This window comes from Mobula hypostoma, chromosome 1, assembly GCF_963921235.1.
Source record: "Mobula hypostoma chromosome 1, sMobHyp1.1, whole genome shotgun sequence".
Lineage (NCBI taxonomy): Eukaryota > Metazoa > Chordata > Chondrichthyes > Myliobatiformes > Myliobatidae > Mobula > Mobula hypostoma.
The window spans coordinates 199,473,486-199,545,574 of NC_086097.1; positions in this window are offsets into that span (position 1 = coordinate 199,473,486).

Genomic DNA, 72,089 nt, shown 5'->3' on the forward strand with positions numbered 1-72,089 from the left:
TGATTCCTAAGAAGTAGAAAGAAATAAGCTCTTTAAGAGAGAAGTCTTTTGTCAAAATTACTTGGAGTTCTGAAGGTTACATCGTTTCACCATATACTTTGTGTTCCAGCTGTACCTCACAGAAAGAGGTCATCTGAAACATCCTCTTTCCCAAAGGACACACTGCTGATCTTTGCAATGTTTGATGGATTTCAATGAGATTCCCCTTCATTTTTCTAAACACCAGCGACTACAGGCCCAGAGCCATCAAATGCTCCTCATACTGTAACCCAATCCAATTTTTCAAGATCAATCTTGTGAATCTCTTCTGGACTCTTTCTAACACCAGGACATCTCTGCTTAGATAAGGGACCCAAAAACTGCTCACAATACTCCAAGTGCAGTCTGACCAGCACCCTATAAACCTCAGCATTACATCCTCATTGTTATAATCTAGTCCTCTCAAAAGGAATGCTAACATTGCATTTGCCTTCTTTACACTTGATTTAATCTGCAAGTTAACCCTTAGGAAATTGTGCATGAGGACTCCCAAGTCACTTAGTACCTTTGACTTCTGAGTTTGCTCACCAGTTAGAAAACAGTCTTTGTCTTCATTCCTTCTACCAAAATGCATGACCATACACTTCCCTACACTGTATTCCAGGGGTCCCCAAACTTTTTTGCACTGCAGACCGGTTTATTATTGACAATATTTTTGCAGACCAGCTGACCCGGGGTGGGGGGTGGGGTAGGGTTGCCAACAGACAAGAGTAGCAATCAAATACATTGTGTTTACCCCGAGAAAGACTACAATGACCATGAAGCCTTGCACGGGCACCAGTGCGCATGCGTGTACGTGCAGCTTTTTCTCTGCAAATCGTTTTTGGTGATACTGTTCCGGGTGGGTGGGGGTGTTAATCACGACCGGAATATAGATGAGAAGTGGCTAATACACTAATTTCATTTCTAAAAGGGTTTATCTAATGAATTTAATATTAAACACACAGCGCATATTTTCCTTGCATTAATATAGTGATAAGTCAAATATCAGGGGAGGGCAGGGGAGCATGAAGTGTTGGACGAACTTCCAGTAGAAGTGGTAGAGGCATGTTCGATATTATCATTTAAAGAAAAATTGGATAGGTATATGGACAGGAAAGGAATGGAGGCTTATGGGCTGAGTGCAGGTTGGTGGGACTGGGTGAGAGTAAGCGTTCGGCACAGACTAGAAGGGCAGATGTAGCCTGTTTCCATGCTGTAATTGTTATATGGTTATATAAGTCACTTATAAGTCAAACATTTTAAGTAACGTTTGAATATTAAACACACAGCGCATATTTTCCCCGTATGAACATATAAAATCATTGCAATGCACCAATATCGCTGAATCAGTGGGAGCCCTGGGCTGAATACTTGTTTTCCTGCAACAAGACGGTCCTATCGAGGGGTGATAGGAGGCAGCGATACTCAAAGTGGGTCTATTCCGCAATTTAGTTTTCGTTACATTCATTGCAGAGATATGTTGGAAATGGATGCAACGCTTTCTGTGATTTCATGGCTATCTCAAGATATTTAGCCTTGACTTTGATCCAGAATGCCGGAAGAGATGTTATGTCAAACATACTTTTCAGCCCACTATCATTTGCAAGCTCAAAGAGTTGTTCTTCTTCCCGCACTGACATGGATGACGTGTGCGTAATGACCTCGTGTGCATTCAAGTTCAACAGTGGGCGTGACAGGGAATGAGGAAAGGTGCAGCTGACTCCTATCGCCAAATCATATCGTTTCCTCGTGGCCCGGTAGCACATGCTTTGCGGCCCGGTATCGGTCTGCAGCCCGGTGGTTGGGGACCGCTGCTGTACTCATTGCTTTGCCCATTCTCCTAATCTGTCCAAGTCCTTCTGCAGAATCACTGCTTCCTCATCACTACCAGTCCCTCTACCTAGCTTTGTATCGTTCACAAAGCCATCAATTCCATCATCGAAATCATTGACATATAACATGAAAGGAAGTGGTCCCAATGCCAGACCCTGCAGAACACCACTTGCCAACCAGAAATAGCCCCCTTTATTCTCACTCTTTGCCTCCAACCAATTAGTTTTATTGTCACATATACATCACAATATTAAAGCATACAGTGTAACACATTGTATTGTGTCAACGATCAACACAGTCTGAGGTTTTGCTGGGTAGTCCGCAGATGTCGTCATGCTTCTGGCACCAACATAGCATGCCCACAATTTACTAATCCTAATCCTACATCCTTAGAGTGTGAGAGGAAACCAGAGCATGTGGAGGAAGCTCACGTGGTCACGGGCAGAATGTACAAAGTGCTGCCAGACAGCAGAGGGAATCAAACCCCATCAGAGATCGGTGGCACTGGAAAGCCGTTGTTCTAACTGCTATGCTGCCATGCCGCCCCATTGTGGACCACTGACTGAATTGGAATCTGCCAGCTTGGAAATTAGAGTGATTGGTAGTGGTAGGTGCAGGATGGGCGAGGTGACAAGGCACTTTGAAGTGGAATCTTCACTTGTGCACATGAAGACTGGCAGAGTTATGCACACTTCACATGAAGGAGTCAGAGTGGTGCCTAGCAGGACCCAATGCTCTTGTGCCTCTGTTACCTTTCCTACACGGCTTGGTCATTGAAATATTTCTTTCATTGTGGAGATCACTCCAGCACTAACTTCTTGGGTCACTTCTATCTGTATCACTTCCTAAAGGCTGCAGGTTTCTTTTTCCTATCTTCAGAAGGAACCTTTTTTTGACTTTACTACATTGACAGACACTTCACAGAACGTGGTCGTGAATTTTTCTTCCTTTCCTGGTGATGCTGTTTTCACGTGTAACCTCCTGGTAAGCCTCAGGCTCGCTCAACTCGCTTCCGTCTAGGGGAAGCAGCCTTCGACCCTGCCAAACTGGGTATTTAAGTTTGAATGGATGCTGTGTGATGTACCCCACCCCGCCAAATAACAGACAGTACACCAGATAGGATTAAATGATTACAATTTATAGATCTAACTGGAACTATGTAATTAATAGAGATAAAATATAAAAGGAAAGTAAAAGGCGCCAAACTTATCAAAGTGCAACCACTTCGTGCATAACTGTTGGAGCTCAATTAATGGAGTCTTCCTTCTACCATTCGATCCCCTCTGACCTCCTCGACCCGCCAAAGACCCTGGGCCTCGGACTCCCGCTCGGGGTCTATTCTGTCGCCCAGTTTACAGCATTGCGTCTCCCCTCTCTGATCCCATCGCACCTTCTGCCCCAAAGCCCGCGAAAACAATAGCTTACAGATACACAAGCAAGAATAACATCTATCCAAATTGGTTAGCAAATGAATACAATTCTCTCTATCAGTAATTATAACCCAAACAAGCTGCTATAGAGAAGTACTTTCTCAGCAGTTAACATAACAAAGAAGCCATTTTTATTAGCCTTAGCAGTAACATAAAAGAAGAAACCTCTTACACGCGTCTGTAAGAACAATGTGTAAAACTTCTCCCTTCTACTTTATGGTTTCTTGACTGTGCTGTTTAAAAATCAAGGAAAGTCCTGTCATGTGGCTCCACAACACAGCAGTTTTAGGTAGCTTGAATGTGCATAATTGAAGTTAAAATAATAATGAATCATTCATGTTTGGCGACAATAAAGTATAAAGTATAAGTATGTTGAAGCCATTCATTTCACCAAGATTGCATAATTGAGGAATATTATCATCTGTTCTGATTCCACATTGAGCATTGAGCCCCAGAGACTGGGGTATCAAATCCAGGGTGGTGCTCTAATCCACTGCATCGTTATTAGGAGTATAGTCTTTTGGATGAAACATCAACCCAAAGACAAATTTTCTCTCACTGGTGAACATAAAAGACCCAAAGACACAATTGCAAAGCAAGAATGTCCAGTGACGAATATTTATCATAAAATGGGTTTCGATAGAACTGGAATCAAAATGGGTGCTTGGTGGTCAGGATGGGACCATTGGAATGAAGGGCCTCTTTCTGTACTGTATCTCAGCATCTTTCTAATTGCCTCAAATTATCTGATGAATATTTCACTGTGATGGGAGGGAATTGTGCTGTGACCAAACTAGCTACCTCAGTTCAAATAATGGTGATTTCACTTGACATAAATTGAAAGCAGCTTGGAATGTTTTGAGGTCATGGGGATTTGGTGTCTGAATGTGATTGTTCTCTTTGGATACATACAGTATGTAAGTAAAGGCATTAAGAAAAAGATATCAGAGTTTAACCAGACTCCTGAAGTATAACCCTCTTAGATTTTGTACTTTCCACTGAGAAAAGAAGGCACCATACAAGGAACATTGTTGATCTCTGACAGTTTTCCTCAATAAGCAATGTCTTTCTTGAATCTGAGGATCTTTTTCTTGAATCTGACTTTGTAAAGTTTCAGTATATTAAACTATCATCTGAAGTTTCAATGCGTACAGTATTTCCACACCTTCAATGATTTATGTGTTTTCCTGTGAAGTGCCCCCACTGTTCCACAAAATATCATTAGCAGTTAATGTCATCATTTGAATAATGTCTTAAAATATGCTTTGCTGCAGCATTACAAAGGTAACAGCATGCAACAAGCAAGCAACTTCATCACAATGAACCACAAGAAGTATTGTAACATTCAGGAAATAACAGAGCAAAACAATAGTCACACAAGAACAACTGTGCAAGGAGATTAGCATTATATTATAACTGGTTCTGCAGAATAATCACATGCAGCTAATGTCTAGGTAATAGGTTTTGTCAGATCTAATTGCAATGCACCACTTGCATGGGGAGAATATATAGCTGTCCTCTGAACTCTAAAGCAGAACAGTGTATCAAGTACCTAATCACAATATAGCCAGAACTGTCAATTGCTGGTTGACTGTATAATTGTATCTTGTTTACCACCTCCACGTGCTAACCAATTTGACGTAAGAAATACTGGTTGTCAAGACTTTATGACCATGTTTGTGCTACATGAGGGAGCAACACAAAAACTGAGTTAAACAACACCATAAATTTTCCAAAGTTTGAATCATTAACTAATTGGAGGAAAACCACAGATGCTGTAAGTCCAAGCAACACACACACAGGTTGCTGCAGGAACTCAGCAGGCCAGGCAGCATCTTTAGAAAAGGGTAAACAGTCTTTTCTATAAGAAGTAAGAAGCTATAAAAAGCTTGAATAAAAGGAGAGCTTCGCGGGCATCCGGACATCCCGCAGGTCCAATCAGAGTCGGGAGCAGAGTACAATGAATTGAATAAAAGTACAGAAGGGACAAGTGGGGCAGCCATTGTTGGTAGTGGACCAGCAGTGAGAGTAGGAGCGTTCGGCTGTTACTCAAGAGGCTTCGACAAGAAGAGGCTGAGGCCTAAGACAAAGGTTAGATACAACTTTTGAGCAAATGGTTACACCCAGCATGCAGAATTTGGGGAGTAGATGGGTGACCACGGAGAGAGGTATAGGGAGAAGGAAGTTAGTGCAGGGTCCCCTTGTGGCCATTCCCCTCAGCAACAGGATACTGCTGAGGGAGATGACCTATCTGGGCAAGGCAGCAGCAGCCAGACCAATTACAGGCCTTCTAACAAAAAGAAGCCCCTTTTTACACCTTCAGGCACCTTGTAGATTTCTGTGTCACCAATTAAAACTTGTTTCAAAAGTAATTTCCTTAATTCACAAGTGCAGCTGCCAATCATTCTTTGTGCCATAAGGAGGACGTTGGGAGCCAACACAAATGCAAGACACAGACACTGAAGTACTAGAACAGGACAAGGTGTATCAAAGAAGCAAGGGGAGTCAGGAAGAAACAATGCTGGACATGGACACCGGCCCTGGACGAGACAAGGACACCTGGCCTGGGCTAGGACTAAGACTAGGAAAGCGGGACCAGGACAAGGAACTTGGACTTAGGAGCCTGGGCTAGGACTCCGACCCGGAGACTGGACAGGGACCTGGAACTTGGGTCTTGACTTCTTGACCTGGGCTCGGACCCCGGATCTAGGTGAGGACGAGACATGGCTACAGGACTGGATGTGGAACTTCTGCACAGGACAAGGCACATGGACAGGACGAGAACACAAAGCCTTGACTTGGACACGACAAGGTTCTTGGACTAGGCTAGGCTTGGCTCTTGGACTCAGCTTGGTTAGGCCCTTGGGTACAAAGCCAGGACTCCTTCTTGGATTGCAGGGCCAGGACCCTTCCTAGGATGCAGGGCCGGGAACCCTCCTAGGATGCAGGGCCGGGATGACTGCCGAGGATACTTGCCAAGGGAAACTGCCGAGGTAAACTGTCAAGGATTCAGATGGGGAGGGGAAGGTAACAGTCCAGCAACCAATCCCTGGTTTGCAGAGGTATTTATGTGCCAGACTGAAATGAGAATCAGGTGCCTCAATTAAGGCACCCAACAGAACAAGGGAGAAAACAGGCAAACCCGGAACAAGGTTCGACGGACCAGATCGTGAACCGGAATGCGGACTTCACGGACCAGACCATGACAACTTGTTTAAGAATTTGCCTTGATTGAACATATCATTCAAAATATTTGTTAATAAATTCAATAAAATAATATATTTCAGAAATTTAGTTTCTCATCAATCATTGTAATACAAAGAAATCAAAGAAATCATAAATCCTACTCTTCAAGTCTTGGTAAATTAAGAAATACATTGTGGGTGCTCTACTAAATGAATATGTTGAAAATGCATAAATGTAGTTGAAATCTCTAACCTTGCTGAGGATAAATCCCAACGGTTTGAGAGTGACTTCAATGTTGATCAAGATCTTAAGATAAACCATAAAAAGGACATAAGTGGTAATTGTTTTATATTGTTAAATATTGTTCATCTTGATAAACTATTTTTCAGATGTTATGGAAATTTATATTATTTATTAATGATTTGATAACTGAATTGATGGCTTTGTGGATAGACTTGTGGATGATAAAAGATGAGTGGAGGGGCAGGAAGTGTTGCGGAAACAGGGAGTCTACTGAAAGACATGGACAGATTAGGAGAATGGGCAAAGAAGTGGCAGATGGAATGCAGTGTAGGGAAGAGTATGGTCATGCACTTTTGTAGAAGGAATAGAGGCACATAATATTTTCTAAATGGGGAGAAAGAAATCTGAGATGCAAAGGGACTTGGAAGTCTTTGTGCAGGATTCCCTAAAGCTTAACTTGCAGGTTGCTATTCCTTTTCACACCACAGGGGGCATTTTTACCATCTCCTTAGCATTTGTCTGTTTTTACGGAGCTAAATTACCAGCTTGATGCTTAACCCAGGACAGATTGAAAGCGTGGTAGGAGCCAGCCAGATTCAAACCTGGAACCATTCGCCTCAAAGTCCAGTACTGATGTCACTACACCACCAATGTTATCATTCATTTCGGGAGGACTAAAATATGAAAGCAAGAATGTAACGCTGAGGATTTACAGGACGTTGGTCAGACCACACTTGGAGTATTGCAGAGCCGATTCAATGAGCCGAATTTCCTAATTCTGTTTTTACGTTTTATGGTCTGTATCTAAATTGACCAATGGCAACATAACCAGTAAAGGTCTAATGTAGATGTAGGAGATTATAAATTGGCAGTTTTTGAGAAGATTGTATACAAAACATGTTCAAACATTCATTAATGAATCAAGACAGAGTTTAAATTGGAAATTCTCATTCTATATATTTACATAGACAATTGCAAAATTACTTTGTGAGCAGAATTTCAATTATGCGGCTGAAAATATTCAATGAACCTCATTTCCAGGACCTTTCAATACCATAAGACCATAATACCATCTTGTTAACTGCACTGATGGAAGTTTCTGTTTCTGATCAAAAACGTTCTTTGATTGTCTAATATAAAAAGAGATTACATTTCATTTTCCAATGTGTATTCCATTATTCGTGCCAGAGTAATGCTAATTTCAGAAGATAACAGTTTAGAGTATGTATTCAACACTGCAACAGGTAAGGATGGGATTTAGAATAGGAATATTATATCAATTTATTCAATAAATGAATTGGATCAGCTTAGCCAGGAATTCTTTTTCTTTAAAAAAATCTTTCATAGGATTTGACATAGCTTTGCAACCAATATCAGAACATTGAGCCTTCGCCAAGACCAAAGAGTTCATCAGAAAAGACAAGTTCGGAGGATCAGCTAAAGTCAAAGGTCCACTCTTGTAATTCCTTAAACCAGAAATACTATCACAGGCCCAGTCTGCAGAATTCTGGAGCAAAAATTCTGGCCTAGCTTTCTCAAAACACTGGCAAATCATTTCAGACCTAATTTGACATGAAAAATCTTACTTGTGATTTCATTTTTTTTTTCATTTCTATATTCTTGCCCTCTGAGTATTTATTCATGTTTGGAAATAATATTTTATATGTTGGAAACAGATTAACATTCTTCTTTTCAGCCTAAGGAGGTTTATATTTTATATTTACTTATAAGTTTTTAAAATTTTTTCCAATTAATCTGTTGATTGGTGAACATTAACACAATTGGTCATTATATATTGTGCTGTATGTTTTCATTACAGATTATTCATATCTGCAATATTTTATTTTTATCCATTCATTCTAATGGCACATTAGGGTTCTGCTTAATGCATTGCTTTACGACAAGAGTAATCGGTGAACTGGGTTCAATTCCCTTCACTATCTGTAAGGAGGCTGTACATTCTCCCTGTGACCATGTGAGTTTCACACAGTTGCTCCAGTTTCCTCCTAAATTCCAAGACAGATGAGTTAGGGTTAGTAAATTGTGGGCATGCTATGTTGGTACTGGAAATATGGCGACAGTTGCAGGCTGCCCTAGCAGGTGCTCGGACTGTGTTGATTATTGACATAAACTGCATCTTTCACTATATGTTTTGATTTTAGTGGTGCACATGACAAATAAAGCTCAGCATAAATCTTTGTTACTTTGCTTTCCCGTTGCTCATATATATTGTTAACTGGAAGTACTTCAATAATTTACATTATTCCTCTTTTATTTCAATAGACATACAGAACTAATTTGACTAAATATTACTTACCTCGTAGAGTTATTTTAATACTGTGTTTCTGCAGAGCCTTGAAATTGGTAATCATCAAACTATTTATACTCTCAAACCTCATTTTGAATCTTCTTAATAAACTCCAATTCAATTTTATTATTTAAGATTAAATACAGTCTCTATATTTAGAGATACTCTTCGAATATCTCTGGAGATAACACAGAGACACAAGAGACTCCAGATGCTAAAATCTGGAACAAAAATAAACTTCTGGAGGAACTGAACAGATCAAGCATCAGGATACAGGGTCTGGACCTGAAACATCAAATATCCATTTGCCTCCACAGATGCTGTTTGTGCAAATGAGCTCCTCCAATAGTTCATTTTTCTGTCTGGAGATAAGAACCTGGCCTATCTTTACATTTGTATAAAGGAGTACAACATATTTTTGCAGGGTTGATTGACATTCAGTTTAACGATCCTAGCATATTGTTCATGAATTTCTCCTTTGTTGATTTTCTTTCTCTTTTACATGGAGGGTTCTCAGTAATATTAGATGGACTGTTACCTGTTAATTGCCTATTACAAAATGGCTTCTCTGAAGTGTTAAAATAAAATGGTTTCTCGTACTGTTAATACTGTTAACTGCTGAGTAAGGTGTTCTTTGTGGCAGCATGTTTGGGTTATACTTAATGATAATGGAAATTGTATTCGTTTGCTAGCCAATAGAAGTCATGTTATGCTATCTTGTATGTGTGTGCTGAGACTGTGGCGTGACTTGGAGGAGTCCAGGAAGAAGTTGACGTCTTGATTGCAGGAGGCTGAAGAGGCTGCAGAGGCAGTCCAGGCTAAGTGCTTCAGTTTGGGGAAAATCAAACAGCAGCTACCAATTGAGGAAATGGGGAAGAATACGGATTCGAAGGATGATGTGCTAGATGTGTGGTACATGCTGCCTTTCGCTAACTTCCCCTTGTTGGATGAAGAGACTTTTGGCCCTTCTCCCACTGAGTCAGGGGTGGTGAGGAGGGTTATCTGTGAGTGAGCCTGAGGCTTACCATTGATTTGCTTCTTCTTTATTTTATAGCTTTATTCCTTACAGCTAGGTATAGACAATATTACTTTGTTGGGCCAAAGAACATTTTAGCTTACTTATATTTCAGATCCATTTTTTCTCTACATTGCTGGATAGAAATTTGTTTTTAGGGCATCGGTGTTAGGAATATATTCTAATGCCCCATGTGCCTCCTGCTTCTAGTTCAAAAGTTTGCATACCTTAGCAATAAATATGACCACATTTTGCTTTATCATGCACTATCTTTATGATAAAGTTTAGAAATCAAAAATCAAAAATGTTTTGAAAAGAGGAAAGCTAAATAGGTGAAAATAAAAAAAACGCAGGTGCTCAAAATCTGAAATAAAAACAGAAAATAGCAGAAGCTTTCATTAAGTCAGGCAGCATCTGAAATATTAACTCTGTTTCTCATTCCTGATCAGCTGGGTTTTTCCAGGAACAGATTATTTTTATTTGTGTAAATTGGTATTTCTTTATATTTAATTAATGTTAAAATATGTGGTGATGAGTTTAACAGTCACGTAACCATGTTAAGATGATAACTTTGGACGCTGATGCAGAGCCCACCATTGTTGTAATTTAAGCAGCAACTGTATCAAACAGACTATTCAGCCACTGTTAAAGGCCATTAATTTTAATGAGATCTGATCACACTTGAAATCCCAATAGGTTCTGATCTATCAATTACTCAAATCTTTCTCTGCTTAACAACTTTTGAACTATACAATTTAAAATATTAAATAAAATAAGTTAGAACATTTTGCCCAATTCGCCTGACAGGATTCCATTTGCAGCTCAATTTGTCTTGGATTGCAATACATCACTGACCAGCTTAAGGCTGGTTTCTGGGTGTCCCACCTTCTCTGCAGTTAAGGCTCAAAGGTTGAGTTGTGATATGCCAATAAGGAGCATCAGGCATTCTAGGGATAGAACCTTGGTATCTGCCCCCTGAGGCCTGGTACCGGCTTAAAGCCCATTTTCTCATATGCAGAGGGTCAAATTGTCTGGCTGCAGTTCCCTCACAGAGCATGTAGATGTTCCAAATATAGATGTAGAAACAATGAAAGGTTGATGATGTATCTCCATGTCAGCATGGTGTGCAACTTGGAGGGGAACTTGCAAGTGGGGGTGTCTCTTCATTCCTGTTGCTCCTGTCCGCAGTGGTAGAAGTTGTAGGTTCAGGAGGTGCTGATACAGTAGTGTTAGGAGTGACTGCATTTTGCAACATTACGGGGCAGCATAGTGTCGCATCTGGTAGAGCCCCTGCCTCACAGCCCCTGTGACCCTTGGGTGCTGCCTATGTGGAGTTTGCACGTTCTTCCTGTGACTGCATGTTTCCATTGGATGCTCCAGGTTCTTCCTACATCCGTAAAACGTGCAAATTAGTAGGTTAATTGATGCAGTCACTTGCCCCAGTGTATAGGTGTGTGCTAGAATCCGGGAAGGTGGGGATAATAAAATGAATTAAAATAAGTATGTGCTGTTGATAGTCTGCATGGACTCGGTGGGCCAAAGCACCTGTTTCCATGCAGTACACCTTGTCTCTGTCTCATAATGTCATAGGATCATTGAATTATTACTACAGAGAAAGAAACGATTCATTTCAATGATTCCATAATCGTATATCACTCTTTCCCCACCCATCCACCAATAGCAGCAGCTTCTAAGAATTTACCTCTTTAAGCCCCTTGTGGTGTTTTTCCTCCACCTTCAACGTTCCAAGAAAAATAACCCCACTTCAGTTTACTTTTGTAAGCTGAATTTTCTGATTAGTGGAATAATTTGGGTGCATTCACCTATTCTGCAGTGGCACAGTGGTTCAGCTAGTAGAGTCACAGCCTCTTGGTATCAGAGATCCCCTAGGTTCAACCCAAATCTCAGTTGCTGTTTGTATACATTCTCTCTGTGGTTGTAAGGATTCCCTCCAGATGCACCAACGTCCTCCTATATGCAGGTTTGGAGGTTAATTGGCCACTGTAATTCCACTCTAAATATGTGGCTGAGCGCTCCAGTCTGGGGATTAAGATAAGAATGTGGGGAGAATAAAATAGATTCATGTAGAATTATTGGATATGGCTGATTGATGGTCAGTGCAAGCTTGATGGGCTGAAGAACCCATTTCTTTTCAGTACATTTCTATGACCCATGACTTGGAGCAACAGAGGATGAGAGGTGACCTGACAGAGGTGTATAAGATGATGAGAGGCATTGATCGTGTGGATAGTTAGAGGCTTTTTCCCAGGGCTGAAATGGCTAACATGAGAGGGCACAGTTTTAAGGTGCTTGGAAGCAGGTACAGAGCAGATGTCAGGGATAAGTTTTTTATGCAGAGTGGTGAGTGCGTGGAATGGGCTGTCGGGGATGGTGGTGCAGGCGGATACAATAGGGTTTTTTAAGAGACTCCTGGATAGGTATGTGGAGCTTAGAAAAATAGAGGGCTATGGGTAACCTTAGGTAATTTCTAAAGTAAGAACTTGTTCGGCACAGCATTGTGGGCTAAAGAACCTGTATTGTGCTGTAGGTTTTCTATGTTTCTATGACTCCATGATCCTTTCTGAGACTTTACCATCCTTCCTAATGTAAAATTGGATGCAATATTCTCTCTGTGAAGTTTCCAACCAATATCTTACTAAATTCATATATAATCTCTCTGCCTTTGTATTCCTGGTCTTTTTATTTTAACTGAAGCCCAGGTCTGCTGATAGTGCAATGCTGCATCACTGGAGCACCAGAGGGAGAAGGGAACCAAATAAAGATCAGATAGCATTCAACTCTTTGCTTTATCCTGGATTGTGTCAAGCATCTTGACTAGGGTTGCCAACTGTCCCATATTTGCCGGAACATCTGGTATATTGGGCTAAATTGCTTTGTCCCATACGGGACCGCCCTTGTCCTGTATTTCCTCTGCTAAGGTAGATCGTTCCTATGAAACTGTTCGTAAGCCAAAATGGCATAAAGCTAAGAAGCAATTACCAATAAGTTGTATGGGAAAAATTTTTGAGAATTCTCAGACCCAAAAAATAATCTACCAAATCATACCAAATAACACAAAAAACCTAAAATAACACTAACATATAGTAAAAGCAGGAATGATATGATAAATACACAGCCTATATAAAGTAGAAATAATGTATGTACAGTGTAGTTTCACTTAACAGAATTGGGAAGATTAAGCCAAAACAGATTTGTAGAAAAAAATCAGCACATACACGCATGCGCACACAGGTGCCCGCGCAAGGCTTCATGGTCGTGGTAGTCTTTATCGGGGTAAACACAAGTGTCCCATATTCGATTGCTACTTCTGTCCAATGAGGAGTGAGAAAGTCGGCAACCCTAATCTTGACCTACATTCATTCAAACAATGGGAATGTACTACTAATGTATTACTAATCAATGCTTGAGTTGGTGGAAAAGCTTTGAGATGTCAGGAACTAAATCATTGCAGAATAACCTGTGCCTGGTCTATTATGATTCCTATAATGTAGAGAACTTGAGGCTGAGTATCAAAGTTAGTAGGGTAAGCTCTCTCTTACTGGATTTCTTCTTTTCAGTTCTTGAACCTATGGTACAATCATTGTGTTGGCTTTTAAAACTAATGCTTAGCAACACTATGATCAATTTGCACTGTTTTCATTGTAGCTGTGCAGATGACAATAGACTCAGCTTTGACTTTGTAGGTAAATATTAGTTCAGTAATTGTCCTGGCACTGTTTAGCTCATGGCATGGCTAGTTCTGGAGCTAAAATCCTTAGCCCCACGGATGGGATCCTGTCTAGAATACATGTCCATTCTCATCAGCCATATTTGGTATCACAATTAGAATGAACCAAATTGACTCAAGACCAACTTCTGCAATGTTGGAGGACCTGTGGAGTAAGATAAGGTAAATCATTCACTTACCATTTTTGATTGAAATGTTTAGAAATGTTTCTATTTTGCCTTTCACAGTTCCTGGCTGGGATTTGCTATTTTGGTTTTTCTTTAATTTAACTGAATTGTTTAATTGAGCACTGCGATCTGTACTGCAGAGCTTTAATCTGAACTACTGGCTGTAATGATCACATAGTTCTCCCTATTGCATGGTATTGTGCTGTTGTGCTTGTAGCCATGGGTTACATAGAATATAGGACATAGATATCTACAGCACATTACAGGCCCATTGGCCCACAATGTTGAGCCAACCAAGTAACTCACTCTAGAAGCTGCCTAGAATTTCCCTAGTGCATAACCCTCTATTTTTCTAAGCTCCACGTACCTATCTAAGAGGCTGTTAAAAGACTCTATTGTATCTGCTTTCAGCACCACCACTGGCAGCCCATTCCACGCACCCACCACTCTCTGTGTGCTCTTTGGGCTGTTGTTTCATTGGGCTGACTCCTCACTTTTGAGTACATCTAGTGATAATCCAACATGCCCTACTGTACTCATTATTAAACCAAACTTAACATAACTAAAATGAAATGAAAAGTGAGTGATTACAGATTGTAGTACTGTGAATGATCTAACACCACAGGGATGTTCAGCATTGACCAAGGCTTTTAAAAGGAAAGTGAAAAAGGACCTTTACCGGGTATCTGAATGGAGTAATTAGTAACACTAGTAGTGGAGTGATTATTAGCTTGAGTAAATTTCTACAGATGTACACGAACAGCATTCTGACTGGTTTCATCACCATCTGGAGCTTCCAATGTGCAGGATCAAAAGAGGTGGCAGGCAAGTGTAGACCACAAGCCAACACTAAGTCAGCATTAGCACAACTGTATGATGTTATTAATAAGCAACTGTCTACCCACCCTGATGGCACCTTCATTGTAGCTGGTGATTTCAATCAAGCCAACCTTAAAGCAATATTCCCAAAATGTTGCTGGAATGTGAAATGCCTTACAAGAGGCAACGCGGGGCCAAGGTTGTGTCCTGAGTCCCCTCCTCTACTCCCTTTACTGTGTTGCCACACTCAGCTTCAATCCGCTATTCAAATTTGCAGATGACACGACATTGATCAGCCTTTTTTCTAGCAGTGATGAGACAGCCTTGTTAACCTTAACACCCTGACACAGTGGTGCCAAGATAACAACCTCTCTGTCAATGTCCAAAAAACAGAAGAACTGATTGTAGATTACAGGAGGAACAGAGACAGGCTAGCCCATTCAACATCAATGGGACTGCAGTTGAGAGGGTGAGTCGTTTTAAGATCCTTGGTATACACATCAGCAAAGATCTCACCTGGACCGTACACACCAGCTGTGTGGCAAAACAAAAAGCACAACAGCGTCTCTTCCACCTCAGGTGACTGAAGAAGTTTGGCATGGGGCCTTAAATCCTCAAGAACTTCTACAGTGGCACCATTATGGGAACTGCACCAACCTTGATCCCTGGGCACTGCAGAGAGGGTACGGACAGCCCAGTACATCTGTGGATGTGAACTTCTCTCCACTAAGGACATTTATAGCAGCAGGTGCAGAAAGAAGGCCCGGAAGATAATCGGAGACAGCAGTCACGCCAACCATAAACTGTTTCAGCTGTTTCCCTCTGGCAAACAGTACCGCAGCATTAAAGCCAGGACCAACAGGCTATAGGACAGCTTCTTTCTACAAGGCATTAGAGATATAAATTCACATGGCTGTACACTGCAACGGAGTCATAATGCAAAGATTTTTACTCCCTCGTTGTGGGATGAATGTAAGAGTTAAATAAGTAAATTCAAATAAATCAAATTCAATAAACTGACCAGTCTTATACCAATACTGTAGGCATGTACTGGGCTTATTGATTCCCTCATCTGGGTCTGTTCGACCACATGTTTTTATTTCTAATTCCAGCCTACAGACCAGTGATACGGAAGGCAAAACCAATTACCAGGTCAGTGACATTATGGCCTGCGGGAGCTGTCTCATGGCTTCAAGACTGCTTTGCGTGCACAGAATGGAGACTGTTTGCATGCCAAGCAACACATGATTCGGGAAATGACTTAGTGGAATACACCTCAATGGTGATGCACTATATCATCCTGTGTAGTCCACATCACCAGCAATAGAAACATCCAGGTATTCCTCAATCAAAAGCCATGGATGAACAATGAAGTCCAGAACCTGCCTGGACTCGGGATACTGCTTACAGATCCAGTGATGCTGCAGTATACAGCAAAGCCAAGTCAACCCTTGAAAGAGGCATTAAAACCACCAGGTACAGATACAAACAACAGATTGAGACGCATTTCAAAAACACCACCAACCCCCAATGTGTGTGGGAAGGCATCAGGTCAATCACTGACTACAAAGGAAAGATCTCCTGCCCTGTAAACAGTGATGCCACACTAGCCGAGGAGTTAAACAACTTCTTTGCTCGGTTTGACAGGGACAACAGCAAACCAGTGATAAAAGTCCTGACGCCTGAGGAGGACACAGTATTGACACTGAGATGAGACATAGCGTACTCTCCGTAGCATCAACACACGCAGAGCAGCTGGACCAGGTGGCATACCTGGGCGGGTCCTCAGGGAATACGCTGACCAGTTGGCAGAGATTTTTACTGAAATCTATAACCTCTCTCTGTCCCTTGCTACGATCCCAGCATGCTTCAAAACATCAACCATCATACCAATCACAAATCAGTTAGCAGTAACATGCCTCAACGACTGTACTCACTCCCATAGCAGCCAAATGCTTGGAGATTCCCACATCAAGAACACAGTCCCTGCTACTCTGGACCAGCACCAGTTTACCAATAAGGCAAACAGATCAGCCAAGGATCCATCTCCATCGCTCTCCACATTATACTGGAACACAAGGAGCATGAAGACACCTACACCAGGATGCTTTGTATTGACTATAGTTCTGCCTTCAACACCATACTCCCTAGTAAGCTGACTGTTAAACTACACAATCTAGGACTCTATATATAAATTTGAAACTAGACTCTGGACTTCCTTACCAATCACAACCAGACAGCAAGACTAGGCAAGCACATATCAACCTCCCAGACCCTGAATACTGGTACTCCGAAATCACATCCTTAACAATCGACTCCAACACCTTTCCAACCGTTGAGGTCAGACTAAATGGCCTATAATTTCCTTTCTTGTGTGTCTCTCTCTTCTTCAAGAATGGATTGATATTTGCAATTCTCCATTTCTCAAGAACTATGCCAGAATCATGTCTTGAAAGGTCATGTCTAATGCCTCCACAATATCTTTAGCCACCTCTTTCAGAACCCTGGAGTGTACACATCTGCTCCAGGTGACTTATCTATCTTCAGACCTTACAGTTTCCCAAGAACTTTTTTCCTAGTAATAGCAACCTCATACACTTCTGCCCTTTTACACTCTCAATCTTCCGGCATACTGATAGTGTCTTCCACAGTCGAGATTGATGCAAAATACTCATTCAGTTTGTCCACCATTTCCTTGTCCCCATTACTACCTCTCCAGCATCATTTTCCGGCAGTCCGATATCCACCCTCACCTCTCTTTTACATTTTATGTATCTGAAGAAACTTCCGGTATCCTCTTTAATATTATTGGTTAGATTATCTTTGTATTCCATCTTTTCCTTCTTAATGACTTTTTTAGTTGCTTTCTGCTTGTTTTTAAAAGCTTCCCAATCCTCCAATTTCCCATTAATTTTTGCTTTATTATAAGCTCTCTCTTTGGCTTTGACTTCTATTGTTAGCCACAGTTGTATCAACTTTCCTTTAGAATACTTCTTCATTACTACGGTTTGGGGTCTGTATACAACTCCCATCAGGGTCTTTTTACCCTTGCAGTTCCTTAGCTCTACCCACAATGATTCAACACCTTCTGACCCTATGTGACCTTTTTCTGATGTTTTGATTTCATTTTTTACCAGCAGAGCCACACTACCCACTCTGCCTACCTGCCTGTCCTTTTGATACAATGTGTATCCTTGGACATTAAGCTCCCAGCTATAATCTTCTTCCAGCCACAATTCAGTGATGCCCACAATGTCATACAGGCTAATCTGCAACTGTGCTACAAGCTCATCTACCTTATTCCGTACATTCAAATATATGACTCATTCAGTCCTGTATTCATCTTCCTTTTCGATTTTGTCCACCTTTGCATTGCAACTCATCCAGTTGACTGAAATTTCTCCCTATCATCAGCCTTTACTTGCTAGTAATCTCGCTACTGACTGCCTCTGTTTGTAAACCAACGATTTCATCCTCAGTATTATCACTCCATTTCCCATCCTTATGCCAAATCCGTGTAAACCCTCCTGAACAACTCTAGCAAACCTGCCCAAAGGATATTCATCCCCCTCTAGTCCAGGTGTAACCCGTCCCTTTTGTACAGGTCATATCTTCACCAGAAGAGATCCTGATGATCCATAAATCTGAATTCCTGCCCCCGGACCAGTTCCTCAGACATGCAATTCCTGCCAAATTATCTATTCTTATCCTCACTGGTGATTGAGGCAGCCACTGTTTCTCTTAATTTTGGAGTTGTTAGTTTTTATTTCAGTTGTAACTTAGAAGTTATTTGAAATATCTCAGATGTTATTTTAAATGTAGTTGCTCTGATTTTAGTAATTGAATTGCCAGCAAGCTGTTTTGCCCTGAATGGAGTAACACTGCAAACACGTAGTCCTCAGCAATGACAATAAAACTCTAACTAACTAACTAACTAACTAACTAACTAATGAGACTTATCCCGCTCCATCACAAGTATAAGCCTTCCCACCAACAAGGACATCTTCAAAATGTGGTGCCTCAAACCAGCATTGAGGATTCTCTCCACCCAGAATATGCTCTTTTCCCGTTGCAACTATCGGGGAAGAAGTACAGGAGCCAGAAGGCCCACACGACCTTTTAGGATCAGTTTCTTCCCCTCTGCTATCAGATTTCTGAAAGGTCCATGTTCCCATGAAAACTGCCACACTGTTGCTTCTTTGCACTCTTTACTGAGTTATTGTAACTTCTAGTGATTTTTATGTCACGCACTGTACTGCTATCACAGCAAGTTGCACAAAATATGTCAGTGATGATAAACCAGATACAGATTCTGAACACCTTTATACCTCAATAATATTACATTGATAGATACTTAAATTTACTGCAGTGTACCCCCATCAAGGAGAGAATGCATGCCTTTGAAATTAGCAGCCAGTTATTTTCAGTGCTGTTCAGATTTAATCAGTTCTCGTGGTAATATATGGTAGTTCAGTGAGAATATCACAAGTAGAAGTTAGCATCCAGCCTTGCATAATATTTCATACTTACCTAATTCATTTACAGTTAGGTTTTGAACTTCCTCTGTTTCTACACTCCTTGCTCATCTTCTTAACATTAAAGTTTTCTTTAATTCGAGACAACAAAAGATATTGATATCACATGTGAGACTGTAAGATTTACAGCTGAACAAAATGAATGAAAACTCCAGCAGGCATGAGCAGGATATAATAATTTACAATAAGATAAAGTAATGTTACAGAGACTGAAGCAATGATTTTTGAGGAGAAACAAATATGAAAACACAAATTAGAGAAAATACCTTTCATCTCTTTGCCATTTCAAAATGAAACGTCTCATTTCGATCTTCCTCTAAAATTTCATATTTATGAACCACAACATAGGATGCATACCCACACCACGATGTTAATATGATCTGGCTTTTGAATAGCTGCACAGAGGATGTTGCAATAACGTCAGAGCCTTGCATGAAGATGTTTGTTTGATTTCCTTGAAGCCATCCTTACAGACTTATCTGCAAGTCATATATGATAGTAATGACAGACTGAAGCCTGGATCCTGGTACCATGATTTAACCACTGTGCTACTATACATATTCTGCTGCCTTTGGATGTCTTGGGGATCCTCAATAATTCATACATTGTACTGCACACACAGCACAGTAAAATGAAATCCTTATGATTGTTGCTGAAGTGCATAAATACATACTTCGATCAAATTAACTAAGGGCTACCTGCAAATTTATAGAATGGTGGCATAGTCGGTTCATGAGTGCTTCCTGATTGCAGAGCAGCATGTGTGACTGACAGTGCCTAATTATACTGGCCTTCAGGAACAGGGAAAAATGGAGACCCAGGGCTCAATATAAATTTTTGCTTCAGTCAGATAAATTCAAAACAATTTGCTGCAAATCATAAACAGAAGAGATTCTGAAGATGCTGGAAGTCCAGAGTAACGCACAAAAAATGCTGAAGGAACTTAGCAGGGCAGCAGCATCTATAGAGATGCACAAAGAATCCTTTTGAAGGGTCACAACCCAAAACATCGACTCTTGATTCCTTTCCATGGATGCTACTGACCTGCTGAGTTCCTCCAGCATTCTGTGTTTGTTAATCGAATATGCAGATTTTTTTTCATTTATTTATTTTACTGAACTTAATTTAGAAGTTTATTTAATTTTACTTTTCTGAATTGGTGTCTTAAATATGAATCATTTTAGAATGGAAGAATATGCTGATGTTCAGTTCTGAGCAAAATTTTTAAAGAATGATGATAAAGGCCTTCACCAGGTATTTAAATGCAATAATAATTAACACCTTTATCCTTCAAGGTCACACTGATAGATATATAAATTTACAGCAGTACACCCTCATTGGTGAAATGAACAACGACTTTGAGTGATTGGGATGCCCTTCAAGTGTATTTGTTTATGACCATTTTGTTGTTTAGACTGTAAGGTTTTCACCACATGGTTAATGGTCCTGTTCTTTGTGGAGTTGGACCATGCTGTCATATGTATCCTTACAAACTAGAGAAGGGTTTATGAAACTCTAAACACAAGTTGTCTACAGAAAGTTAAGGGTCTGAAATGCATTAAATTTGGTCTTTACTGCAAATTTAACCTGGAGATATAAATGCACCTGAGATTAGATCTACAATTGGTATTTGTATTGAACGAGTAAGAAATGTTTGATTTTTACTTAAGTGCTGTGTGAATAATTAATGCAGTTCGATATAGAGATAAAAAAATCCCTGTGAGTGTGTGGAATACAATACGAGATTTATAGTGATATCCAGGGGCAACAGTGTGTATAGAAGAGGAACATACATCAAAGTTGCTGGTGAACACAGCAGGCCAAGCAGCATCTGTAGGAAGAGGTGCAGTCGACGTTTCAGGCCGAGACCCTTCGTCAGGACTAACTGAAGGAAGAGTGAGTAAGGGATTTGAAAGTAGGAGGGGGAGGGGGAGATCCAAAATGATAGGAGAAGACAGGAGGGGGAGGGATAGAGCCGAGAGCTGGACAGGTGATAGGCAAAAGGGGATACGAGAGGATCATGGGACAGGAGGTCCGGGAAGAAAGACAAGGGGGGGGGTGACCCAGAGGATGGGCAAGAGGTATATTCAGAGGGACAGAGGGAGAAAAAGGAGAGTGAGAGAAAGAATGTGTGCATAAAAATGAGTAACAGATGGGGTACGAGGGGGAGGTGGGGCCTTAGCGGAAGTTAGAGAAGTCAGTGGCCACACATTTTAATTCCACATCCCATTCCCATTCTGACATGTCTATCCACGGCCTCCTCTACTGTAAAGCAGCAACGACCATGTATAGAAGAGGAGTGGTTTAGTCAAGGGAGTGGTATCCAGTGGCCTGAATGAATGATCTGGAGAGATGGATTGAAATTGTACCTTGCGAACCTTAAATTCAATTAATTAACTTAATCTAAGATAAAAAGCCACTACCTTAATAGTGGAGTGCTGATTCACAGAAATTTCTACTTAGCTGCCTTCTGAGACTTTCACCAAGTTCATGGGTATTATTATGCCATGTCTTTCCTTTAGCAGGGTGACAAAATCTGTACATAATGCTTCTGGTCAAGATGGTGCTAAACTGCAGCCTTTTTTGAGGTCGTGGCTCAGATTGAGTGTTTTTTTTTGAAGAAATAAAATGGTTTTGGAGAATGGAAGAGGAGTAGAGGAGTTAGAGGTCAGACTGGAGTGTAGGCCTGTACTCTGCACTTCGAAAGCCAGTGATGTGGATCTTTAACGTGGGACATCCATGGATTGATGTTGAGCTGCAACTGCTGTGGACGAAGACCCACAAGAATGAGGGCCCCCCCTCCCCCCACCGCCAGGTCAGCAGGTTTTGGGATCAGAGGTCCATGTGGGCATGAGACACAAGGGCTGATGATCCCCTATGTACATGGTGGCGAGTCCGGTGTTCAAGGCCTGGAGATTGGGATAGATACTGAACATCAACGTTCATAGATCAATTAGTAATCTGGAAGTTGAGACCCAATGGTCAAAGCTTGGGTCTACGAGTACAATTGGGATGCCTGGGTGTCCACGTTAGGCTTTAGGCCCAGGGGCTGGGGTTGGGGGATTGTCTGTGTGTGTGTGTGTAAGTGGGGGGTTTGGAAGGAAGGGAGAAAAGTGGCTGGTCTTGCTGTTGTTCTGCTGTTCTTGTTGTTCCATGTGTTGTTCCGCAGAACATTATGGGCATGCTATATTTCGATGTACATGTGATAAATAAATGAATCTGAACCTGAATTTGAATTAGTGACATGTACATCACATGAATGAATAGATCTGTTTGCACAAAACAGCAGAACGTTGATTTTCAGGCAGATAGCTTCTCCATGAGCGACAGTTGTTTAAGATCTGTGGTACATCAGAGAATGGTGATGTTCTGAGTCATAATACTAATTGTAGAATCAGAAAGTGATAAACCTGTTTAGTACACAAGGATAACGTAATAGGGATGTGGATGACCTCCCACTAGGGAAGCAGAAGAAGAGAGGACAACTCTCCATGTGATATCACTGTTCCAATTGATGCATTCCCTTGGCAAGCCTTTTCTATTCTTTCACCGAGATTGTGCATGCTACAGGCTTTGACTAATTCCGCTCTACAGTATCAGTGAACATAGACTTTCATATTAAAATGAAGCTTCATACTTTAGCAGAGGGGTAAACTCTTAGAAAACACTCACAGCATGCTGGAGGAAATCAGCAGGTCAGGCAGCATTAGTGGAAACAATGAGTCGACGTTTTGGGCCGGAACCCTTCGTCAGGACTGAAAAAAGTTCTACACCTGTCCCTATACCTCCTCTCTTGCCACCATTCAGGGCCCCAAACAGTCCTTCCAGGTGAGACAACACTTCACTTGTGAGTCTGTTGGGGTCATCTATTGCATCCGGTGCTCCCGGTGTGGCCTCCTCAACATCGGTGAAACCCGACGCAGATTGGGGGATCGCTTTGTCGAGCACCTCCACTCCATCTGCCACAATAGACAGGATCTCCCGGTAGCCACCCACTTCAACTCTGCTTCCCATTCCCATTCAGATATGTCTATACATGGCCTCCTCTACTGCCATAATGAGGCTAAGCTCAGGTTGGAGGAGCAACACCTCATATACAGTCTAGGTAGTCTCCAGCCCTTGGTATGAACATAGAATTCTCCAACTTCCAGTAATTCCCTCCCCCTCCATTCCTCTATCCCTATTTCACTCTGCCCCCTCCCCCAGCTGCCTATCACCTCCCTCATGGTTCCGCCTCCTTCTTCTATTACCCATTGTTTTCCTGCCTATGACATCCCTGCTTCCCCTCCCCCACCCCTTTGTCTTTCAAGTTACTGGTCTTTCAACTGAACCTACAAGCATTCTTCAAATCCTTACCCCTCCTTCTTTGTTCAGTCCTGACGAAGGGTTCCAGTCCGAAACGTTGACTCATCGTTTCCACTGATGCTGCCCGACCTGCTGAGTTCCTCCAAATCCCAGTCACCAGGATACTTTCCTCACTTCGGAGGGATAATCTCTATAGCTGCCTATTGAAACAAAGATTATAAGACCATAATATATAGGAGCAGAAATAGGTCACTCAGCCCATTGAGTCTGCTCAGACATTCCATCTTGGCTGATTTATTATCCCTCTCAACCCCATTTTCCTGCCTTTTCCACATAATCTTTGGCACCCTGACTAATCAAGAATTTCTCAAACTCCACTTTAAATATACTCAATGACTTGGCCTCCACAGCTGTCCATGGCAATGAATTCCACAGATTAACCACCCTGTGGCTAAAGAAATTCCTCCTCACCTCTGTTCAAAATGGATGTCCCTCTATTCTGCAGTTGTACCCATCTGGACCTAGAGTCACCAACTATAGAAAACATCCCCTCTACATCCACGCTATCTATGCTTTTTGATAGGTTCAATGAGATCCCTCCTCATTCCTCAAAGCTCCAGCTACTACAAGCCCAGTGCCATCAAATGCTCTTCATATGTTAACCTTTACATTCCCAGAATTATTCTAGTGAACATCCTCTGGACCCTCGTGAATGCCAGCACATCTCTTCTTAGATGAGGGGCCCAAAACTGTTCACAATACTCCCAGTGAGGTCTGATCAGTGCCTTATAAAGTCTCAGCACCATATCCTTGTTCTTATATTCTAAATGAATGTTAGGATTACATTTGCTTTCCTTACCATTGACTGAACCTGCTAGTTAACCTTTAGGGAATTCTGCACAGAGTCTCCCTAGTCTCTTTGCATCTTGGAGTTCTGAATTTTCTTCCCATTTAGAAAATAGTCTATGCCTTTATTCTTTCTACCAAAGTACATGACCATACACTTCCCCAGACTGTATTCCATCTGCCACTTCTTTGCCCATTGTCCTAATCTGTCTAAGTCCTTCTGTGGACTTCCTGTTTCCTCAACACTGGCTGCCCCACCACCTATCCTTGTATCATCTGCAAACCTGGCCAGAAAGCCACCAATTCCATCATCCAAATCATTGACATAAAATGTGAAAAAGAAGCAGTCCCAATATCGACTTACAGAATTACAGAGGAATCAGAGAGGAGCTGGTCAAAATTGATTGGAAAGGGACACTAGCAGGGATGATGGCAAAATAGTAATGACTGGAGTTACTTGGGGCAACTAAGAAGGCATAGGACAGATACATCCCAAAGATGAAGAATATTCTAAAGCTTAAAACTTTTTCGATCTTTATAGATTTCTACACTTTAGAATGTTAGCATAATATTCATTCTGAGTGAAGTGACTTTAAGAGTATTACAACAGATTGGTAAGCCTTTGTTGGATTTAGAAAAGTAATGTCAGAGATTTGATTGATAAGGCAGCCACCAGTAATTCCTCAAATCTACTCTTTTGACCATTAGAGAAGCTCAGAGGAGAACAGTAAATCCAAGTAATTGTGTTCTAAAAAGATTATTACTTTTGATTTTATAGGGAAGATCATTATGATAAGAGTTCAGTGACTAACAATATTTCTTGTGCTGGATGAAAAAGGTTACACTTGGGTCTTTATTACAGCAGGGACAACACAACGCTGCAGTAAGGAGTGATTCTGGATTAGTATTAACACTTTGAGTACTGAACATCCATTGTATGTGAAGTCTGAAAAATGCACACGAATCATCTTGTTTTCTATCATTCTGTACAGATGTTTTCCTTTCACAGTGTAGAATTCTGGTACTGTTCTGGTGAAGAAAGGGAGGTTAGAGTGAAGGAGACCATCAGAAACTCACTGGCCAGCTTGCCTTCAAAATAATCACTCTGAATCCTTATAATAAAATATTTCTCGTTGTCTCAACTTGAACGTTCACTTAGTGAACTACCTTTGTCCACACAGTGGGATCTCTCTCCTTAATGTGTTTTCCCTCCTGTCACAACACTTGTTCTTCATTAATTTATCACTGCCAATACCATCTGCTTATCTGTCTTTCTTTTCTTTTTATTTCCTTTGTACAAACAGAAATACATAAAGTCAGTAGTTTCTTTCACACACAAAGGGTTCCTGGGTGTATACATCGATAGGTAGATAAATAAGTAGATACTTTATTGATCCCGAAGGAAATTACAGTGTCAGAGTAGTATTACAAATGCACAGAAATAAATATTAGAACAGAAATAAAAAAAATAAATAATAAGTTATCACAAACAGTCTAACCGGAGAGGATCATCACTTCCCCAGCTATGGGTTAACTCATTATAGAGCCTGTGTGTGTTGCTTGGTTTTGAGCATTTGCTGATTTTCTCTTGTTCATTAGAAAGCCCAATGGCCAAGGGTAAGAATGACGTCATACAGTGCTTTTTTGGAGCAGCACAGCTGTCTTAGTCTATCAGTAAAAGTGCTCCACTGTTTAGCCAAGGGGCAACAGAGGGTGAGAAACATTGTTCAGAATTGCTAGGATTTTCCGTAGGGTCCTTTGTTCTATCACAGCCTCCAGTATGTCCAATTTGATTCCTATCACAGAGTCAGCTTTTCTAATCAGTTTATTGGGCCTCTTGGTATCACCCGTGTTGATGCCATTGCCTCAGCACACCACCACATAGCAGAAAATACTGGTGTCAACAGACTGGTAGAACATATGAAGGAGTGGCCTGCATACTCCAAAGGACCTCAGTCTCATCAGGAAGTAGAGGTGACTCTGGCTCTTCTTGCACACAGCCTCTGTGTTAGTGCTCCATTCAGGTCTGTCCTCCAGGTGCACCCCCAGGTACTTGTAGGTCCTCAACACATCCACGTCCTCAGCATTAATAGTAACAGGGAGAAATGCAGGCTTAATCTTCCTAAAGCCCATCACCTTCTCCTTTGCATTACTGATGTTGAGCTGCAGATAATGCAGCTTGCACCATTTGACAAAGTCCTCCACAAGGGCCCTATATTCATCCTCCCGTCCTCTCTTTATAGACCCAACTATTGCTGAGTCATCAGAGAATTTCTGCAGATGACATGAATCAGTGTCATATTTAAAGGCCGAGGTATACAGGGTAAACAGGAAGAGAGCCAATACATAAAACTCCAAGGTCTTAAGATAAATAAGTCACCTGGGCCAGATGGACTACATCCCAGAGTCCTGAAAGAGGTTGCTGAAGAGATAACGGATGCACTAGTCATGATCTTTCTGGCATGGTCCCAGAGGATTAGAAGATTGCAAACGTCATTCCACTCTTTAAGAAGGGAGGAAGGCAAAAGAAATGAAATTATAGGTCAGTTCGCCTAACCTCAGTGGTTGTGTGTCTATTAATAGAGTTACTTGGAGACTAATCTTATTAAGAAGCTTAATGTAAAATAACTCTTAAGAGACAGTTATCATAATATGATTGAATTCATACTGCATTTTGAGAGGGAGAAGTATAAGTCACATGTATCACTATCGCAATGGAATAAAGGGAATTACAGAGGCATGAGAGAGGAGCTTGCCCAGGTGGATTGGAGGGGGACACTGGCAGGATTGACAGCAGAACAAAGGTATAGCTCACAAGGTGCAACATAGACAAGTCCCACTGAAGAAGAGTTCTCAAACGGTAGGGGTGGGCAACCGTGGCAGACTAGGGAAGTTAAGGACTGCATAGGCTTTACAAGGCACTAGTCAGGCTACACTTGGAGTATTGTGAACAGTTTTGGGCCCCATGTCTCAGAAAGGACGTGTTCTCATTGGAGAGAGTCCAGAGGAGATTCTGGAGGATGATTTCAGGAATTAAGAGGTTAACATATGAGGAACATTTGGCAGCTTTGGGCCTGTGCTCACTGGAATTTAGAAGAATGCAGGGGGATCTCACTGAAACCTACGAAATGTTGAAAGGACTAGATAAGGTGGATGTGGAGAGAATATTTCCTATAGTGGGGGTATCCAGAACTAGAGAGCACAGCCTCAAAATTGAGGGACAAGCAGTAAATCTGTGGAATGCTCTGCCACAGACTGTGGTGGAGGCCAAGTCTGTGCATATATTTAAGGCAAAAGTTGATAGTTTCTTGTTTGGTCAGGGCTTCAAAGGATATTGTGAAAAGGCAGGTGTATGGGGTTGAGTGGAATCTGGAATCTACCATGATGGGATGGTGGAGCAGACTAGTTGGGCTGAATGGCCTAATTCTGCTCCAATGTCCTATCATCTTATAGGTTTATAATGAGACTTCTGATTTTAGAAAGAAATATCAAGCATATGAGAATATAAGAATGAGGTGTAGGATAAGCCAGCTAGCCTTTTGAGTCTGTCTGCCATTGATCATCAATGTGGCAGATCTACTTCAGAGTTATTTACCTACTTATTCTATTTCCATTTCCCTTGGTGCCTTTAACAGCCGGAGATCCATTTATCTCAGTTTTTAATGTACTGAGTGATGAATCTTCTTCAGTTCTTCAGGAAGGAGTAATACAAAGTTTCACCACCCAATGCAGAATATCTCCTCTTTTCAGACCTGAAGGTCTAACTGTTTATCATAAGTCTGTGCCCATTGTTAACAAGGTAGCCTTAGCACCCACACTACCACATTCTGGTAGTTAAAACCCTATAACCATCAAGCTTCTGAACAGACGTGGATAACTTCATTCATCACTACTCTGAACTGATGATATGGCTTATAGGCTCACTTTCAAGGATTCTCTTCAATTTATGTTCTGAATATTACTTTTACTTGCACGGTTTTTTTACATATTGGCTATATGTTAGTTTTCATGTATAGTTTTTATCATAAAATTCTATTGTGTTTCTTTTTTCCTGTAAATACTGGCATGAAGATGAATCTCAAGGAAGTATATGGCAACATATATGTTCTTTGATAATAAATTTACCTCAAACCTTGAATTACTTCTGTATTCCTCATCCAGGTAAAACATCATCAATAATTTCACCCTGTAAGAAGTTTTTAAGTTCAGTTTTTCTTCTAAACTTAGAGAGTACAACACTAGCCTTTGCAGTCCCAAACAGCAAACTTGCCATTGCAGAAACTGATCCAGTATATTTACATTGCACTTCCTTTTTGCCAATTCTATGCTTTTTCTACCAATAGAGATCAAACCAGTGCACAGTACTCCAAGTGATATATAATATATAGTATAAATATATCTAAAATATATAACATAATTTACAATGATTATTATATGTAATTATATATCTGTATATATAATATAATTATACCAAGGTTCTATATAATTATAAAAACCTTGGCAGATGTATTGCAAATATTAGTCATATTTCATTTCAGGACTAATCAAAAGCCATGTCTAATTTTTCAGAGACATCAACAGAGCAGTTATACCTTAAGCCTTAGCACCACTAATGCGGTATTATATCTGTTTTAAACTGCAGCAAACTTCACTGTATTTAATACTGACAATCAGCAAAATACCTATGACAGACTGAAAGTATTCTGGTTATATTATTAGTCATTATTATTAGTATTTTCCCAAACTAAAACTCCTTAAAATTAAGAGCAGGTTTAGAAAAAGAGCCCCAGGTGTAATCATACGCACAGAGTGACACCTGGTACTCTCAATGTCCCATGCAACCTGCAGTTCATACAGCAGATGGTGCAAACTTGAATCTCTCTTTCTCACTGGAGCTAGTTTGTTCAGGTCATTTTGTTGATGCAAGATCAACAAAAATTATTGTTGATATCTTGGAAGTGCAGCCAATCAGGCAATGTCAGCTGTTCAGCACTCCGGCCTTCTGTTATGCCTAGTATTTGATAATATGACATTCTGTGATTGCAGTCTGAGGAAATAACCATTATTGTATATCAGCAGGCATTTATTTACTATATCTTTGTGATGCATGATACCTGTACATGAAATTTTACTTTGACACCAACAATGTGTTCTAAAGTTAGTACCTTATTGGAGCACTGGTATAAACTCTTAATTCCTAACTTACAGAGACAGCTCCTTAGCACAGAAGAATGCCTCATGATGGACCATTGACTGTCCTTTTCCGTGATCGTATGGTCAAGCGCATATACATCAGGATGGACAGCAGCGGTGGTAGTGAGTCATGTACAATGGCTGAAATAGGACCTCCCACGCATTTGTGGGACTATAGAACTTAGGTTTATGCATCCCACTGTACATTAAAAAGAAGCATATTATGGTTATGTTATTCAAGTTACCAGGAGATCCCTTTCTCATTCACAACAGTGTTTAAAGGCTCAAGAAAACTGCATTTGCTGGATGTGAATTTACTCCAACCATCAGTTCAGCAGTTCCTGCATTTTTCAGCATAACTGCCAACATTGCTTAGATTAGCAGTCCATTGTGGACCATTAGTCCATCCTTATACCCCAGAATTTCCACAATAGCTGTCCTGGTATACTTTATAAGCTCCGGCCACTGGTGTCATAGGGGGGCGGTAGTCAGTATATAAGCATGGCAGCATCAAAACTCCAGGGACCTGGGTTTGATCCTGACCTCAGGTGTTGTGTGGAGATTGAACATTCTCACTTTTATTAAATCGGTTTCCTCCACATGCTCTGGTCTCCTCCTACATCTGAAAGTTGTGTAGATAGGTTAGTGATAAAAAGAATCAATAGTGAGTTGTTAAGCAAGAGAGAGAACAAGTTTCATGTTTAGAGGGAAATAAGGGCTGGGGGAATAGGTTGCTTTCTTGGAGTGGTTTAGCATGGATTAAATATGCTGAAAGAACTCCTTTGATTCCATAATGACTGTTCAACAGGTAAGTTTTACACATGTGAAAAACAAATATAAATTCAGAATATCTCAGAATCACACACAAATGCTGGAGGAACTCAGGAGGTCAGGCAGCATCTCAGGGGTCACAAAGGGGGAGCAGTGAGAGAGGGTCCCACTGAACTCCTGTCAAAGAGCACATTTACACTTCTTCAGGGTAGGCACACCTCGAAAAGACTTCGCAGTGGACAGCCAATAAGAGACACAAGAGATTGTGCAGATGCTGGAAATCCAGAGCAACACACACAAAATACTAGAGGAACTCAGCAGGTCAGGCGGTAATTGTTATAGGTGTTCCTTGGAGCAGCAGATAAACACATGATTCATAGGAGTCTGGAACACAAGTTATCCATGTATGAAAGATTAAGTTTGCTCTTCCACCTCAGGAGGAAGGGAGAATACAAATAGCAAGTCTGTCACCTGCACTGAGTGTTCTTTCTGTCGGAAAATGAGATGAATGCTTTTTATGTGGTCCATGACTGTTCTGGTTTCAAAATTCATTACAAAGAGCAGAGTGATTAAGGTTCTAAAAACAAAGGAAGTAAACAGGAAAAAGTGGATGGCTAGGATCTAAGAAACAAGAATGAAAACTGCAACAAAACTTTGACCATGAACATTGCTTGAAAGTAAATGAATATTGCTTGAAAGTAGTGAAATCATTGAGCATTCCTCATGTTCATTTATGTCACTGAATGGAATGCAATTGAACGCACTGCAACCAAGCTGTAAGTATGAGCACTGGATATACATGACACTAATCTACATACTGAAACTATATTAAAGTATTATAACTACTGAAAAGTTACAGCATTTCCATGTTTTGGAAAACAGATGTCAATGTGAATTCCATATTAAGGTATGTTTCTATCAGTGACTTGATCTTGAAATTTATTCCAGTATATAAATCCAAGGCTGGCCTTACTCCTCTTTTCGAAGAATGAAAACAATTAAATGGGAATGGAAGTACCTTTAGACATAACAACTTCATTTCCTATCTCTTGGTATAAAGAAACAATTATCACCTCCCCCCCCCCACCAACCACCAAGCATTTAAGATATTTTACTGAATTATCTTTAGTGTGATTCAATGTGCTTTGTCTATCTGCTTAACCAGGCCTTCATCTCATACATACTTTGCTTAGTTCTGTTGTGCAAGTGATTCATTGATTTATAAGGAAAGCATTCCAAGATATCAAATGGTTTTCTGTGCCACTACCCTCCATTTGACAAGTTTTGTGAGCAGAACTTGTTCCTCCTGAAGACCCTCCCTTGATTGAAATTTCTGAGAGGGGTTCACCATCGCTATCTATTGCTAAGATACGCAATTGTCCTGCTTTTGTTTTATGCTTCTCCATGAAGAAGAACTTTCTGGGCAAAGCCTCCGAGACTCAATTGATGTAGCCCTGCTGGAAGCCAGGAACGTGTGTGACTTTGTCAGGACACTTGGGTGGGCCAAAAATAATTCTGAACTGCGCTAGGCAAAGAAAACTTCTGACTAATAGCAAAGTTAGCTACTACCTGGGAATGTCTCTAGTACCCAAAGTTCAAAGTAAATTTATTATTGAAGTACATATGGATCACCATATACAACCCTGCGATTCATTCTCTTTCGAGCATACTCGATAAATCCATAATAGAAAAATAACTAATAGAATCAATGAAAGACCACACTAAATTGGGAATCCAACCAGTATGCAAAAGACAACAGACTGTGCAAATACAAAAAGAAAGAAATAATAATAATAAATAAATAAATAAACAATAAATTTCACAACATGAGATGAAGAGTCCTTGTGAGCGAGTCCATAGGTTGTGAGAACATTTCAATGATGGGCAAGTGAAGTTGAGTGAAATTATCCCCTCCCTTTGGTTTGAGAGCCTGATGGTTGAGGGGTAATAGCTGTTCCTGATGGTGTGAATCCTGAAGCTCCTGTACATTCTTCCTGATGGCAGCAGCGGGAAGAGAGCATGACCTGGGTAGTGGGGATCCCTGATGATGGACGCTGTTTTCCTGAGAAAACGATTCATAATCTATCAGAAACAAAATAAACATTTTTTAAGATTACAGCTTTAAGCCATTTATAAATCTTAAAAAATTTAGATCATTAACAGATATACAACTTGCTATATTCTAACTTCCTTGCAGTTGTGAAATCCTATGCAAATCAAGTGATGTGTCAATACTCCATCTTAAATGCTGGAGAATTCCCACAAGTTTGTGTTCTGCCACTGTGCACTTTGTGGTGTCCTGGAGTGAACCCTTGTTTTCTGGGAAAAGCACAGCCTACAAGTTCAGGACTTATAAATTTAGCTACGTATGTATGCGCCAAAGACCTAAACTTGCAGTAAGTCAGAGAACTGTTGTAAAATCCCATCAAAATCAGAGCCATAGGAGTTTTTGGCAGAATATTTTCAGTGAGATAGCATCATGGGGGAGACACCACAACAAAGTCGCCGACGGCATTGCTTCCAATAACAATCAAGATATGATCAAAGTTTGTAAACATATTTAGCAGGAGCATTTCATTTAGTTAGTTAATCACCGGATGGTCTAATCCCTTCCACAATATCACAATGCATCTGTTGAAACTGCATCTATTAATTTGTTAAATTACTAAACAACGTGGACTACTGCTATCAAAGATGAAGTCCAGGTACAGAAGACAGCTTAATTTATTCACTTCATCTGTGGCTAGGATGCTCTTTAGGTCTGTGTCTATGTGATGAGAGCTGATTTATTTACATATTTAATTTCTGGCTGACTAACTGCCTCTGAAGTCTAGTTTCAATGAGCTCTGCTTGTTGCAAAGAACAAATAAATTTTATATGCCTGCTAATATTAATATAATTAATAATCACCTGGCTTGTTACTAGATACCTGATTCCATCGTCACTTCATAGAAAATTAAAAGCTCCCTTTAATGTTAACAGATTTGTGGGACAATGTGTGGTGAGTACACACGAGGTTGGTAGACTGTTAAGGATACAGAGCAATTCCTATGGTGAGTGGATCAAAGGGGGTAGCACGGTAGCATAATGATTAGCACAATGCATTACAGTACCAGGTTCAATTCCCGTTGCTGTCTATAGGAGCTTGTACATTCTCCCCATGACTGCATGGGTTTTCTCCAGGTATTCCAGTTTCCTCTCACAGTCCAAACACATACTAATTGGTAGGTTAATTGGTCATTGTAAATTGTCCCATGATTAGGCCAGGATTAAATCAAGGACTGATGGGCGTGCACCTGAAAGGACAGGAAAGGTCTAATCTCAATAAATTTTTAAAAAGGATTTAACAAAGGTCTGTCTAAAAGTATCCAAACAGAATATCTTATTCCTACATTAATCACAAAGATTTCTCTTTAGCTAGTAAGTGATTTTAAATACCACCACAGAATAACCTGGGTGATTTTGAGGTACTCGAAGAGCAATTGTAGTGTCTCATGATCCTCATGAGCATCATGTTATTGAAGAGTGACTCTTCACACTCAGCAAGAAGACACACTTATGTCTACAATCTACATTGACCTACATCTCTGTAAACATGCTTCTTGCATTGTGGAAAACTCCCTGTCATCTGTTGGTATAGGTATATTGGTCTACCATAGATTCACCAACTTAAAATAAAAACACGTAAACATAAGCAATATGAGTTGCCCAAACAGACTCCCTATGCTCTTTTTCCATTCAAAAAGCTGATTCTGGGTCACATTTGTCTTGGACGGGGGTGGTAATTAGCCTCAAAATATGTTAAAGGTTGATCTGTGACTATACAAAGAGTCATGCCACTACCATTAAGTTTGTGGTTTACACTTGTTAATGCAAGTTTTCAGTATTAGTTCTGTCTATCACAGGTAATATTATCCTCTCTTTGAGCAGATTTTCAACCAATGTCCGCTATTAATACATTCCAGTAAAGTGTTATTGCTCACAAATAAATTTTATCATGTTGCTCTTCTTTCATACATAGATTCAGGTATTTTAATTTATTTCCCAATGGGTATTTATTCTATCTTGATAAAAGCACTTTGATATCTTGGCTCTATCAAAACCTGTTTCAAATTGAAGACAATTAGATATTTTACGTCTCACGGGTTAGATTAGTAAACGCAGTATAGTTTTTATACCTTGATGGCAAACTTGATGCAATTTCGTAGCTGTTCTGATTACAAATTTTTAAGATAACATGCCATTTTAAGTTTTACTGGGAATTGCACAACTTGAAGTCTACACAGAGGCCTCATGACATGTACTTAATTGCTCAATTTTTGCAGAGCATCAAGACATTAATAGTGAAAACGTTACAGAACCAATCTTGCACGGGTTAAAAATATCCAAGTTCAGCACTAACTTATAAAGCTTCAGATCATAACCACTGCTACTATTATCTCAGCCAGAAAATGTTCGTACAAAGTTTAGTGTTACCACTTATAAGTTCTCTAGGCCCAGTATTTTCTTTCACTAGTCTTATTACTAAACACTATTTCCCTGTCATTTAATTCATTTTATTTCTTAACTGATCTCTTATTCTCCCTCCTAAGGGTAGAGGTGATAGGAACTTTTGCTCTTCTCATAGTTGTTCAATAAGGTGCCATGAGGAGCTGAGATGAAGTTGGTGGACAAGTATCCAGAGGGTTGTGGAGGGAATGGTCTTTTGTATTTCTGAAAGGAGAGGAAAAGGGAGTGTGTGTTTGATGATTGTTATTCAGAAATCGCATACGGAATATAAAGGCTATATGAAGAAATAACCGTAAAGGGAATCCTACCAAGGGTTATAGAGTCAGAGAGTCATAGAGCAGTACTGCACAGCCTCAGGCCATTCAACTGCGCTCGTGCATGTCAAACCATTGATCTGCCTAATCTGGACCATAGGCCTCCATACTTCCCCCCATTCATGTACCTACCAAAGTTTCTCTAAATGTTGAAACCAACCCACATCCACAATTTCTGCTGGTACATCATTCCACATTCTCAGCATCCTCTGAGTGAAGAAGTTCCCACTCATATTCCCCTTAAACATTTCACCTTACACATGACTTCATATCTAGTTTCACCCAACCTCGGTGGAAAAAACCTGCTTACATTTATACCACCCAAAATCTTATGTAGCTTTATCAAATCTTGTCTTATTGTCCTACATTCTACGGATTAAATCTTAACCTATAACTCAAATCATCAAGTCCTGGCAACATCCTTGTAAATTTTCTCTGTACCCTTTCAATTTTACTGATAACTTTTCTGTAGGTTGGTGACCTGAACTGCACACAATACTCTAGTTAGACCTCACCAGCATCTTATTCAACTTCAACATGACATCTCAACTCCTGTACTCAATACTTTGATTTTTCAAGGCCAATGTGCCAAAAGCTCTCTTTACCACCCTATCTACCTGTGCGCCACTTTAAAGGAATTATTTATTTGTAATCCCAGATCCCTTTATTCTACTGCGCTGCTCAGTGTCCTACGGTTCCCTGAGTGGGATCTACCCTGGTTGGTCCTCCCAAAGTGCAACACCTCCCATTTGTCTGCATTAAATTCCATCTGCCATTTTCAGCACAAATTTTCAATTGGCTAAGATCTCGCTGCAAGCTTTGATAGTCTTCCTTGCTGTCCACTACTCTCCCAATCTTGGTATCATCGGCAAATTTGATGATCCAGTTTATTGCATTATCATCCAGACAATTTATACAGATGGCAAACAAAGTTTGAGTTTACTACTATAACGTAGTCACTCTCCAATGAAAGGACCACAGGCAGATTGAGCGATGGCTTTTCAGAACCTCCAGTTATCTATAATTTAAATCTGCCATCTCAATCCCATTTCTGGGTGGTATAGCCAAGAAAAAAGAATGAATAACGATGACATCTCCTTCGCCATTGTTCCCACAAACTCTCCTTATCTCCTCCAAATGGCGAAACAAATAACAATACTAGAAATCTGAAATCAAGATAGAAAATATTGGAAATGCTCAGGAGGTGCAGGAGTATGTGTAGAGAAGAAAAGGAAGTGTTGCAGAGTGATGTTGGGTGTGTCAAGACGTTGGGGAGCTACACTGTGTGTTCCAATGCCAGAAACTGTAAGCAGAGGTGCAGAGCCTGAAGTCTATACAGAGGCCTCACTACAAGTATTTAATTGCACAGTTTTTTTTACAAATCAAGAATTTATTAAATAGTGAAATCATTACAGAATCAATCTCATACAGTTTAGCAATATCAAAATTCAACACTAATTCAAGAGGCTTCAGTTCACAACCACTCTTCCATTTTCTCAGCTAAAAAATGCCAGTACAAAATTTGGTGTTGCCATTTACAATTTCTGGAGACCCAGTATTTTATTTCACAACCCTCATTACCAGCCACTATTTCCTTGCTATTTAATTCATTTTCTCTATGTATTTTTCCTTCTTTAGTAATCTGTTCTTCTTCCTCCAATGGCTGGAGGTGATAAGGTATTTTGAGTTGAAAGCATTAATATTTCAAGGTAAAAATCTTTCATCAGAACTTGGAAAAATAAAAATTCAGATTTGTTTTAAGAGCTAAAAAATGAAGAGAGTCAGGAGAATATCTGTTATAGGGTGGAGACACAAGTGGTAGTGATAGTGGTGCAAGCTAACAGATGCTAATGACAACTTGTAACTTAAATCTACCTGGAGCAGATCTGAGTAGAGGGAGAGGAATGAGGTCAGAGAAGAGGGAGAGGTAAAAAACAACACTGAAACATTAAGATGCAAAAACTGGAGTTTCTGGTCACCTGAAATAAAAGAGAAGATTGGGACCAGGTCAGGCAGCATCTGTGGAGTGTATCTAGAGAATCCTTCGCTCAGAGAATTTTAAATCTATGGAATGCTCTACCTAAAGATCTATAGTTTCAGAGTCACTAAGCGTTGTATACTCAAGATAATAGACACACAAAGGGGGTCAAGGGATAGAGTCATAGAAAAGTGCAGCACAGAAACAGACCCCTCAACCCAACTAGTCTGTGCCAAACCATTTAAACTGCCTAATCCCATCAACCTGCATCGGGTCCATGCCATCCATGCACCCATCCATACTTCTATTAAACATCGAAATCAAGCTTGCATGCAGCACTTGTGCTGGCAGCTCGTTCTACACTCTCACCGCCCTCTGAGTGAAGAAGTTCCCCATCATGACCCCTTAAAAATTTCACCTTTCACCCCTAACCCATGACATCTGATTGTAGTCCCTCCCAACCTCAGTGGAAAAAGCCTGCTTACATTTACCCTATCTATATCCCTCATAATTTTGAATACTTCTATCAAATCTCCTCTCAATCTTCTATGTTCTAATGAATAAAGTACTAACCTATTCAACCTTTCCCTATAATCCACGTCCTCAAATGCCAGTAACATCCTCGTAAATGTTGAAAACACAATTGTATCAGCAGAGCAGCCTCAAGGGCCTACTGGCTTACTTCTGCTCTCTACTGAGTGAATCCAGTGTGTTTTGTTTATTTTTTACATTTGTCCTATCCACCTCAAACCTCCAGCGATTTTTTGGAAATGCTAACTGTTTGTAATCATGTTGTTCGACAGTATTTGTTACTGAGATGTCCAACTGTAGTAACCCATTGGCTGAATCATCACTAATGTCTTTGCTACCTCTTGACTTGACTTCTCCAATATATTTCTGGCCAGGCTCCCAATTCTTACTCATCCATATCTGGCCTCACTCCGGGCCCTGCTCATTCTGCATCGCATTGCTAGTTAACCTACACTGACACCCATTTAAGTAGTACCTCATTATAAATATTCCATTGTTTCAAATCCTTCCATGGGCTCAACACTCCACATGGAGTCCTTTAATTCTCCATCATATTTGCTCTAATTCTGGCCTCTTGATCATCTCCAAATGTAAATTAACTACTATTTGTGGCAATGCCTTCACCTGTTAGAGCTTTAAATTCTTGGTTTCCCTCCTAAGAATTCTCATTCTCTCATTTTGCATTTTTGAAATAATGCTTCAGATTTTCTTTAATAATATTTTAATGATGCACCTGTGGATAAGATACTAATCTAAGGAATAAAAGTTGTTGTTGCTGGGAAAAATAATTTCTGACTAAACCCAAATGCCTCCCACACAATAATATTTTTCTGCTTGGAACTCCAATTCTTGCAGAAGCAATTTTATTGTGGCTGATAAAACTTTTAAAAGCTATTTCTTTCTCCAATACCTCTTTTTCCTATAATCACAATTCAATACCGCTGGTCCTTGAAATTATCAAGGCATGAAGAATTAGTCTGAGGAATAAAACAGCTCCCATTAATTTTGCAGGTCTTTAAAACTTGCCTGAATCTGAAATGTTAATAGGATTTGCTTTTCCCGTTACACAATTCAAGTGCAAATGCAGGTGGATCATAAGACGACAGTCACAATACAAGTTGAAAATAGGATGTATCGCAACTTCAAGACTTGGAGATGTTTTTAAAAAACAGTAATGCATGAAAGAAAACAAAAAAATCCGAGCAAGCTTTATCAGGTATTAAAATATGGGAGCATTCCCTATGAGAATAGGTTGAGTGAACTCGGCCTTTTCTCCTTGGAGCGATGGAGGATGAGAGGTGACTTGATAGAGGTGTATAAGATAATGAGAGGCATTGATCACGTGGATAGTCAGAGGCCTTTTCCCAGGGCTGAAATGGCTAACATGAGAGGGCACAGTTTTAAGGTGCTTGGAAACAGGTACAGAGTAGATGTCAGGGGTAAGTTTTTTTACACAGAGGGTGGTGAGCGCGTGGAATGGGCTGCCAGCAACAGTGGTGGAGGTGGATACGATAGGGTCTTTTAAGAGACTTCTGGATAGGTACATGGAGCTCAGAAAAATAGAGGGCTATAGGTAACCCTAGGTAATTTCTGGGGTGGGTATATGTTCAGCACAGCTTTGTGGGCCAAAGGGGCTGTATTGTGCTGTAGGTTTTCTATGTTTCTATATACAGTATGGTTGCATATAATTTTCCATATTTGCAGCTGCTTATATGTAATTTTCCATATTTGCAGTTGCATTCATATAGGTAATAGGCACCCGTTAGTCTCATGAGACCATGGATTTGTGCCTTGGAAAGTTTCCAGGGCACAGGCCTGGGCAAGGTTTTATGGAAGACCGGCAGTTGCCCATACTGCAAGTCTCCCCTCTCCACGCCACCGATGTTGTCCAAGAGAAGGGCATTAGGACCCATACAGCTTGGCATCGGTGTCGTCGCAGAGCAATGTGTGGTTAACTGCCTTGCTCAAGGACACAACACGCTGCCTCAGCCAAGGCTCGAACTAGCGACCTTCAGATCACTAGACGAATGCCTTAACCACTGGGCCACACGCCAACATGAAATAGGTAATGCTGTATGTTAATTCACACAGCACTCCGACTATAATTTAGGTCAGGGCACCTATTAAAGATCATTTCAGTGAAGTTCAGATAGGGTTGAGCTTGGTTCCTGTGGATTCACTCTCCTTCACTGCAAATTCCTTTCCACCTTGCCTTGCAGTTTCTGGTGTATGAACACATAACATCTCTCCAATATCTTGACACACCTATTGTCAGTCTACCACTTTTCATTTTTTTCCAAGATACAGAGCTCATAGGACTTCAGGAATCAAACTCTCTGACAAAGGAAACTCCAGTTCAATAAAATTAAAAGGCAAATTGGAAAGAAAACATCTGACCATAATAAGACCATATGACTTAGGAGGGGAATCAAGCCATTTGCCTCACTGAATTTGCACCACCATTCCATCACGGCTGTTTTATTATACCTCTCAACTTCATTCTCCTGCCTTCTTCACTTAACCTTTGATGCCCTTACCAAGAACCTATCAACATTTTCTTTAAATATACCCAATGAATTGGCCATCTGAGGCAATTAATTCCACAGATTCACCACCCTCGGGCTAAATAAATTCCTCCTAATCTCTGCTCTAAGGAGACGTCCTTTTCGGCTGAGACTGCGCCCTCTGGTCCTGGACTTCCCCCACTATAGGAAACATTCTCTCCATGCCTCAGCATTAGATCCTTGATTTTGTATTCTAGACTTCTCAAAATGAATGCTAACATTGCATTTGCCTTCTTTGCCATCGACTCAAAGTGCAAGTCAACCTTTAGGGAATCCTGCACGCGGACTCCCAAGTCCCTTTGCATCTCTGATGTTTGCGTTTTCTCCCCGTTTGGAAAATAGTTTATGCCTTTATTTCTTCTAACAGAATACATGACCATACAATTCCCTACTCTATATTCCATCTGACTGTCCATTTTTGTGATCTAAGTCCTTCTGCAGACTCTGTGCTTCCTCAACACTACCTGCTCCTCCATCTATCTTCATATCATCCACAAACTGGGCCACAAAGCCATCAATTCCATCATCCAAATCACTGACATATAACGAGAAAAGAAGCGTACCAACACCGACCCCTGTGGAACACCACTAGTCACCGGCAGCCAGTCAGAAAAGGCTCCCCACACTTTGCTTCCTGTCAGTGAGCCAAGCTATACATGCTAGTATCTTTCCTGTAATACAATAGGTTTTTTTTTGTTTCGCAGCCTCGTGTGCGTCACCTCATCAAAGGCCTTCTGAAAATCCAAGTATATTACATCAACTGACTCTCCTTAGTCCATCCTGCTTGTTATTTCCTCAAAGAATTCAAACAGATTTGTCAGGCAAAATTTAAAGAAACCATGTTGACTTCGGCCTGTTTGATCATGTGCCTCCAAGTGCTCCAAAACTTCATCCTTAGTAATGGACACCCAATCACTGAAGTCAGGCTAACTATTATTTCTTTTCATTTGCCACCTTTCCTTCTTAAAAAGTGGAGTGACATTTTCAATATTCCAGTCCTTCAGAATCTAGTAATACTTGAAATATTACTACTAATGCCTCCACAATCTCTTCAACTAATTCCATCCAAACCCTGAGGTGTAGTCCATCTGCCCTAGGTGACTTATCTATCTTCAGACCTTTCAGATTCCCAAGCACATTCTGCTTAGTAATAGCAGCTACACTCACTTCTGCCCCCTGACACTCTTCAATTGCTGGCATATGCAAATGTCTTCCACAGAGAAGACTGACACAAAATACTTATTTAGTTCATCTGCCATTTCTTTCTCCCTTTCTCCTATCACTCCAGCATCATTTTCCAGTGGTCTGATATTCACTCTCGCCTCCCTTTTACTCTTTATACATCTGAAAAAATGCTTTATATCCTCTTTTATATCATTGGCTATCTTACCTTCATATTTCATCTTTTCATCTTTTCTCTCCTTATAGCTTTCTTAGTTGACTTCTGTTGATGTTAAAAAGCTTCCCAATCCTCTAAATTCCCATTAATTTTTATGATATTATATGCCCTCTCTTCTGCTTTTATACTGTCTTTGACTTCCCTTGCCAACCATGGATATGCCATCCTCCCTTTAGATTATGCTCCCATAACTCCAGCATTGCTGTCTGCCATTATTCCTGCTGGTGTCTCCTTCCAAGCAACTTTGACCAGCTCATGGACTAGGAGATTCATAATCCGCTGAAGCCTAGATTGGTGGCTTTAAAGATTAGTGATGAGAACTATACTTTCAAATCTCTTACTATGTCTTCTTTCAGTTAGTCCTGATGAAGGGTCTCAGCCTGAAACATCGACTGTACCTCCTCCTATAGATGCTGCCTGGCCTGCTGCGTTCACTAGCATTTTTTGTGTGTGTTGCTTGAATTTCCAGCATCTGCAGATTTCCTCATTTTGCATTTTTAATACAGGAGTAGCCCACCTTTTTCATACAGGACGTGCCTTCCTCAGAAGAGATCCCAATGATCCAGAAATCTAAAACCTTGCCTTTCGCACTAATTCCTCAACCACATGTTTATCTGCACAATTACACGATTCTTATCCTCAATAGCATATGGCACAGACAGCAATCCAGTGATTACTACCCTTGAGGTCCTGCTTTTCAGCTTTCTACCTAACTCCCTATATTCTCTCTTCAGGATCTTATTGTGCTTCCTACCTATGTTATTGGTACCAATGTGTACCACGGCCTCTGGGAGTTCACCCTCATTCCTTTAGAATGCCATTGACCCAATCCAAGACATCCCTGACCCTGGCACCTAGGAGGCAACATACTTACACATCCACAGAATCTCCTGTCTGCTCCTCTAGCTATTGGATCCCCTATTACTACTGCATTCCCCCTCTCCCCGCTTCCCTTCTGAACCACAGAGCCAGACTCAGTGCCCAAGGCCTGGTCACTGCAACTTCCTCCGGTCGGTCGTCCCTCCAACGGTATCCAAAGCAGTACACTTATTACTGAGTGGAACGGCCACAGGGCTATTCTCCACTGGTTGCCTATTCCTTTTCCTTCTTCTGACCCCACTACCTACCTCCTGTAACTCAGGGGTGACTACCTCCCTGCAGGTCTTACCTATCACCTTCTCATTCTCCTGTATAAGCTGAAGGCTATCCAGCTGCAGCTCCATTCCCTAGTATGGCTTCTAATGAGCTACAGCTTAATGCACCCAGCTCAGAGCTCCCATATCTCACATGAAGAACATTCCATTAACTCTGGATCAAATTAAATATCTGCTTTAGAAGTAGTAAATGTGACCAGATTTAGTCTGTTCACTTATGGAGTTTAGATCTTCACCTTTTATTGAGATGATGGAAGAACAGCTACAGAATAGGCAAAATTCAGCCTTTGCTACTAGTTATGGATATAGTTAAGAGATTAAGAAGTAGCCATTTAAGCTGGGAATGTGTAGGAATTTTTTCTCACAGAGGTTTGTGAATTTTTGTAATTTTCTACACCAGAGGATTGAGAAGACAGGATTACTGAAGGGGGGGGGGTGGAAGTACTTAAAGAAGAAGCACATAAATCTTTGAAAGATCGGGGTATTAAGTGCTGGAGCGAACTGGCATCGAAGTGGAGATGAGGCCTTTGTCAGATCAGTCATGAATATATTGTAAAGTAGGGGCCGTCCTGAGAGACTGGGTGGCCTACACTTGAGTTATAATACTAAACACTATGTTCCTATGTTGAGTTATAATATTGAACAACTAATTAGAGTTTTTATGTCAATGGCATAAACCAATCCCTCGGTTGTGAGTTCTTGCTCTGCTGCTTCTCCCACCGATTGTCTGCATCACAGAAACTATCCAACGTATTATCACTCAAACCAATGCAGAAATAGAGAGAGAGAAAAGAGAAAGAGAGAGAGATGTTATTTAAAGAGTACTTTTTGTTATAATCTATTTCCCAATACTGAGATATCTTGGCTCTGTGTATCTCTGAAACTCCCTCCATGAGCTGTTAATGATCCATGTTTTCCTGGCACACAAGATTAAACAGAAGGCTAGGAGGTGGTTGAGTTGCTGAAATCAGTATAATAACCTTGGCTTCTCTCCTGATGTTTGAGGTGGGAAGAACATGTTGTTATGGCAACCCTTGGAAAGCCTTCAGGGATTTGTTCTATTGTAAACTACAGGACATTATTTTAGAGCTCCCTCAGGGTTTGACAGTTCTGATATTTCACAGAACAATGTGTTGTTTTATTTCCTTCTCTGTTTTTCCTAGTGTATTTCTTAAGGACAACTCGTTTCCTCTAATCTTAGCAAGGCTGCTTTCAAAATACTAGTACAAGTAATTAGTTTCTCCAGGAGTTCTTCCAGCATGTCTCTGATAATCTAGTAACACCTGTTTCACATTGACCGAATCATATAAAGCCAAGTCTGAGATGTGTCCAATTTAAAATTGACTGTTCATCCAGAAACATGGATGCTACATTTGATGGAATAAAATAGAATAATGCCTGAAGTATTCAGCAGTTCAGACAGCATCTGTAGTGAGGGAAACAGAATTACTATTTCAGTTCATGAGAGCTGCAGTCTTAAACTTAACGTATGTCAGACTTTTTCCAGCTCTGATGAATTGTAATTGAGTTGAAATGGTTACCATGTTTCACGCTCCACAAATGCTCTCTGCCCTACTGAGTATTTCAGAATTTACTTAAGGTTTCATATTTACACCATTTGCAATATCTTGCTTTTCAATACTTGACAAAATCCTATTTGCCTAGAGTTGGAATTAATTGGTTACATACGAATAAGTTATGAGAACTAACCTTTTACATATATGAAAAACATGCATAAGTCTGAAGATGCTGGAAATCCAAAGCAAAACCCGTAAAATGCCAGAGGAACTCCACAGGTCAGGCAGCATCTATGGAAATGAATAAACAGTCAATGTTTTGGGCAAAGTGGAGGGGGAAGGAGGCTAGTAAGAAGGTGAATCCAAGTGGGTGGGAGAAGTAGAAGACTGGAGAAGAAGGAATCTGATAGGAGAGAAGAGTGGACCACAGGAGAAAGGGGAGGAGGAGGGGACCCAGGGAGAAGTGATAGGCAGTTGAGAAAAGGTAAAAGGCCAGAGTAGAGAATAGAAGAAGAGGGGAGGGGGAAAAAAAAATACCAATAGGAGAAATTGATATTCATGCCATCACAGTGGAGGCTACCAGGTGTGTCTCCTTCGCCCTGAGGGTGGCCTCATCTTGGCCATGGGCATGTCAAAATGGGAATGGAAATCATGTTTGACCACCAAGAAGTTCTGCTTTTGTCGAATGGAGCAGAAGTGCTCAACGAAGCAGTCCTCGAATTTACGACGTATCTCACCGCTGTAGAGGAGGCCACATCGGGAGCACCGGACACAACAGATGGCTGCAGCAGATTCACACATGAGGTATTGCCTTACCTGGAAGGACTGTTTGGGGACGTGAATGGAGGTGACACATGTATGTGTTGATTTGAGTATAATCCGGTGAACTGTGAAGCAACATTATATTAAATTCCTCGATATAGAATTATATTCATCCTTCATCTGAAGCTTATGACGATTGGTAGACATAGAAATGGACAAATGCATCATCCGGGCTCATCCAGCTTTTTAAATTTATTTTTTAGGATACAGGAATCCTTGGAAAAGCCATAATTATCATCCATCCCTAATTGCCTTGAAAGAAGTAGTGATGAGCCATCTTTTATATATATTCTATTAATATATTCCCATGGTTGTGTAAGGTTTTTAATGTTGTAGCTTCATAAATTATAGACTATTATATGCACAGGGTGTGATGTACAGTTTGTGTATTAGACATGAGACGTATGGATAGAATTAGGCCATTCAGTTCATCAAGTCTCATTAACCTCGTAGTCTAACATGATTACAATGTCATGGCAACAAAACAGAAGAGTCATTAAAAAAATTAAATTAAGTAATATATCCCGGTTAAAACTATGTGTAGCTGCATTAATAAATATTCAGGTAAAGGAAATAACTGTTTCGGTAGAATTTTCCTCAATTCAATTAAGCACTAATAGTCTGAGGATTAAATGTGCTTCCGTGTAGGCAGGTCTTGAACAAACTACAAATATGCCAACCTTCCACAAGGCATAACACAGCATATTTAATCTTCTTCACCCACGTAGGGTGGTGACTCAACCAGATATCATTCTGTCATTAAAGACTTTTAAGAAAGTTGCACTCTTTTCTTATCAATCAAAGGTATAATTAAAATGTTCTCAGTATCTTTGAATTATGCTTTCTATTAAGCTCTGGCTGTTCTATTTATATGTAAGTTAAAGGAACCTTAAAAATTCACATTCATCATTGCGATATTAGATAAAATGTTCTGTTAATTCTGTTGTTCACCCCCCCATAGTGCACACATCATTGGTCTTATTTGCACCACATATTTAATTTCATATTCAGTATATACATATATATTAAAAAATTTGCTGCTACAAGACAACACACTTGATGAGATATGGCAGTGATCCAGGAAAATTGTTGAATTTTGTCCATGTAGTTGCGATATTGTTTGGTCAAAATGCCAGTGTTATTTTGGGCAAACAATGAAATGAAAAGAGAAATCAGTCCTAATATTCATTTTTTACATTTTTTAGAATCAGAGTCAGATACAGATCTATCATCACTGACATACAGTATGCACCGAAATGTGTTGTTTTGTGGCAGCAGCACAGCGCAAGACATAAAATTACAAAATAATTAAGATGAATCACAAGGTAGTGTTCATGGATTCGTAGACAATTCAGAAATCAGACAGTGACATGGAAGAGACGTCTCTGGGTTTTTACACATCATTCCCCTGTGAACCGAAGGAATTGAATCATCAGCTTGCATGAGGCCTGGTCACATCAGCTCCCCAGGTGCACAGTTGAACACCAAGTGTTGAGTGTGGAATGAGGTTGGCCTGGTGAACCAGCTCAGGCGTTTGGCCAGTCTCGATGCACGGCAAGCAATGTACGTTGTGGCAGCATGGTAGCAGGCAGCCAGCATAATGCCGCAGAGCGCCAGTGACCCGGGTTCATTTCCTGCCACTATGGAGTTTGTACATTTTCCATGTGATCACATGGGTTTCCTCCCACATTCCTAAGACATATGGGTTCATAGGTTAATTGGTTATGCGGATGTAATTGGCAGCACAGGCTTGTTGGTCCAAAAAGGCCTGCTACCATGCTGTATCTCTAAATAAATAAAAATTAAATAAACTCACAAGTAAGTGGAAGGAGAACATCAGATTAGATAACACAGACCATTGTACCCCAGTACTATTATACCCAGTATTACGCTGGTACTATTTGTAGGTGAGTGACGTTGATGCGCTGTTTAGGATAGTGTGGAAGGCTAATGGTGCAACTGGAGAAGGTGACATTGAGCCACAACAGCACAGAAAGAGGCAGTTCTACTCATCTAATCCATGGCAAACTATTATTCTGCCTTGTCCCATCAACCTGCACCTGAACCATCCCCCTCCCATCCATGTTATTGTCGAAATTTCTCTTAGTGGAGATTTGATGGTATATTCACTGATTCTGATCTTGTGAGTGATTTATTAAAGCACACTTTCAACGCTTTCTCCATGAGCTCATGTCTTCATTCCTGGGATAAGCTTCTTTTGTATCATTACTCCGTGCTGTCTGACATTTGAAACAGAACCAAGAGTAGGGCCCTTAATCCGAGTTACAATATCACACTGTTCCTGTGCTTCATTTACATTTTCTTGCCTGATCCCTTTTCTTCTGATCCCTATCATGTCCAAAAATCTGCTTCTTAGTTCTGTATGTACTCAATAACCAAGCAACAAGCACAACTCTCAGAAATAGAGAATTCCAAAGATTTAAAACCTTTGCATAATTAAAGTTTTCATCGCGGTCTCTTACAGATTTCAGATTCTGTAGTCAGAGAAGGCAGCTTCTTATCAGACTCTCTCAGCGTCTTCAATCCTTCAATGAAATCACCTATCTGTTCTAAATTTCACTGGTTTTAGACGATGTTTCCTCAATCACTAGGAAAAATTAACCATCAGCACACCAACACACCTAAATCTCAGGAATGCACGGTTTACAAGCCAAGCACATCCTACTTTCTCACACAAGCAGCAGTAATAGGACATCACTTGGAAACGAGTGCACTCTGAGGGTACATAATGAGCGACTGTACCATCGAAATGGACAAAGTGGAATCTGACAGCACTTCCAGGGCAAGGGACCAGACACTCAGGACTAAGACTTAATTATACAGAGGTTATAAATCTTTGGATGTCATAAGGCGGTGGCTGAGAACGGACCCAAGTGCAAGACACATACACTGAAGTACTAGGGACAAGACTAGGATACAGGCTGATGCCAAGGACATGGACACGAAAACCAGGAACCTGGAACAGGACTGGACAAGAGAGCTAGGAGCCCGGGTTTGGATGCCGAGCCAGAGACTGGACAAGGACCCAGTACCTAGGTCTTGCCTCTGGCTCGGACCCCAGAACCAGGCAAGGATGAGGCTGGAGTCTTCAGGCTTGAGGCCAGAGGCTAGAGACTTGGCTTGGCAAGAGGCTAGAGGCTAGAGACTTGGCTTGGCTTGGCAAGAGGCTAGAGGCTAGAGATTTGGCTTGGCTTGGCAAGTGGCTAGAGGCTAGATGCTGGAGTCTTCAGGCTTGAGGCTAGGCAGGAGGCTGGAGTCTTCAGGCCCGAGGCTAGGCAGGAGGCTGGAGTCTTCAGGCCCGAGGCTAGGCAGGAGGCTGGAGTCTTCAGGCCCGAGGCTAGGCAGGAGGCTGGAGTCTTCAGGCCTGAGGCTAGGCTTGGCAGGAGGCTGGAGACTTCAGGCTTGAGGCTAGGCAGGAGGCTGAAGTCTTCAGGCAAGGCAGGGTTTCTGGCAAAGCAAGGCGAGATGAGAACTTCAGGCAAGGCAAGAGTTACCAACAAGACAAAGCAGGGCTTCAGGCGAGGAAACGGAAGGCAGAGGAAGGGATACAAGGAGTAAGGACAAGAACAATTCAGCCACCATGCCCTGGTCTCTGGAGGTATTTATGCAGCCAGCCCCAATGAGCATCAGCTGCCTAAATTGGAGCTAAACAAAAACAGGGTAAACAGGAAAATCTGGAGCAATGGTCGATGGACCGGACCGTGAACCGGAATACGGACTTCACGGACCGGACCATGACATTGGAGCTCAAATTTAATTTTTGATTTTGTTTGCAACTGAGATCAATAGATTTTAAATACTAAAGGAATCAAGGGGTATGTGATAGGGCAGGAAAATGGTGGTACGATAGAAAGACCAGAATGGAAAGGTAGATCTGAGGGTCAACTCCAAAACCTGTAGCTAAGTCCTATATTCTTATCAGTGAGTAATGAATGATTAAAATTAAATGCTTAAGATATTAATTAAAAGGAAACTAGTCCTACATTATCCAATGTAAACAACAAGAGAATGAAGATAGTTATGAGACTGAGAATAGAAACTATCCATTGATCAGGGTTGACCATGGATGCTTGTGTCCCAGCTGTCTACATAATATGCAAGCCAGTATCATATGGAGAGTAGGCTGATGCCCGTGTAGCAGTCTCACCCTCTCCCTGCACCTGATGAACCCAAAAGAACGGCAGAGACCAATACTGTTTGGCACTCAGGAGTTGCCAGTCAGCGTTGAACTCAACATAGGACTGCCTGAGGGATTCCAGCTCCGGATTTTTCCTCAGGATTTCATCCCAAAGCCTTCTTCATTGGAGGGTAGAGCTGCCAGTCAACTGAAGATTGAGATCAGAGTTTTCCTCCTCCTAGTAAAGCTACCAAACATGGCTGACAAACCCTATCTGTCTGAATCAACTGGATTTAAGGCACATGTAACACCTCTTTGCCCCTTCCCCGATCAGCAGAAATGGTTCTGATTGGCATAGTCGCTAAACCACACGTTAAGGCTAGGAGCTGGTTATCAGAGGCTAGTTGGGACCCATGCCTTTGAGAGGATTTAATAGCTAGTGAGAGCTTTTCCCTACTATCACCCCTGGCAATAACAACCTTAAGGAATAGAACTTAGAGAAATAAAATGGAATTATTTAAAGCCCAGGAAATCGCCGTTATTATCAAAAAGCTCTGTTATTGACACAAGAGATTCTGTAGATGTTGGAAGTCCAGAGTAGTTCATGCAAAATGCTGGAGAAACTCAGCAATTCAGACAGCATCTATGGAGAGGAATAAAGAGTTGATATTTTGGGCCAAGAACCTTCATCAGGACTGGAAAGGAAGGGAGAAAATGACAGAATAAAAAAGATGGGGGACGGGAAGGAGTATAAACTGGAAGGTGATAGGTGAAGCCAGGTAAGTTGGTGGAGGAGATGGAGAGGATGAAGTGGAGAGCTGGAAGGTGAGAGGTACAAAAGGTAAAGGACTGAAGAAGGAGGACAGGAGAGTGAGCCATGGGAGGAAGGGGCCCAGAGGGAGGTGATAGACAGGTGAGAAGAAGAGAAGGAGTAAGAAAGGAGCCAAAATGAGGAATGGAAAAGAAAGGAAAGGAAAATATCTTTATTATCATTGTTGTGGAGCAATGAAACACCGTTTAGCAGCTCAACGTTTTGCATCATGACAAAGAATATATACATAAAATAAACTCTAAAACCTCAGGAGTGCAGTCCAAAATTAATAATATATGGATGGCGGGGTAGGACTATTGCACACCTGCCATTCCAAGAAGTGTGATGCATTTAGCTGCCGCTGTCTTAGGAGGGGGGCAGGAGAAAGGAAGGGGGTGTTATACATTTCACTGCTTGTGGGTAGAAGCTGTTAAGGAGTTTCTTTGTTTTCATTCTTAATGCTCTGTATCTCTTCCCAGAAGGTAGAGGGGAAAACAGGTGATGTCCAGGATGAGTGGGATCCTTTGAAATACAAGTAGCCTTGTTTTGAAGTCTGCCAGTATAAATGTCTCTGAGGGAGGGTAATGTTGTGTCAATAACCCGCTCTGCTACCCTCACCACCCGCTGCAAGTCCTTCCTGTTCTGTTCTGTGCAGCTGGCAAACCACACTGCACAGCAATACGTCAGGAGGCTCTCTATAGTTGTCCGATAGAAGTTGATCAGCAGGTGATGAGGGACGAGAGCGTGCTTTAGCTTCCTTAGGAAGTAAAGCCTCTGTTGAGCCGTCCCCACATGATAAGAGATATGGGCAGTCCAGGTGAGGTCAGCCGAGATGTGGACGCCGAGGAACTTGAAACTCTCTACTCTCTCCACTTCTTTCCCGTATATGTGCAGAGCAGAGTGCTCGACGCGCTTTGATTTCCTGAAGTCTACTATCAGCTCCTTGGTTTTTGTGATGTTCAAGTCCAGGTTATTATGACAACACCATTCTGTCAAATGCTATACCTCCTCCCTATAGGCTGTCCCATCACAGTCTGATATGATACCTATTAGGGTGGTATCGTCAGCAAATTTGACAATGGTGTTAGTGGAGTGAATGGTAGAGCAGTCATGGGTGAAAAGAGAATAGAGGGTGGGGCTGAGAACACACCTCTGTGGTGTACCGGTGTTCAGGATGAGAGTAGATGATGTGTGTTCTCCCATCCTGACACTTTGGGGTCTGTTACTCAGAAAATCCAGTATCGGTGAGCACAGAGAACTGCCAAGGCCCAGGTTGCTCAATTTCTGCACCAGAAGAGAAGAGGGAAGGGAAGAAATTTCTGTAAGTTAGAGAAATTGATATTCATGCAGTTAGGTTGGAGGTTAACAAAATGACATACGAGGTATTGCTCCTCCAACCTGAAAGTGTCTTCATTATGGCAGTAGAGGAGGCCATGGACCAACATGTCGGAATGGGAATGTGGAGTGAAATTAAAATGGCTAGCCACTGGGAAATCCTCCCTGCTGCAGATGGAGCAGAGGTGCTCAACAAAATGTTCCCCAGCCTACGTTGGATCTTATTGATGTGGAAGAGGCCACACTGGGAGTACCAGGTGCAGTAGATGACCCCCAACAGACTCGAAGGTGAAGTGATGCCTTTGCTGGAAGGACTGTACGGGGCCCTGAATGCTGGTGAGGGAAGTGGTGAGTGGGTAGGTGTAGTACTTGTGCAGTGTAGCACATTTTATTGAGACAATATAAATGAAAGTAAGTAGCAGAAATATTCAAATTACACTATAGATCGACAGCTGGAGAAAATATGACAAAAGAGAAAGCCAAGAGATTACGGGAGAACTCAAAAAATAATTAGACAGTAAGAGAATATCTAGGGAATTAAATTATCCAGGAAAATAAAACAAAATAATTTTTTCTTCAGGTGCATAAATAAAAAAGTAATGTACACCCAGATTGGATCAAGTTGACCAAGAAATTAAGAACATTATAGGAGCTGTTGTGGCGACCCACTTTCTGGCACACACGAACCAGCTCACAACAGCGCGCGCAGGCAGAGGGCCAGCCCCAAAAAAGGCGCCAGGCCATCTTCATCAGCAGGGGGAAAATCCCACGCGCGGAAAGGGTCTGGGAATATGCATTCCCCACAGCAGTCCCGCCCCAGGGAGGGTGGGAACGGGAAGGCTTAAAAGCAGGCCGCGAAGTTTGGATAAATCTCTTTCATCGCAACTCTAACTCACCAACTCCGTGTGGTTATTCTAGCGCTGTGTGTAGCACACCGCTACAATTGGTGACCCCAACGGCCCAAACGATATTTGGACCAGAGATAACCAACGCCGCATCTGTTCACGCAGTTTCGTTACAACTGCCAAGCCTCTGGACGCTGCGACCCCAATTATGGTTCGAACAAGCAGAAGCTCAATTCCACATTCGGCAGATAACCTCGGAGTCCACTCGCTACTACTACGTGCTGAGCTCCCTCGACCAGGAGACAGCTGCACAAGTTGAGGAGTTTATACAGTCACCCCCGGAGGACAGCAAATACACAGCATTCAAAGCCCTGCTCATAAGGACTTTCGGACTCTCACGGCGCAAACGAGCACGCCGCTTAATGCACCTGGACAGTTTGGGAGACAGGCCGCCGTCAGCATTAATGAACGAGATACTGGCCCTGGCTGAAGGACACAAACCCTGCCTCATGTTTGAGTAGGCATTCCTAGAGCAACTGCCCAAGGACATATGCCTGCTGCTGTCTGACGCAGATTTCAGCAACCCCCGAGAGGTGGCGGCCCGAGCAGATGTGCTGTGGAATGCCAGGAAAGAGAGAGGGGCGCCCGTCACACAGATCACCAAGCCGTGTGCCCAACGACAGACCAGACCAGGCCCGGCAGCAGAGCCTACAAAACCCAGCGACGGGAGTGAGGAGCCCAACGAACAACGGTGTTTCTACCACCAGCGGTGGGGCACAGAGGCCCGCCGCTGCAGACCACCCTGCAAATTCCGGGAAACGCCAGGGCCAGCCGCCACTGATGGCTACGGTGGCTGGCCATCAGGACAGCCTCCTGTACGTCTGGGACAAGCAGTCGGGACGCCGCTTTTTGGTCGACACCGCAGCAGAGATCAGCATCTTACCTCCAACGAGTTATGATACCCGCAACAGAGAACTGCGACCCACCCTGAGGGCTGCTAATGGCAGCACAATACGAACCTACGGCACCCGCACGGTGCGGCTACAGTTCAGCTCCAGCCGGTTCACGTGGGACTTCACACTGGCCGCCGTGGCCCAACCACTCCTGGGGGTGGATTTTCTACGAGCCCACAGCCTGCTGGTCGACCTGCAAGGGAAGCGAATAGTCCACGCCAAGACTTTTCAAATGTTCTCCCTGGGTGAAGCACAGTTGCCAGCCCCACACCTGGACTCACGCTGTCCGACGACGAATTCACCATGGTCCTGGCGGACTTTCCATCAGTACTGACACCGCAGTTCACGGCAGCCATGCCCAGACACGGAGTACAGCACCACATCCCAACCCAGGGACCACCCTTCCACACCCGTGCTCGAAGGCTTCCCCCGGACAAGCTCCGACTGGCGAAGGAGGAGTTCAAGAAGATGGAGGAATTGGGGATCATACGACGGTCCGACAGCCCATGGGCCTCCCCCCTTCACATGGTGCCCAAGGCAACGGGGGCTGGAGACCATGTGGTGACTACCGCAGACTGAACGAGGCTACAACGCCAGACCGCTACACCGTGCCGCACATTCAAGACTTCGCAGCGAACCTACACGGCGCAAGGATCTTTTCCAAGGTAGACCTCGTCCGGGGATACCATCAAATCCCTGTACATCTGGACGACATCCCCGAAACAGCACTTATCACCCCGTTTGGACTTTTCGAATTCCTCCGAATGCCGGTTGGTCTAAAGAATGCCGCACAGACTTTCCAGCGGCTAATGGACGCGGTGGGACGTGACCTGGACTTTGCATTCATCTATTTGGACGACATCCTCAAAGCAAGCAGTAGTCGGCAGGAACATCTGACCCACCTCCGCCAGCTCTACTCCCGCCTGAGCGAATTTGGCCTTACAATCAACCCAGCCAAATGCCAGTTCGGACTCGACACCATCGACTTCCTGGGCCACAGGATTACTAAAGACGGGGCAACCCCGCTGCCCGCCAAGGTAGACGTGGTCCGCAACTTCCCCCGACCCAACACAATCAAAGGCCTGCAGGAATTCGTGGGTATGGTGAACTTTTACCACCGTTTCCTACCCTCAGCAGCCCGAACCATGCGCCCCCTCTTCACTCTAATGTCGGGTAAGGGCAAGGACATTACCTGGGACGAAGAGGCTGCAACCGCTTTCGTTAAAACCAAAGAAGCCTTGGCAAACACCGCGATGCTAGTGCACCCCAGAACGGACGTTCCTACTGCCCTCACGGTGGACGCATCCAACACAGCAGTCGGTGGACTGCTGGAACAACTCATCGAGGGTCGCTGGCAACCCCTGGCGTTCTTCAGCAAACACCTACGACCACCTGAACTCAAATACAGTGCTTTCGACTGGGAGCTATTGGCACTATACCTGGCAATCTGGCATTTCAGGTACTTCTTAGAAGGTAGGCCCTTCACCGCGTTCACAGACCACAAACCGCTTACCTTTGCATTCACGAAGGTGTCTAACCCCTGGTCGTCCCGCCAGCAGCGACATCTGTCCTACATCTCTGAGTACACAACGGACATCCGGCATGTCTCTGGAAAGGACAACGTCGTGGCGGACGCATTATCCAGACCTACCATACAGGCCCTGTCCCAGGGGGTGGACTATGCAGCACTGGCAGAGGCACAGCAGGCAGACGCTGAGATCCCCAGTTACAGGACTGCAGTCTCCGGTTTGCAGCTCCAAGACCTCCCCGTAGGCCCAGGTGAGAGGACCCTACCATGTGACGTAGCTACCGGCCAACCCCGTCCCGTCGTCCCAGCAGCCTGGCGCCGGCGGGTTTTCAAATCCATTCACAACTTAGCGCACCCCTCCATCAGGACAACCGTCTGGCTGGTCTCCAACAGGTTCGTGTGGCATGGACTGCGTAAACAGGTCAGTGAATGGGCCAAAACGTGCATGCAGTGCCAAACGGCCAAGGTGCAGCAGCACACCAAGGCTCCACCGCAGTGGTTTGAACCCACCCGCCAGAGGTTCGACCACATCCATGTGGATATCATGGGGCCCCTGCCAGTGTCATGAGGAGCGCGGTACCTCCTAACTATGATAGACCGGTTCAGCAGATGGCCAGAGACAGTCCCGCTCACCGACACCACCTCCGAATCTTGCGCCCGAGCACTGATCACAACCTGGGTAGCCCGCTTCGGGGTACCGGCCCACATTACTTCTGACAGGGGCGCCCAGTTCACCTCCAGCCTGTGGTCGGCTATGGCCAGCCTTTTAGAATCACAGCTACACCACACAACTGCCTACCACCCACAGTCGAACGGACTAGTGGAGCGCTCCACCGTCACCTGAAATCGGCTCTCATGGCCCGCCTGGAGGGGCCTAACTGGGTGGACGAGCTTCCCTGGGTCCTGCTCGGAATCCACACGGCGCCCAAAGAGGATCTGCACACCTCGTCGGCCGAGTTGGTGTACGGCGCACCCCTGGTAGTCCCAGGAGAGTTCATACCAGCCCCAAGGGGGCAAGAGGAAGAACCCACAACAGTCCTGGACAGACTACGGGACAGGCTCGGTAACCTGGCCCCCATCCCCACTTCACAGCATGGACAGAGCCCGACCTGCGTACCCAAAGACCTGCAGAACTGTAAGTTTTTTTTTGTACGACGGGGCGGACACAGGGCAGAGCACCGCTACAGTGGCCCTACGAGGGGCCGTTTAAGGTGATCAGGAACAACGGGTCCACATTCGTGCTGGACATTGGGGGGAGAGAGGAGGTTTTCACGGTGGACCGACTCAAACCGGCCCATGTGGACTTTCTGGCACACACGAACCAGCTCACAACAGCGCGCGCAGGCAGAGGGCCGGCCCCAAAAAGGGCGCCAGGCCATCTTCACCAGTAGAGGGAAAATCCCACGCGCGGAAAGGGTCTGGGAATATGCATTCCCCACAGCAGTAATGCCCGGGGAGGGCGGGAACGGGAAGGCTTTAAAGCAGGCCGCGAAGTTTGAATAAATCTCTTTCATCGCGACTCCAACTCACCGACTACATGTGGTTATTCTAGCGCTGTGTGTAGCACACTGCTACAAGACAATAATAGAGAAAGGTCAGAAATCCTAAATAATAATTTTGTGGTGCATTTCAACAGGAGACTCGTTAGATCAACTTGACATCAGAAGATGAGATATTAAATTATATAACCACATTCAAAAATAGGAAAAACAAGAAAATATTAAATAAATTAATCAAGCTATTAAAATTCATGTGGTAAGCACATTCATAGATACGTTGCTTCCAGGCTTTGTCAGAGAAAATCTCTGAAAGAAGAAAGCAGAGGCACTGCTATACTAATTTAATAATTTGAATGAATAGGTACAAGGCCAGAGGACAAGTGATAGTTAAGAAAGGAGATAGGAAATGTCCAGGGAGATATTGATACTTTAATTTAATATCAGTGGTTGATAAAAATGAAAAATCTAAGGATTGATAATATTAATAAATAGTTTGCATTCCAAATCTTGTTAGACTAACATCTATAAATTCTTTCAAGTAAAATTAAGAATACAAAAGCAAAAAGTTGAAGATTTTTTTCTGGAAACCAAAGCAAAAACAGATAATGCTGGAAAAGCTCAACAGGTCATACAGCATCTATGAAGAAATAATATTTCTGGTTGATGGTCTTTCATCCACACTGGGAGCACAGAGAATGGAAACTATTCAGAATAAAACAATGTCACAGGTATTCATCCTTGAAGGATAGTAGGGTGGCATGATAGCCCAGTACAGTACAGGCAACCCGAGTTCAATTCCTGCCTTGTCTGTAAGGAGTTTGAATGTTCTTCCCACGACCACATGGGTTTTCTCTGACTGGTCTGATTTCCTGTATCAGTTGCTAGTTTAATGGGTACTATAAATTGTCCCATGATTAGGAGAGGATTAAGTTGGAGGATTGCTATGCAGCATGGCTTGAAGGGCTGCGAAGGCCTATTCTGCACTGTCTCTCAACAAAAAGTAGTTTATAATTTATCAGCAATTTATTCTTAGAAATCAGAAGCACTATTACTTTAACAGATGTCTCCAATTTGGGGAAAGAGCCTGGATGCTTGTCAAACTGGATCTATAGGGAAATGTATCTAAAATGGTTGCCTCATTTCTCTTCCCCAGATACTGCTGAATCTGTTTGGTGTTTTCAGTATCTTCTGTTTTTATTTTAGACCTCTGGTCTTTGGATTCAGAACTGGCTTGCCTATAGAGGACAGAGGGTAGTGGTTGACGTATATAAATGATCTGGATGAAAATATAAAGGGGTGGGTTAGTAAGTTTGCAGATGATACAAAGATTGGTGGTGTTTTACAGATATAAGCAGAGAAACGGCAGATGGAGTTTAACCCGGCCAAATGTGAAGTATTGCTCCTTGGTAGGTCAAATGTAAAGTGACAGGACGCTGTTAAGGGCAAGATCCTTAGCAGTGGGATCTTGGAGACCACATTCATAGCTCCCTGAAAGTGGCTACACCGGTTGATAGGGTGGTTCAGGAGGAGCATAGCATGCTTGCTTTATTAGTTGTAGGCACTGAGATCTAAAGTCAGGAAGTTATGTTGCAGCTTTATAAAACTCTAATTACCCAGAGTTCTGGTCACCCAGAATTAGGAAGGATGTCAAGGTTTTGGAGAGGGTGCCGAAAAAGTTTACTGGGAGGCTGCCTGAATAGGAGGGCATGCGCTGTAACAAGAGGTTGTTTTCTCTGGAGAAGCTGAGGGCAGATCTGATAAAGATTTACAAGATTATGAGAGGCATAGACAGAGTAGACAGACAGAAACTTTTCACAGAGTTGAAATGTCTAATAACAGACAGCATGTATTTAAGGTGAGAGGGTGTGTTTCAAAAGGGATGTGAGGACAAAGTTTTTTTACACAGAGAGTGGTGGGTGCCTGGAATGTACTTCCTGGGATGGCAGATAGATTAGAGACGTTTAGATTGGCACATTAATGTGAGCGAAATGGGAAGATATGGACATTGTGCAGGCATAAGGGATTAGTTTAGTTGGGCATTTGATCACTAATTTATTTGGTTCAACACAACATTGTCAGCCGAAGGGCCTGTTTCTGTGCTGCGCTGATCTATGTTCTATGATCTAACCTGTCTATTCAGGCAATAATCTGTGGGCATGAATTGTGAATCCATAATAACCTAACTAAACATGTTTTTGTTGAATGGCACAGTTCTTTCCGGAGCTTTAACTATCTCTTCAATGTGACTGACTTGTGACGTACTTCGTATTTATAAAGTAACAGTTTAATTTTGCTTCAATGCATGATTAAAGTTCACATTCAATCATATCAGTGTGCTTCATTGGAGCAATCTCAGCATGATATAAGGATGGAATTTATGTTTCTGGTTTAACCTTTATTAACCTAATTGCCTCAACAATTAAAGTTATCACTAATCTTCAATCTCAATACAAAATGTAAAAGTATTATTTGTACAATTGCAACTTCTTAGAAAGTAATATGAACAGCATTTTTCAGAGGATGATGTATATAGCACAATTAAATAACAGATTCTTTTGAGTAACACACACAAAATGCTGGAGGAGCTCAGCAGGCCAGGCAGCATCTATGGAAAAGAGGATGTCGATGTTTCAGGCCAAGACCCTGGACCGAAACGTCAACTATAGTCTTTTCCAAAGATGCTGCCTGGCCTGCTGTGTTCCTCCAGCGATTTGTGTGCGTTGCTTAGATTTCCAGCACCTGTAGATTTTTTCTTGTTTGAATTTTTTTTGAGGTTCAATGACATTTAAAAGATATAACTTACTCCATCTTATTCCAACATTGGTGCTAGTTGGTATTTTTTTCCTGGTACTTCAGTCGATCCAGACAAGGACTGAAATATTCCAGCACATTGAGAAAACAGACAAGAAAAGTGAAGGACAGAGAGCTGGAAAGTTTGTGTGAGGAAATGCATAAGAGTTCCTTCAAGAACATGTAAAAGATGTGAAAATGAATATTTTATATATAGAACCAAATACTTAGTATGAACATGATTTTAAAAAGAGCAAGTTTAATTGACTGGCCTGATATGAAATATAATAAACAATGAGACAGAACTAAATTGTTATTTGCAAGTATTGCCGAAATAATATTGTAATGTGCTGTAAAATGTTTTCATGTTTCAGGTCTTCTGTGGTATTCAGGTGATGTAGAATATACAGTACTGTGCAAAATTCTTAGGCACATAAATATAATTAGGGTGCCTAAGACTTCTGCACAGTACTGTGTAGCATGTGTTTCTTTTTAATTAGAAGCTGATCTTCAGTCTATTGATGTCTCAGAGTTGTGGAAGTTGTGGAATTAAGATTCATTCTAAACTCTTGAAGGTATAAACCACCCTAACACCTCAGTGTTAAAGAATTCTTCACTAAAAGCTGTTATATCAAGATCTCACCTTACAGCTCAAAGTTGATGGAAAAATGTCTTAACATAATGCAAAGAACATTTTGAGAGTCCAATATTTATCTCACAGCTTCCAGATAGATAATGTCATTTATCCTGTTGTTGGTTCTGTGCAAATGCCTTCACTTTAACTGACTTTCAAATAATGGGTACACATCAATGAACTTAGTAAAATCTTTATGATGAGGAAGCATCATGACATCATTGCAACGTCTTTGCTCTTTGGTTTCACATGTACAGTATTCGGTCTATCTTGCAAATTACTTTAGAGAGTTCTTGTAAAATGTAAAACATAATCATAACAATATTTGCTAAGCTCAACTCATAGATAAAACAGGAAGTGGAGATAGTCAATTTGGCAAAGACAGACTCTTAAAAAACTTGTTAAGTTTGTTATATAATATGATTTTCTTGCTTTTGCAGTGGGAGCTGTCATTCACATATGTTTTTGAAATATTTTGTGAGGAGATATTAATAATCATACCAATTGATGTAGATTTTACTTGATATATTGTCTTATAACTATTATCTGCACTTGGAAAAGGAGCTCATTATAAATAAACACTCTGGAGTATTGCACAAAAGTGCTGCCAAAACATAAAGTCCACGAATTTGCACTAAAAGGTTCCTCTGCTGAGAAGGTGTAGTGCTGAGGGAGTGCTGAACAGAGTGAATGTTGCACCGAGAACACACTACTGAGACAGAACTGCTCTCAGGCCATGGTGAACTGAGTGAGTTTTCTGTATAGGATGTGCAGCACAAACAGAGTATGAGGAAGTTCCAGGCAGGCGGAGTGCATACTAGGAGAGCAGCACCATTTGAGTTGCGTACAATTCCTAGTTTTACCTTGTTAAAGGAGTGCTTTGGGGAGAGTGTCTTTTGTTGGGGAAGGAATATGCTGAGAGAATAAAGGTTGAAATATTGCTGAACTAGGTGATTTACTGTGCTGAGGGAGGGTTGCTTTAAGAAAGGGCTACACTGAGTAGTTGTGCTTAAGAAGGGTTGCATGGGGGTGGGGGGGGGGGAGGAACTGTGCTGAGGAGGAGTTGCATCCAAGTAGGACAATACTGAATAACTGCAGTGTCGGAGTGCTACCTGGAGGTAATGCTGTGTTTTGGAAGAGCAGAACTGAGGGTGGACTGCATAGAAAGTGTTCCAGCAAAGCAGAGGTTAGTGAGGTGGACTCAATACCTTAAGGCTCAAAAGCAGCTTTAGCCTTGTCATGTAAATGGTTTGCTTTATGATGGATTGGGATCATTCGATGACGTGGCAAGGATGAAAAATAAGTTAGAAATATGAAGCAACTAACAATGTCCTCCTGGAAAAACTCAGTGGGTCATTCATCATCTATGTGAGGAAAGTAATTTTCAACATTTCAGGTTGAAACCTTGCATCAGGACTCCACTGAGCTCCTCTGGAACATGGTTTGTTGTTCCAGCTTCCAGCATCTGCTGTCTCTTGTGTCTCTGCATGAGAAATATGTTTGTGGGTTGAGGATCACAGTTGCAACTGAGTAAAGAAAGCTCAAGGAAAAACAATCAATGATAGGATATTATTTACCCAAAAACACCTACCTGTATCCAGTTCCCAGCACTGACTTCTGTAGGCCGAGATCTGCTCAAGTAGGTTTCTTTTAAATCTGTCTGAAATCAGCCTCACTCATCATACATATTCACAAATGAGGTTCAAAGTTGCAGTATCCAGTCATCAAAATCTACCGTTCACCACGATCAATACCAGGGTCTCATCAGTTCATCATCTACAGTACAGAAAATAACATTGTAATTGTTGAGCTAAAAAATAATTCTAATATAAGATATAATGATTAATTTTCTGCAGAAATTCCCTCATTTGATGCACATAAAGATTTTGATAAAGGATGAAATTCCTAATTTGTTTCCAAGAAATGCAGAATCTAATTGGAACTAATATGACAACCAAATGGGGAAAAAATGAGTTTACTAGAAGAGAACTCTCTGGTAATAAAACCAAATTAAAACCTAACCAAAATAATATACTAGGCAATGTCTTTGTCAAATTCATGAGGTCATTATAATGAATCTGTACAACAGTTTCCTACCTAACTACTGTACCTTAGAATGAATAATAAGCTGTTTTTAGACAGGTTTATTTGCTATATTAAAATAGTTGACAAAGAAATATAAAAATATGTTAAGACATGTGAACTAAAACTAATACTAAGTTGGAGCCTGTTATCATACAATTAAATAAATAGATGATGATGATATCCATAAAGAGCTCAGAGAGTTGGCTCCAAGGGCAGACAATAATATAGAAAAGTCTGAATTCTTTTGCACTCCCTTCTCTCAACTGATCTACCTAAATTGTAAACATCTATTCACTGATGAGCTATTAGATAAGTGATTGCATTCATCTGTTCCAGAAGGGACACATTTGAACAGAAACTGAAAGCTCAGACAGAGATTGTGAAGCTCAATTAACCAGAACTCCTGCACATTTTCATGACTGCAGTGTTTAGTCAGCGATTACACCTCTTTTTATTGGCTAACTTGATAGTGCAAGAATGAACCTCTTGTTTACTCCCTCTCCTATCCCCAGCCTCCCTCAATATCATCATTAACCTTCCCTTTTTTAGCTTTAGATAACCAAGATGGGCAACCTGGCTAAGCAATGCGAGAACAGGAAGAAAACATATTGTCTTTCAGTCTGAACCCATGCCCACCAATTCATGTATTGACACTGCATCTAATTAAGTAGATAACACAGAGGTAGCACTTGCATGTGGTGAGACCCCAGGCATGAGTGGCCTACAGCCAAGGCATAGGAAATCATAGCACATTTGCCACCTCACCAGAAGGTGAGACTGACGGCACATAAGTTCTGCTTCAGAGGATCCAAATGAGCACTTCAATAAAGCAGGCTACTGAAGAATCCAGTGATATGCTTGATGCATTGAGCAGCCTGTATTCATTTTTAATCAGTCCAACGTCAACCTGATACAAGATTTAACACAAATAAAATAGTACGGTACAGGAACAAGCCCTTCAGCCCACAATGTTTGTAATCTTGAATCTCACCCTTTTCAGCAATAAAATGGGAATTGAGCCCATTGGACAGATGTGGAGCAAACTACACTGACAGTCAAAACTGCAGTTTCCATTGCAACTTACAATGTCTGTGTGCAGAATTTTCCATCATCCAAGGTCAGCATGGTTCTATGCATTAGTGACTGAAGAATCATGGCTGCAGACTGCTTTAGGCAAAGGTTATTGGTAATGTGCCCTACAAATGTATGTATTCTAATACCCTCACCTTGTGGCCTCTGTATTGTTGGACACTAATCAACAACTTCAATGGAATTGCTGCTGTACAAATACCCTGAGCCTCACAAGCTGCAATTTCACAGCATCTGAACCTTATAAACTTAGAACAGCTGTTGGATAACTGAACTTTAGCCTAAAATGAATTATTTTCTTCATCCTGCCTACCTCAATTTATATGCAATAATAGTAGGAATAGAGTCCTAGCTTGTGAAATAAATTTTACACTTCACTAATCACCTGCTATGCAGTGGAGCACAGAGTGTTCCACATTATGGTTTTATTACAATTCACTGTCTGCAATGTGACAGTGAAAAACGGGCTAAGCCAGATGGCACTGGTGTTAATAACTGTTGGTAGATGCCAACATGCGTATGTCTGCCGGTATCTAATAGTTCACTTTAGTGTCAGTCAGTGGGTTTGGAACTATGCCAAATCTAGTGCAATTCGGGCTTAATTCAATCACCATCATTAATGGAGCTTAGAATAATACAGCATTCCAATTGAACGTTATTTGTTTACTTGTGCTCCATGCTTGACAATAAAATTGCATAAAAGAACAATTAGTTAAGCAGTTTTAGTGAAGAATTTGAAATTTTAAATTCACTTTACTATGCTTGGGTCATTTTATGGTGAAGCTGAAATCAAAGCTGTTTACTACATACTGATTTTTCACTACAAAATCCTTACACGTGACTGAAGGTCCCTCTAATTTGTAATGACCAGTGTGTGCAAAAATCTTGTGCTGTGCAATTTTTTGCCCAATGGCAAAAACATGTGCGTGCTAAATAATTTCTTCAATAAAAACTGTATAAGTAAGCCAGTTCTAAAATCAACAGACAAATCATTGCAACCTCCACATTGTCAACACTGTGATCGTGAAATTTACTTAACGTGACAACGAGGTGGAGTGTGACAACTTTTTGTGCGCAGTTTAAATTCCTTTGTGCACTAGTAGCAAAAGATGTGCTTATCATATATAAAGTATCTTAATCATATAAAAAGTATTCTGGAAATCAGTATAACTGAATGTAACTATGATTATTTTCCAATCTAAGACGGAACGAGAAGTTAGAGAAATTAGATTTTTAAGAAATACTAATGGCTGAAAGCTAAGGATCAAATTAAAAATAATACGCCAAATGATTACTTGTTCTAGGAAAAGAAATGAGCCATATACCTGCCTTAACTACCATTACTGAAGATATGGATGTTCTAACTATACTAAAATTGCTCGGTTAGATAAATCTTCTACGATGGTTATCATTTATTTCCTATTACCTCTGCAGCAACTGAATCTACCAAAGTTCTTACCCCACCCTTCAGATATGATGTTCTGTGAGATGATGTCCGGTGGTGTTTTGTAGAGTGTTGTATGATGAGCGTGTTAACCCATGCATCCAGTGTGGAATATACACACACATCAGCAAATTGACATAAAAGCCAAAAATCCTGGACAGCACTCAATAGGTCAGGCAGGATCAATGGAAAGAGAAACAAAATTAGCATGTCAGGTTGATGACTCTTTTTTGGAAGGAAACAAGTACATACATGCCTCATGTCCTAGGCATATTATAAGGTACCAATTGCAATTATCGGTTGATTTGACATTGTGTGTAAAGAAAATATATCTCTCAGTCTGCTTGTCTGATCTCGAATATTCCGAATATTTCTAATATTTCTTATCTCAAGGATAGCAGAAAGCCAATGTTAGTGTCTAATCTAATCTCAGTGATAAGTACAGGTATGCATTGGTTCACAATATGGCAGTCATGGTATAGAATTCACAGCATGTTATTTATTTATTTTATTTTTTTTTCGGTCGAAGCAAGCAGCTAGAAGAAGAGTGGAAGAAATCGGGTAGAAAAAGTCGGTTTTTTTTTAAACACTGCTTGGGGAGAAGGGTCTGCACTGCGCAGGCGCGTGACGTAGTGCGCCAAGGTTTAAAAGCAGACCACCATATACAGCGGCCATCATCGGAGTGGACTGAGTCAGAGTGGGACGGCTTTGGCTCAAACAGGCTTCAGCGAGAACCGGCAGAGGCCAGGGTAGGTTCTGGTAAGTTTTTTGTTCAGATTGTTTAGTGCAGTGAGAATGCCAGGCAGGATGTTGGAATGCTCCTCTTGCAGGATGTGGGAAGTCAGGGAGCCCTCCGGTGTCCCTGACAATGACACCTGCAAGAAGTGCATCCAGCTGCAGCTCCTAACAAACCGCAGTAGGTAACTGGAGCAGGAGCTGGATGACCTGCGGATCATTCAGGAAAATGAGGAGATTATAGATAGTAGCTACAGGGAGGTACTTACGCCACAGGAGCAGAGGACAGGAAATTGGGTTACTGTCAGGCGAGGGAAGAGGAAAGGGCAGGCAAAGCAGGGTTCCCCTGTGGCCATTCCCCTCAACAACAAGTATACCGCATTGGATACTGTTGGGGGGGATGACTTACCTGGGACAAGCTGCAGTAGCCGGATCTCTGGCACTGAGTCTGGCTCTGCAGTGCAGAAGGGAGGGTGGAAAAAGAGGAGAGCGGTAGTGATAGGGGACTCGATAGTTAGAGGTGCAGATAGGAGGTTCTGTGGTCGTGACAGAGAATCCAGGATGGTTTGTTGCCTCCCAGGTGCCAGAGTCAAGGATGTCTCTGATCGCTTGCATGACATTCTGAAGTGGGAGGGTGACCAGCCAGATGTCGTGGTGCACATCGGTACCAATGACATAGCAAGCAAGAATGAGGAGGTCCTGGAGAGTGAGTATAGGGAGCTTGGTAGGAAGTTGATAAGCAGGACCTCAAGGGTTGTAATCTCAGGATTGCTACCTGTGCTAGGTGCCAGTGAGGGTAGGAATAGGATGCTCTGGAGGAGGAACAAGTGGCTGAGGAATTGGTGTAGGCAGCAGGGTTTCAGATTTCAGGATCATTGGGACCTCTTCTGGGGCAGGTGGGACCTGTACAAGAGAGACGGGTTACACTTGAACTACAGGGGGACCAATATTCTTTCAGGGAGGTTTGTTAGTGCTATCGGGGAGGCTTTAAACTAGATTTGCAGGGGGATGGGAACCACAGTACCAGAGCTGACAGTGTGGCTGGGATGAAAATAAACGATGTTAAAAGTTCAAGCAAATCCACTAATAGAAAGGTTGTGAGTGGTGGTAAAAATCTTCTGAGGTGTATATATTTCAATGCTAGGAGTATTGCGGGGAAGGCGGATGAGTTGAGGGCGTGGATTGACACGTGGAATTATGAAGTTGTAGCAATTAGTGAGACTTGGCTACAGGAAGAGCAGGACTGGCAGCTTAATATTCCAGGGTTCTGATGTTTCAGATGTGATCGAGGCAGAGGAATGAAAGGTGGGGGAGTAGCTTTGCTTGTTAGGGAAAATATTACAGCAGTGCTCAGGCAGGACAGATTAAAGGGCTTGTCTACTGAGTCCTTATGGGTGGAGCTGAGAAACAGGAAAGGTATGGCCACATTAGTGGGATTGTATTACAGACCACCCAATAGTCAAAGAGAATTGGAAGAGCAAATCTGCAGAGAGATAGAAGGCAACTGCAGGAAACATAAAGTTGTGGTGGTAGGGGATTTTAATTTTCCGTACATTGATTGGGACTCCCATACTGTTAGGGGTCTAGATGGTTTAGAGTTTGTAAAATGTGTTCAGGAAAGTTTTCTAAATCAATATATAGAGGGACGAACTAGAGGGGACGCAATATTGGATCTCCTGTTAGGAAACGAGTTAGGGCAAGTGACGGAAGTTTGTGTAGGGGAGCACTTTGATTCCAGTGATCATAACACCATTAGTTTCAATTTGATCATGGACAAGGATAGATCTGGTCCTAGGGTTGAGGTTCTGAACTGGAAAAAGGCCAAATTTGAAGAAATGAGAAAGGATCTAAAAAGCGTGGATTGGGACAGGTTGTTCTCTGGCAAAGATGTGATTGGTAGCTGGGAAGCCTTCAAAGGGGTAATTTTGAGAGTGCAGAGTTTGTATGTTCCTGTCAGGATTAAAGGCAAATTGAATAGGAATAAGGAACCTTGGTTCTCAAGGGATATTGCAACTCTGATAAAGAAGAAGAGGGAGTTGTATGAAATGTATAGGAAACAGGGAGTAAATCAAGTGCTTGAGGAGTATAAGAAGTGCAAGAAAATACTTAAGAAAGTAATCAGGAGGGCTAAAAGAAGACATGAGGTTGCCTTGGCAGTCAAAGTGAAGGATAATCCAAAGAGCTTTTACAAGTATATTAAGAGCAAAAGGATTGTAAGGGATAAAATTGGTCCTCTTGAAGATCAGAGTGGTCGGCTATGTGCGGAACCAGAGGAAGTGGGGGAGATCTTAAAAACAGGTTTTTTGCGTCTGTATTTACTAAGGAAACTGGCATGAAGTCTGTGGAATTGAGGGAATCAAGTAGTGAGATCATGGAAACTGTACAGATTGAAAAGGAGGAGGTGCTTGCTGTCTTGAGGAAAATTAAAGTGGATAAATCCCCAGGACCTGACAGAGTGTTCCCTCGGACCTTGAAGGAGACTAGTGTTGAAATTGCGGGGGCCCTGGCAGAAATATTTAAAATGTCGCTGTCTACGGGTGAGGTGCCGGAGGATTGGAGAGTGGCTCATGTTGTTCCGTTGTTTAAAAATGGATCGAAAAGTAATCCGGGAAATTATAGGCTGGTGAGTTTAACGTCGGTAGTAGGTAAGTTATTGGAGGGAGTACTAAGAGACAGAATCTACAAGCATTTGGATAGACAGGAACTTATTAGGGAGAGTCAACATGGCTTTGTGCGTGGTAGGTCATGTTTGACCAATCTATTGGAGTTTTTTGAGGAGGTTACCAGGAAAGTGGATGAAGGGAAGGCAGTGGATATTGTCTACATGGATTTCAGTAAGGCCTTTGACAAGGTCCCGCATGGGAGGTTAGTTAGGAAAATTCAGTCGCTCGGTATACATGGAGAGGTGGTAAATTGGATTAGACATTGGCTTAATGGAAGAAGCCAAAGAGTGGTAGTAGAGAATTGCTTCTCTGATTGGAGGCCTGTGACTAGTGGTGTGCCACAGGGATCAGTGCTGGGTCCATTGTTATTTGTCATCTATATCAATGATCTGGATGATAATGTGGTAAATTGGATCAGCAAATTTGCTGATGATACAAAGATTGTAGGTGTAGTAGACAGTGAGGAAGGTTTTCAGAGCCTGCAGAGGGACTTGGACCAGCTGGAAAAATGGGCTGAAAAATGGCAGATGGAGTTTAATACTGACAAGTGTGAGGTATGGCATGTTGGAAGGACAAACCAAGGTAGAACATACAGGGTTAATGGTAAGGCACTGAGGAGTGCAGTAGAACAGAGGGATCTGGGAATACAGATACAAAATTCCCTAAAAGTGGTGTCACAAGTAGATAGGGTTGTAAAGAGAGCTTTTGGTACATTGGCCTTTATTAATCAAAGTATTCAGTATAAGAGCTGGAATGTTATGATGAGATTGTATAAGGCATTGGTGAGGCCGAATCTGGAGTATTGTGTTCAGTTTTGGTCACCAAATTACAGGAAGGATATAAATAAGGTTGAAAGAGTGCAGAGAAGGTTTACAAGGATGTTGCCGGGACTTGAGAAACTTAGTTACAGAGAAAGGTTGAATAGGTTAGGACTTTATTCCCTGGAGAGTAGAAGAATGAGGGGTGATTTGATAGAGGTATATAAAATTATGATGGGAATAGGTAGAGTGAATGCAAGCAGGCTTTTTCCACTGAGGAAAGGGGAGAAAAAAACCAGAGGACATTGGTTAAGGGTGAGGGGGGAAAAGTTTAAGGGGAACATTAGGGGGGGGCTTCTTCACACAGAGAGTGGTGGGAGTAGGGAATGAGCTGCCAGATGAGGTGGTAAATGCGGGTTCTTTTTTAACATTTAAGAATAAATTAGACAGATACATGGATGGGAGGTGTATGGAGGGATATGGTCCGTGTGCAGGTCAGTGGGACTAGGCAGAAAATGGTTCGGCACAGGCAAGAAGGGCCAAAAGGCCTGTTTCTGTGCTGTAGTTTCTATAGTTCTATGGTTCTATGTCCTTATCTCGAGTATACAATGGGAATCATTTTCAAACTTGAATGCTAATGCATTTAATTCTTGCAACAAACAGTTTATATTTGCTGATTAGACATCTGAGTACTTCACATGGATCGCTCTTTCAATGTCTGGTATCATTCAAATTAAACAAGAGTTACCATGGAGGATTCAGGCAGTATTTTCAATATCCATTTAAAGGCAAGTTTATGCAAGTTTACTTTAAATATTCTGGCTCTTCCTGTAGAATGGAGCATTCACCGTTTTACCAGCATTCACCAACATTCTTTAAGAAGGGAGGAAGGCAAAAGAATGGAAATTATAAGCCAGTTAGCCTAACCTCAATGGCTGGGGAAGTGTTGGAGTCCATAATGAAGGATGAGGTTTCAAGGTACTTGGAGACTAATGATAAAATAAGTCAAAGTCAGCATGGTTTCTGCAAAGGGAAATCTTGCCTGACAAATATGCTAGAGTTCTTCGAGAAAGTAACAAGCTGGGTGAACAAAGGAGAGGCAGTTGTTGTTATTGGATTTTCAGAAGGCGTTTGATATTATGTCACATAAGAAGCTGCTTAACAAGCTAAAATCCTAATGACTGACAGGCAGGAGGCAGCGAGTGAGAATAAAGGAGGCCTTTTCTGGTTGGCTGACTAGTGGTCTTTCTCAGGGGTGAGAATTGGGACCGCTACTTTTCACATTGTTTGTCAATGATTGGATGATGGAATTGATGGCTTTGTGGCAAAGTTTGCGGATGATACGAAGATAGGTGGAGGGGTAGGTAGTGCTGAGGAAGCAATCTGATTGCCGAAGGACTTAGACAAATTGGAAGATTGGGCAGTAAAGTGGCAGATGGAATACAGTGTTTGGAAATGTATGATAATGCATTTTGGTAAAAGGAACAAAAGTGCAGACTATTATTTAAATGGGGAGAAAATTCAAACATTAGACGTGCAAAGGGACATCTGATGTCTCGTGCAAGACTCCCGGAAGGTTAATTTACAGATTGAGACTGTGGTAAGAAGGCAAATGCAATGTTGGCATTCATTTCAATGGGAATAGAATATAAAAACAAGGAGATAATGCTGAGCCTTTATAAGACACTAGTCAGGTTGCACTCTGGTACTGACAACAGTTTTGGGCCCTATATCTCAAAAAGGATGTGTTGTTATTGAAGAGAGTCCACAGGAGATACATGAGGATGATTCCAGGAATGAAAGAGTTAATATATGAAGAGAGTTTGGCAGCTTTGGGCCTGCACTCAATGGAATTTAGAAGAATGTGTGGGGATCTCACTGAAACCTACCAAATGTTGAATGGACTAGATAAAGTGGATGTGCAGAGGATATTTCCTATGGTTGGGGTGTCCAGCCTCAAAACTGAGAGTTGAACCTTCAGAACAGAGGTAAAGAGGATTTTTCTTTTTTAGCCAGAGATGGTGAATCTATGGAATAGTCATAGTCATAGTTATACTTATAGTCATAATTTATTGATCCCGGGGGAAATTGGTTTTCATTACAGTTGCACCATAAATAATTAAATAGTAATAAAACCATAAATAATTTAATGGTAATATGTAAATTATGCCAGTAAATTGTGAAATAAATCCAGGGCCAGCCTATTGGCTCAGGGTGTCTGACCCTCCAAGGGAGGAGTTGTAAAGTTTGATGGCCACAGGCAGGAATGACTTCCTATGACGCTCTGTGTTGCATCTCGGTGGAATGAGTCTCTGGCTGAATGTACTCCTGTGCCCAACCAGTACATTATGTAGTGGATGGGAGACATTGTCCAAGATGGCATGCAACTTGGACAGCATCCTCTTTTCAGACACCGACTCCACCACCAGAGTTCAGTTCCATCCCCACAACATCACTGGCCTTACGAATGTGTTTGTTGATTCTGTTGGTGTCTGCTACCCTCAGCCTGCTGCCCCAGCGCACAACAGGAAACATGATTGCACTGGCCACCACAGACTCGTAGAACATCCTCAGCATCGTCCGGCAGTTGTTATAGGACCTCAGTCTCCTCAGGAAATAGAGGCGGCTCTGACCCTTCTTGTAGACAGCCTCAGTGTTCTTTGACCAGTCCAGTTTATTGTCAATTCGTATCTCCAGGTATTTGTAATCCTCCACCATGTCCACACTGATCCCCTGGATGGAAACAGGGGTCACCGGTACCTTAGCTCTCCTCAGGTCTACCACCAGCTCCTTAGTCTTTTTCACATTAAGCTGCAGATAATACTGCTCACACCATGTGACGGTTTCCTGCCGTAGCCCTGTACTCAGCCTCATCTCCCTTGCTGATGCATCCAACCATGGCAGAGTCATCAGAAAACTTCTGAAGATGACAAGACTCTGTGCAGTAGTTGAAGTCTGAGGTGTAAATGGTGAAGAGAAAGGGAGACAAGACTGTCCCCTGTGGAGCCCCAGTGCTGCTGATCACTCTATCGGACACACAGTGTTGCAAGCACACTGCCACGGTGTGCTCTGCCACAGGCAGCTGTGGTGGCCAAGACCATGGGTTTCATTTCCTGATTGGTCAGGGCATCAAAGGCTGTGGCGAGAAGGCAGGTGTATGGAGTTGAGTGAACTGAATTGAATTGAATTTATTACTTACATCCTTTATATACATGAGGAGTTAAAACCTTTACGTTATGTCTCCTTATAAACGTACAATGTGCAATTTATAGTAATTTATAATAAATAGTATGTACAACAATATAACATGTGTCAGCATGAATTAATCAGTCTGATGGCCTGGTGGAAGAAGCTGTCCCGGAGCCTGTTGCTCCTGGCTTTTATGCTGCGGTACTACTTCCCGGATGGTAGCAGCTGGAATAGATTGTGGTTGGGGTGATTCGGGTCCCCAATGATCCTTTGGGCCTTTTTTACACACCAGCTTTGTAAATGTCCTGAATAGTGGGAAACTCACATCTATAAATGTGCTGGGCTGTCCACACCACTCTCTGCAGAGTCCTGCGATTGAGGGAAG